The sequence below is a fragment of the Sturnira hondurensis genome, unplaced genomic scaffold (genome assembly GCF_014824575.4).
Source record: "Sturnira hondurensis isolate 20B ecotype Veracruz unplaced genomic scaffold, ASM1482457v3 Scaffold0017436, whole genome shotgun sequence".
In the NCBI taxonomy this organism is placed as follows: Eukaryota; Metazoa; Chordata; class Mammalia; order Chiroptera; family Phyllostomidae; genus Sturnira; species Sturnira hondurensis.
Genome location: NW_028090067.1, coordinates 14,894,191 through 14,964,158, shown reverse-complemented (window position 1 = coordinate 14,964,158; position 69,968 = coordinate 14,894,191). Strand labels below are relative to the sequence as shown.

The 69,968-nt window shown below is 56.4% G+C and overlaps 1 protein-coding gene and 1 long non-coding RNA gene across 2 annotated transcripts; both read right to left on the bottom strand.

The window, feature by feature from the left end:
* Positions 1 to 13,015: 13,015 nt before the first annotated feature.
* RASD2 (RASD family member 2) lies at positions 13,016 to 25,026 on the bottom strand. Its single transcript, XM_037068235.1, has 3 exons — positions 24,636 to 25,026; positions 18,340 to 18,619; positions 13,016 to 15,362 (listed from the first exon to the last, which is right to left on the bottom strand). Exons 2-3 carry the CDS (start codon positions 18,608 to 18,610, stop codon positions 14,833 to 14,835), a joined length of 801 nt encoding a protein of 266 aa, XP_036924130.1. The 5' UTR covers positions 18,611 to 18,619; positions 24,636 to 25,026; the 3' UTR covers positions 13,016 to 14,832.
* Positions 25,027 to 47,865: 22,839 nt separating this feature from the next.
* On the bottom strand, positions 47,866 to 53,496 carry LOC119002494 (uncharacterized). Its single transcript, XR_005069746.1, has 3 exons — positions 53,366 to 53,496; positions 49,239 to 49,301; positions 47,866 to 48,343 (listed from the first exon to the last, which is right to left on the bottom strand). It is a non-coding gene; the product is annotated as an uncharacterized LOC119002494 (long non-coding RNA).
* Positions 53,497 to 69,968: the final 16,472 nt, after the last annotated feature.

Genomic DNA, 69,968 nt, shown 5'->3' with positions numbered 1-69,968 from the left:
TTAGAGCCTAGCCATGGCCTTGCACTGCCTGATCAAGGCAGACAGCCCCAGCTGGACCACACCACCCCTGCCTGGCCCGGCCCGGCCCAGCTCACCGAGCCCCCTCAGCTTGTTCCCCTCCTCTCCCAGCTTTAACTGCCCCACCTGCTCTTTGGTTTCTGGAACGTACTTTCAGTCTGGCCGTGGGATCTGCCACTTCGTGTAGCTTTTTTTACCTGGACTATGCCCCCCTTCCACCTGCTGACGTCTCCTTACCTTTCCGACCTCAACTTGAACAGTAAGCCTTGCCTGGCCCCTTCAGCCACTCCCTGTGGCCGTCCGTCACTGTTGCTTGTACTTACAGGGTGTTTGTGTGATGTAGGAACGGGTGCCTGCCTCCCACCAGTCAGGAAGTGGCACCAGGCAGGGCCCCCACCTCACTCCTGGGCCTGTGCTGTCCCACAGGAGTTCTGTGCAGCCCCCTAAGTCCACTCGGACCTCAGGCGCTCCCTGGGGACTCGGGCTGAGTAAGTACTTCCAGGTTTCCGTGGGTTCTTAACCTTGGCTGAGCACTGGCACCACCTGTGGAGTTTCTACGACCTGGTGCCTGGGTCCCCTGCTCAGAGGTTCTAGTGTGCCCCGGTCATCAGGATAATTAGGAGTCCCCAGGTCCAGCCTCGGATCCAGAGCCCTGGCCAGCAGCGAGCCTGGGGCCCTACCAGAGCCCTTTCCAGCCTGGACACTGGAGACCGTCTCCCAGCGCAGGACGGCAGGGCAATGGGAGAAACCCAGAGGCCGCACTGTGCCCGGCGCTGTGGCAAGGATTTCCCTGAATTAACTCACGTGATCCTCAGAAGAGTCTGACGAAGAGGATGGTTATCACTACCCACACTTCACAGGTGGGGAGACCGAATCACGGAGCTACCACAGGCACACAGTTCCCGAGCACCTGGGGTCGGGGGGCAGAGCCAGGACTATAGCCGCAGGGGGCCCGGCTCCAGCGTCCAGTGCTGGGTCACCTGGCTGTACTGGCCTTGATCGTGGACCAGTACCCATGGACTGTTCTGGTCCTAATCACCACCTTCCCAATCTCCGAGGGGCTGACTGGGCTGCTGCCCATCTGGCATCTCCATCCCTTGCCCCAAGGACCTGCCCTCAGCCACCAGCAGGCGTCACTGAGCAGAGATCACGTGAGTCTGGTGACCCATTCTGCGACGGGCCTCTTAGACACTAAAAGCACCCCCACCCAGTGACCGAGCCCACTGCCAGCCCTAGGAAGAGACAGATCGCTATGGAAACCATGGGACTCTACATCCATGCCACTGCTGGCTTCAAGAAGATCTTTTCAGGGCTCCATTTGGGGCCCAGTGGGGAGACAGCCAAGGGGGCTCTAGCTAATTGGACCCCCTCTTTGGCCTGGTGTTAGATCACCCAGTGCACAGCAGCCACCTGCGTCAGCTCTCTCCTCCCCCTCCCTCCCGCCCCTCCTCCTCCCGCCCCTCCTCCTCCCCTTCCCCTCTCCCCCCACTTTCCACACACAGGTGCTGCTTGCTGCAAGCCCTCCTGTGGGAAGGTGCGTTGGAGGGGGAGGCCTGCGGGTGATTGATGTGTGTGGTTGAATCTTTAATTAAAATGTGCCCAGGTGCCAGTCAGAAAGGAAAGTTCAGCGGGAAGCCAGGGTCATTATCCTGAGCATCGCCGCAAGAGCTCTTTCCCATGGGGTTGGGTGACCTTGTCTAAGGCTGCCCAACATTCTCCTGGGGCTTCACCGTCTGTTCCCGAGTCTCCGAGCGTGTGGGGTCAGTGTGCAGACCGGGCCACTGGACCCCTGCTCACAGCACTGGGCTGGCCCTTCGCAAGCATTAGACCTATGGGTCTCAGGCCTGGTGTCCGTCAGAATCACCTGGGCAGCTTTTTAAAAACACTCATGCATGGGCCTCACCCCACCCAATTAAATAAAATCTTTGAGGGTGGCACACAGGCCAGGGTACGTGGTAAGAACTCTGCCAGAGTGCAGCCAGGGCTGAGAACAGCCCTGCCCATACATGCGGATGGGGAAACTGAGGCTCCGACAGGAGGAGGGGACTTGCCCAAGGTAGTAAGGAGCTCCAAAGCCAGTGAACTGCAGATCTTCTGATACCAAAGGTGGGGGTAGGGGACGAGCTGCCTCTGAAAAGGGAGGTGGGGACACTGTGGGGACCCGGAGCCAAAGGGAGAAGGAGCAGCTCTGAGTGAAGATGACATCATCTCTGTCCAAGACAGGGGTTTGGGGTGCAATGAGGAAGGGACGGACAAACCTCAGTCTCACCCTACCTTTTTTTAAGATATTTTATTTGTTTATTTTTAGAGAGAAGGGAAGAGAGGGTGAGAAACAGCAATGTGCAAGAGAAACACCAGTGAGTCACCTGTCACATGTCCTCAACCGAAGACCTGGCTCACAGCCTGAGCAGGTGCCCTGACCAGCAATCGAACCAGCAGCCTTTCGGTCTGCAGGATGACACCCAGCCCACTGAGCCACACCGTCCCGGGCTCACGCTAACTTTTTAAAGAAGTGTGAAAGAGTGTAAAACCTTTCTGGTATAGGCATAGGTGCTGGCCAGCAGCAGCTGGCCTGGGAGCTTGTTAGAAAGAATCTCAGGGCCACTGCAGACCTGCTGACTCAGACTCTGTATTTCAACAGGAGCCCCAGGCGATTCGGATGCTTGTTTGCATTCGAGAAGCCTCCTGTGTGGTAGTAGACCCTGGATGGAAACCACAACACTTGCATCCCGTTGTGTGGCCCTAGGAGACTCCACAATTTCCCCGTCTGTCGTAAGGGGGTGCCCGGACCTTCAAATGTCAAAGCTGGAAGGACCAGACACGGGCAGTGAACTGACCAAGGCCCACGACAGAGAGTGGGAGAGCTGTCAGAACACAGAGCGAGGCTTCTGGCACAGTGGGTGTCCCTCCGCTGCGCTGCCTCCTTGCAGGGGCCCGGGGCCTGGGCCCTGCGGGTGTAGCAAAACGTTCCAACGGGCCTCAGGTTCTTCTGTTGTTATGTCATTTTGTCCAAGAAGATTCATTGCTAGAAATCTCATCTCCCATCTGTAAAACTGGGATTTGGTTCCAGTTCCATGTCTTCGTGATCTAAAAAAATAGCAAAGACATCAAAACAAAAGTTGGTGCCAAGGAGGAGAAGTTATTTGACTTAGAGGGAGAAGAATGATGTGTCTACCTTCCTCCTCCTCATTTGTTCTTGGCAGAGTGTTGTGCACGCCTGTGCCTGCCGTGCTGTGCACGCATGTGCATGCCTGGATACCTGTCTGTGTGCATGTGCAATGTGTGTGCATGGGCATGCAAGGGTGCCCTGCAGGCAGGCATGTTGTATGTGCACATGGGTGTATCTGCACATGCACGCTGTTTGCGCAAGCATTTTATGTCTGTGCGCACACATGGTTGTAATTGCATGTGTGTTCCTGTGTGTACATGTCATGCATTTGTGTGGGTACATGCATGTATGGTGGTAGATGTGTGTGTGCCTATGTTCCCCATGCATGAATATGTTCATGTATGAGCACAAGTGTCTCTGTGTGCAAGCATACACACAAACCTATGTGTTGTGATATGCCTGTGTGCACATGTGTGTTCATATGTGCATGAGTAAACACGTGCTATGTGTGCACACAAGTGTGTGTTTTGTGTGCATCGTGTATCCATTCGTGTGCCTGTGCACGTATGTGTATAAATGAGTGTTTAGCAGTGTGGAACATCAAGGGGCTTAAAGGTTACCATCATGGGGATGGTTGGGGTGGGGGGAGTAGTGGGGGGAAAAACAATGAAAAATAAAAAAATTTAAAGTGGAAAAAAAGAATACAAAAAGAAAAAGAATTTTTAAAAAGGCTACCTTCAGGAGGCGAAAAGGTTGGAAAGCCAACCTTTCCAACCCTTGAATGTCAAGGTTCTTGACGTTGAAGGGCTTAGGATGCAGTCTGGTCTTATTGCAAAGGCCCAAAGGCCCAAAAGCCCAGGTTTTGTAACGCTTCGTGGTTTTGATGAAGCAAAACATATCAGCATGGAGCTGAGCTAGTGGGGGAGCCTACCCCCCTTCCCCTCACCCCCGAGACAAGAACGGAGTCTCTCAGGAGAATGGCCTCGGAAGAATTCCAACTGCTGGTGCTAATCATGGCGAGAAAGATGACGACAGCTGAAACATTATTGGCTTTTAGTCTGCAGAACAGAAGCAGAGAGGGTAAAAGAGGAGAGAGGCCAGTCTGGCGTAGATCTGCAGCTCCCAATGAGCCGTATGCTGCTGCTCACAGTGGAAACGAGGGAAAGGATTCTCCGTCCCCCGACTCGGGGGAGCCCCGAGCAGCACAGAACAGCTCGGGGGAGAGGATGCTTCTGGGGGGCGCAGCCGATGAGTCACGGAGCTCTCAATCATAACCCAGAAGCCCTCGCTTTGCTGCCACTAAATGCCCAAGACAGTGGCTCTGCGTGTCACTTACACTTCGCTCCTTTATGTTTATGCTGGAGACAGTACTTCCCAGGGTGGCATCTTCGAGATGAAGTGTCTGATTTCTTGTCAATGCCAAGGGCTCACAGTAATTATAAGAAAAAATTGGGGGGGGGTGGTGGTGGGTGAAGTCAAACCTATAAACACATAAAAAGTATTAGTAATGATGTTTGAATGGCTCGCCTACATTGCCAGCTGATGGTATGGCAAGCGCTGAGCTACAGGCTTTTATGGGAAGGAGAATTACATTAATATTAAGTAGAATAATATAAGTCCTCGCTTCCAGGAAGTTCTTCCTGGTAAAACGCTACAGACCCTTCAGAGGCAGCTGAAATTGCCACCTCCTGAGAGAAAGCCTTCTCACCTGTTCCCTGTTGCTTCTCTATCCCTCCAGCCCCACCCTCCACCCTTGATTCCCTGAGAACCTTATTCACCTGTTCCCCACTCCCAGCTCCGCCGGGCTCTGTTTGGGGAGTGAATGCTACAGTAAACGTCATGGGGCTTCTTCCTTCCAGGTGTCTCCGGCCAATTCCGCTCCCCACCCTCCTGGACTGCAGCCGCTGTCTCCACTCCTTTCCCATTTCGGATAAAATTAATTCTGGCTCTTTCACTTTGGGTTTAATTTCTTGTGAAAATATTGGAGAGTGAACATGCTCTCTGGGGACCAGGATGCCCCGTTGCTCTGGAAGGCAGGCCCAAGGCCCCCTGCAGCTCCACCTCCCTGCCTTCTGTCCCCTGGAGATCTGCCTCCCTCCCCACCGAAGCCAGAGCCTCCCCTGCCTGCACCCCGGAGCCCCGCCTACCAGCCCCACATCTCCAACAACCACCTCTTCTGTGTCACCTTTCTTTTCTAGATTTTTCTCGACAGCATTGCAGCAAGTTCCAGCCAACTCAGAAAGTGGTGATACTAACGACGACCCTCCCTGAACCCCCCCCCCCGCCCCCCGCTCTGGTTTTGCACCAGGTTTCTCTTCCCTGCCGATTTAAAAATCTAGAAGAGAAAGAGGTGGGCTTGCTGTTCTCAGGCCACGCCTCCCCCTCACGGAGTGCCCTGTCCCTCAGCCAGGCTGCTCCAGACCCGAGCCCCTTCTTGGCAGCGTCTGACACTGAGGCCCAGCTGTTCCCCCTCCGTCTGTCCTGGTCTGCAGCTTCCGTGGCCCACACCCTGATTTTCCACCCATCTCTCCTCTTCCTTCTTTGTCCTCCCCGTCTATGCCTAAACTATGGGTTTCCTCTTGTCGGTTGCCTTCTCCTGCCCACTCTGTCTAACTGACACCCCCCAACCGGGCCTGGCACCACCCTCGGATCCCTCCTGTCCAGGCTCCTGCTAGTCAATTGCACCTGAGGGTCCCGAGGGCACCTCAAACTCCACACAGTTCAAACTCAGCGTGTCTTCCCCTCCTGTTCCCACCATACACGGCCTTCCAACCTGCACCCTCTCCTCCTGAAGCCCTCACTTGAGTGACTGGCACCACCGACCACCCAGCTGCCCACGGACTCTCTGCCCAATGCAACACCCCACCTGGGCTGTGATTCCAGGTGTTCCATTCTGTCCCCTGGAATTGTCCTCTTCTCACCGTCGATGTCTCAGAAAAGGCCCTTTCATGCCTTCAGCTCCCACCTCGTAACAGTACCCCTCTCACCGGCTCTCCTCACCCCGTTCCACGCCCTTCCACCCCATTTCCTGCAGCCAGAGTGGGGTTCCGAGAGGGGGAGCCGACCGTGCCTCTCTCTGCATTCCTCCACCCACACCTGCGTGTGCCAGGCACTGTGCTGAGCTGGGAGGACCTGTGCCTCGGTCTCCTGCAGTTCCCATTCTGGTGGAAGAGACACGCAGTCAACCAGTGCATCCAAGAGAGTCAAGTCATGAAAGACAAAACGGGGAAAGAGGGTGGAGAGGGGCGGTCTGCAGGGCTCAGGAGCAGCTTCTCTGAGTGGGGGCACTGGAGCAGCGGTGTGGACAGAGTGAGCAAGCGAGCCTGCTGGGTCTCTAGAGGAAGCCCATTCCAGGCAGACATAACTGCAAGTGCAAAGGCCCCGTGGCAGCGGGTGTTTGGGGTGTTTCCGGGGAAGGCAGGCTTTTGCCCTCTGTGCTCCAACTCCACTGAGCTCCAGTCCCTTGCACGTTCCACTTAGAAACCTGCTCCCTCATTCTCCTGGTTAGCTTTTGGGAAGCCCTTAGATTCACTCCAACGTCATCTCCTGCAGAGAGGCCAGGCCAGAGCCTCATCCTGGGCGAGGGACCCCCGTCCCCGAGCTTCCGCAGCCCCGTTGCAGCAGGTCACGGACTGCATTGCGATTGCCCGAGGAGAGCTGCTTGTTGGCTCTTTGTGGGGCAGAGCCTGCCTCCGATTCACCTCTGTGCCCTAAGACCTGAACAATGAAGGGGCCTGGCGAATGTTTTCAATGTGCCTTCCAGCCTCCAAATGCAGTGGCATAAAACAGCAGCGACTGTATTCTGCTATCAGATCCTGGCGTCCGAGATTTGGACAAAGCCCAGTGGGAATGGCTTATCTCTGCTCCATTCCGTCCAAAACCCCGAATGACCAGAGCTAGAGCCACCTGGAGGCTCCTGCGGGCACTTGTCTGGCACTTGGGCGGGCTCAGGGGGACTGTGCCCCGAGCGCCCCCACGGCCTCTCGGTGCTAGTGGGGCTTCTCACAGCATGGCAGCTGGGTTGAGACAGAGAGAGAGAAGGCATCCCAGCCTTAGAAGTCGCCAGCCCACTCTACTGGTCCAAGCAGTCAGAAGCTCACCCAGATCAAGGGGAGGGGTCAGAGACCCCACCTCTTAGATGGAAATGAGACCACGAATTTGGGGACCACGCCTTACAGCCCTCAGGGAATGTGTCAAATGGTCAATGTTCACACCCCATATCACACACTGCCACGGGCTGTCATGGATGTGCACCTTCTGGTTGGTCCTTGCTGAGCCTCGGGACCGACACAGAGGTGAGGAGGGGCAACATGTCCACAGCTGGCTCCTAAGGGGTGCACAGCCAGAGCTGGTGCTGTGCAGGGGATGCCCCATCAGGTGTGTGCCCACCCCAGATGGGCCTGCAGGGACCCTCCCTGCTCCAGAAACAATTATGGCTGGTACTTAGGACATGCCCGGCATGGTTCTGGGTGCTTTACTTGTCTGCTTCTCACCACAGCCCAGTGAGATGTCAGTGTTAGTGTCTCTCCCTTACAAAAGAGGAAACTGAGTCACAGAGAAGTGAGGTGTGGTACGCTGTCACGCCCAGAATCCTTCCTGCCTTCCCTGAATTAAAACGTACCCCGAAGCCCTTTGCCATGTGATCTCCTGGAGGGGTCACACGTTTCCCTGCGCCGTGGGCCGGGGGCTGGCTGTGCCTTTGCTTTGACTGTGGACTTGCTTTGGCCGATGAAATGTGGCAGAAGTGACGGTGTCAGTTCTTAGCTGAGGTCTCAGGAGGCAACTCGGATTCTACCCACCCTTTCGTGTCCCGATGATTCATTGTGAGAAGCGCACACCCAGGGTGGCTGCTGGCTCTCAGTCCGGGGGTCCATGTGGAACCCGTGGAACAGACCAGAACCCACCCATGGCCTGGAGCCAGGGGCAAGACTAGGGGGAGGTGACTGCGGCAATTGCCTCAGGTGCAAAATTTAAGAAGATGCCAAAAAATGCAGGGGTAAAGCAAAATAATATTTCGTGTAATCATTAAAAAATAAAAGGAATGCAAAAAATCCAAATGTTTGTGTTTCCCTCAAATGCATATGTTGAAACCTAACCCCCTATGTGATGAAATTAGGAGGTGGGGCTTTTGGGAGGTCACGAGGGTGGAGCCCTCATCGATGGGATGAGTGACCTTTTAAAGAGACCCCAGGGAGCTTTCTTGCCTCTCCCCCCCGTGAGGACACAGGGAGGAGACGGCCAACTATGGACCATGAAGCAGTTCTGCATCAGACACCAAGTTGGCCAGCACCTGAGTCCTGTACTTCCCAACATCAGAACTGTGACAGTAAATTGTGCTTGTGGTTTATAAGCCAGTTCACGTGGTTAATATATGAGTTCTTTATAATTTGGTGTATGGTGTGGTATGGATACCTTGTTAATACCCAGTCTATGGTGTTTTTGTTATTGCAGTCTAAATGGAATAAGACTTCTACAATGAAAAAAGGTTAAAACTTTACATAAAGACAGGATCAGTGTTGAGGTGAAGCCGGCAATGTCCAGCCCAGACCATTGCATCTGCAGTTGCCCTGGGGACCAGTATGCAGAAGGAGAAACGTTTGCAGTCAGCCCCTGAATTCAGGGTCGGTTTGTTATGCAGCATTATTGCAGCAATAGCTGACCTATACAAAAAGTAACTTGCCTAAGGACAAGCCACTTGCAGACAGCAGAGCTGAGATTTAGAGCCAGGCAGGCCCAGACCAGATTCTATGTTATTCATTGAAACACTATGCCTCTCTTGTTGGGCTGCACATTAAGGTGCATGTCCAGGATTCCTGGGCTCGTTCAGTTCCTACCCTGGGCTCTGACCCCCTTTCCTGTCCAGTGGTGAGCCATGTCCGAGATGAGACTAGAGTTCTCCCCTCCCCGAGAGCCTTTCCTTAGTCTGACCCGGCTGATGACCCTGGCCCTCTCCCCTTCATTTCTGCTGAGACCCTGACAAGATCGGTCTCAGGTTCCAAAGCAGGGTTTTAGAGGCAAAGGCAAAATTTTCAACACACGTGGCCAAGAACTAGCTGCTTGATTCCCAGACCCCTCTCCTATGTCAAAGGTACAGAAGAGTCAGGAGGAGGAGGCTGCCTTGGGAAAGAGTGTTTTCGGAGCACGCCCCTCATCTCAAGCCTAGTGTGTGGGCGTGCGTCGCTGGAGTGAAGGGCTCCCTGTACCTGTCTGTCCTCTGTCTAGTACATCTAAGAGGTGATAGAGCAACCTGGTCAGATGCAAAAGGTCCTTACGGAGCTCAGATCAGCTTACGCTCTTGGAGTTGATTAAGGTAAAGGGTGTGCGTTTCACGTGGACCGGATGCGGGATAACCATAAGGGGAAGCTGGTGTGGGGATGCCTCAGCCCTGTCCCAGGAGGGCACATGGTGGGGCAAGAGGCCGCAGCCCAGAAAGGCCTACAGGTGTCAGAACAGGCCGGGTGGCTCCGGAAGGACTCAGCAAACGACCCAAACGGAGACACAGAGACACGTCAAGACGCCCACGGGTGGGAGCTTCCCAGTGATGGCAAGATGGTCTCAGAAAAATCTGCAAAATTATTCCTGAGATTTCAGCACCATCGCTTCACATCTACCTGCTCTGAGCGTGGCACCGTCTGTCACAAAACCACAGCCCCAGGCAAGAGAAACGTCCCAGGTCCCCTGAGCTCTCCCGCCGCCCCCTCCCCGCCCCAGACCTGCCTCCCAAGAATGAAGGAGAGAGGAACTGACATGAGTGAGAGGACAGCGGGAGGGTGAAAAAGAGGGCCTGCCCAGCCCCCTCTGCCCCAGACTCCAGCGTGTCCGGCACAGGAGGCCTCAGCCAGGAGAGAAGGGAGAGTCTTTCTGTTGAATGAAGACTGAAATGTCCCTCGTCATGTGGGCCAAGGGTTTTCGGTTGAGGCTGTATTTGCCACCCAAAGGGCCTTGGGTAGAGATGACGGAAGTCACGGGACACTCCAACGCTCCTGTAACAATGGGAATATAGAGACAGTTCGAAGAAGCGGTGGGAGGTCAGAGTGCTTTCCGATGAGCACAGAGAGTTAGAAGTCAGGTTGCAGGTGGGGCCCTGCAGCCGGCCCCCTGGCATGTGGTGACCCAGTGACCAGGTGGAGACTGTCAGCTGGCCAGCCAGGTCGCTTGTCCTGTTTTTCCACAGTAATGAGTCACCCGGCCAGGAGCTGCATTCCCCAGCCTTTGTCACAGCTAGGTGAGGTCACATGACCGAGTCTTCTCAGGGAAACGTGAGTGGTGGAAGAGATGTGTCCAGCCGTGCACCCTCTGCGTGATTTTCCCTTGCCCTCCGCAGGACCCAAGTGTGGCAGTGGCTTTGGCCTTGCAGATGGTGACAAGGCCCTTAGAGATGGAGGACCCTGAATGACCAGGTGGAACAGAGCCACCCTCTGGCCTAGCACACTTACCTCAGACTCTCCCGTGGGAAAAACATCAAGTTCTCCTGTTACAGAGGCTGGGCCTTCTGCTGTGGGTGGTAGGGCGTCTCGTGCCCTGTGACTTACGCTGGCCCCAGTTCTTCCACCACGTCCAGATGTCGCACCCCAACCCACTGGCCCCTCCCTCCAGAGAGCAGCCCCCCCCCGGCTGGCCCGGTCAGGAAAGCTCTAGGGGAAAACGTGCTTTGCAATCAGATGTGGGTTAAGCTCAGAACTGTCACTCAGCTGTGCAACTCTGGGCAAGTGGCCTCACCTCTCTGACCCTCAGTTTTCCTCACATGTGAAAAAGGGGATTCATAACCCTTCTACATAGCGCTGCCATGGGATCCAGTGACAGAATGCAGGTGGCAGACCCAGCGCAGTGCTTGGAGCACGGTCAGCCTTCAGGCCGATCCGCTGCCTTTCCCCTCCCCCTTCCCTTCCCCGGTTCCCAGCAGCCTTTGTCACTGAGCCCCGGCTGGCCACCCATCAGCCCCCACCAAGCTATGACGCAGACTGAAGTTTTTCTTTTGACTAAGTGACAGGTTCAGGGAGGCGGAACAGAACAAGTACTTAGAATTCACAGCGCAGAATTCTCTGAAATCAAATTCTCAACATTCCCTTCCTAAGGTCAGGAATGAAAACTGGCTATGATGTGCTTGTCTCTGAAGGGTCTCCCGTGAGGGGCATTTCCCTACCATCTTATTCCACCCTCCGTCCCTGGGCTAAGAAGAGGTTTGTCGAGGAAGTCTTCCTCCTCTTCCAAAGCCCTGTGCTGGTTAGCCCACTCCAGGCGAGTCTGTGGGCTGCAGGGGGTGGGGCCGGAGCCAGCGTGTTCTGTTTAGAAATGATCAGAATGTTGTGGGTTATGTAATAGGAATATTAATTCTCCTGCAGACAACACAGGGCTGCAAGGGGCTGGCCCCCACCTCCCGTTTAGAGCCGGACCACCTGGAGCCTGGGAGAGGACTCGCCTTCCTCACCGCACACATGGAGGAGCTGGGCTGGGCCCGAGGCGTGTGGGAGGCTCCCTCTGGTGCGCCCGCTGCCTCCCCGTGTAGCCCGTCCTGTGCTGCAGCGCTGACCTGCGTGGTGCAGCGGGAGTGTCTGCTACCAGGTTACACGTTCACAAAACCCAGGTCTGGGAAAGCGTCACAGAGACTTGCCTCCCACACTGACCTGCTCTGGCTTGTGTGGGCAAAAGGCGGGGGGCGGGCCTCCCAGTGAGCAGAGAAAGGAGCTGGGCTCCCCTCCCCCACCAGGTAGGCAGAGGTTGGGAGCTCTTCCTGGCTCCCTCCTATCCCAGGTTCACCTGGTTTTGCCTCCACCGGTAAGGGTAAGGGGCCTCACCTTGCTTGGTGAATATGCAGGCAGGGGTTTCTCCGGCTGAATCGTGAGCCCCTGGCACGCAGGCACCTGTCCTGCTTCTCTCTGAGCCTGTCGGTGCAAGGCCCGATCTGACCTCCACCTCTGGCTTTGCACCTAAGCATTTGTGGCCTTTGCTGATTGGTCAGTGGACCCATCTCCATCTCCCGGATGTAAATCCCTTCCTCACCACAGGGAGCTCAACGGCCTCTGGTTTGGAGTCGCCCATCTGCCACTTCCTCCGCTGTGCCGTCCCCAGCACGATGTTGCAGACAGACAAACACGAGGGGCGTGTTTCTACTGGAGCAGATCTGCAGAGGGCGGGAGAGGGGGCGAGGAACACCGGCAGCAGGTGCCCTTCCCTCCCCTCTGCGCAGGGACAGCCTCTGCCCAAGGCGGCACATTTGGGGCCGTAGAGAGACGAGACCACTCTCTCCCACCACCAGCCACGGCACCCATGCCCCTCCTCATTTCCCAGGAGGGCCACCATGCTGCGCGCCCAGTGCTAGGAAGGAGCATCCAGAAAGTTCTACGTGGTTGTCAACCACACGCAGACCAGGGTGGTGCCATGCCCAGGGGCTGACTGTCCAAGTGAGGAGGTCGCCCACTGCCACCCTTCAGAGCAGGGTGGCTCTTTACAGTAGGGCTGCCCTGGCCACTGGAGGGTGGTCAGCGTCCCTAATGCCCTCCCACCCACCCAGTTTTGACAATCAAGAGTATTTCTAGACATTGGCAAATGTCCCTGGGGGTGAAATCGATGCTCTACAGGAGCCACACAGAACTCAGACATAGGGTGACTCCACAGGGCTGCTGGTCCCCAGGGCGCCTCCCCTGTCCAACCTGGCCACCCCAGAGGGTCACAGACACACAGCACCCACACCCACAGGGCCCAGAGGGTGGGGGCTTTCTTCCACCGCCTCCCCCACATACTTCACTTCTAAGAGTGACTCCAACTGGCATTCAAAGCAAGAGCCCCAGGCAGGGCCACTTGGGGGCGGGGAGAAGGCCAGCTTTGGTTGGGGAAGAGGCACCCTCTCCCCTTGGAAACACAGAAAAGACACAGGGTCAAGGACACAGCTTAGAAACAAACCCATTTTAATTGAGAATGCTCACAGAGATCTGGGTGAGACCAGGCCACACACCCATCCTGGCCAAGGTACCTGATCTGCTTAGAGGGTCCAGGTGGGGCTGGGTGGGGGCACAGAAGCAGGGTCAGGACTGCTGCCCTGAGCAGCAGGGGCTGGGGAAGTAAGTGTAGGGTGAGCAGAGCTGGGGCCAGGCCCTGTGTGTCTGTGTGTTCACATGTGTGCACATTCCATACATGGGCACAACGTACACAGAATCTACAGCAGCCCTCAGGGGCAGCATGAAGAAAGGATGCACGCCACGGTGTGTGCCAAGCGCCCAGTCCTAGCCCTGCTTCTGCCACTCGTACACTTGCTGTGTGACCTGGGGCAACTGACTTACCCTCTCTGGGCCTTGGAAAGAGTCACTAGGTGACCACTAAGGTTCCTTATGGCCCTAAACATCAATGTGTTTCCGGAGATTAAAATACAAAATGTGTTTGCTAAGAGCTGATGACAAGAGCCTTTGGTCTAGAGGTTCAAATCCTGCCAGGCCCGGTACCCCGTACAGCCCAATCCCAGGCAGGCACGAGAAAACACCACCCGGAGCAGCCCTCCCGACCTCGCTCAGGCTCAGCTCCCGCCCCAGGCTGTTCCTCCAAGCCTCCCAACAGCTGTGTGTGCAGCAGACAGAGAGACAGTGGGGTGGGCGGAGGCCAACTGGGTGAAGGGGAGGAAGCCAGGCCTGGGGAAGGCCCTGGCCTTGGGGTTGTAAAGTGTACCGCTCACCCTCGTGCTTTCCCTGCACACAGGGGACTCGGCACCCAGCAGGTGCTCAATAAATGCTTGAGGAACAAGCACAGTCGAGAAGAGCCTGGCTCCAGGCGGAGCTCTGTCCTGACTGAGCCGCAGTGGGGGCAGGCGGGGCTGGGGCAGCGGTGACCCTGGCAGCCTGCCCTACCTGTGGGAGTGTAAGCTGTGAAGTTCAGCATGGAGGGCAGTGTCCAGCTGCAGACAGGCCGGGCAGGAGCCCCACTGGGGAGCAGGGGAGGGGGGGGCTCTGACCTGGGAGGGGCCTGGCCAAGGAGGGGTTGCTAGGCTTTACAGTACGAGGATTCCCAGTCTACACTACAGCTACACACGGCATGAGAATGGCTGTAACAGCACAGCACAACCAGCAGACGGGAGGGACCTGGGAGAGGAGGCGGACCAGGAAGGTGGTCCTGGAGCTGGATGTGGCCCAGGAGATGTAGCTGCTCCCCCTTTAAACGCACAGATGCTCCTGGCTTGATGTAAGGGACACTCAGGGGCCGACATGGGGTGGGGCGGTCAGGGGTCGAAATAGCTGAGCCAGAGGGCAAGTCTCCACACTGGCAGTATCTGGGGTGGGGGGCAGTCTCCTAGCTGCCACCTAAACCAAGCTGGGTCTCACACCAGGACAGCAGAGCACCCTCCCACCCAGCCACGGGTGCTGCTTTCATCCTGTCACCATAGGCGTCCTGTCCCCTGTGGCATCAGTGCTTCTTACAACCCAAGGACAGGAGGCTCTGCCCTGGGTCCTCTAAGGAGTCCAGGTGTCTCCCAACCTCATCTCCTGCTCTGCGGAGAGCCATCCCCACACGGAAGAGCTGGAACCACAGGGAGCCATGGAATCGGAGGGAAGTGGCAGGAAGGCCAGAGAAGGTAGAGAGAGGTTCACGGCCCGGGCGCTCCATGCTGGTGCCAGACCTCTTCCAACACGACTGCCACTGAGTTCTCAGGGGGGGATGCGGGCACCTGGGGCCACCTCCTGTAAGGCACTGCCCCAGCCCCACCCCAGCGTCCCTCCCGCTCACTGGATGGTGCATTTGTCCCGCTCCCGGGCCTGGCCCTCCCGAAGGACCTTGGCCTTGATGTACTTGAGGTCACTGTTGACGCTGGGGCGGCGGGCGAAGGGCGAGACCATGCCATAGGCATCTGTCTCCTTTACACGGCGCATGCAGAAGGGTCTGGGGTGGAAGGTGTCGCCGTACTGCACAGAGATCTTGCGGTGCAGGGCGGGGCTCATCTCGTGCGGCAGCTTGGCCATGCTGAAGAGCACGTAGAACATCTCGTCCACGTTGGTGTTCTTCTTGGCCGACACCTCGAAGTAGGCGCAGTTCTCGTCGCCCGACACCAGCAGCTCGGCCTCGGTGGTGGGCACCTGGCGGCAGAGCTCGCTGTGGTCGTTCTTGTTGCCGCAGATGACCATGGGCAGATCCGCCGCCTCCTTCGTCTTGTTCTTCAGACAGGACTTGACCTCCAGGATCTGCTTCTGCAGGCGCTTGACCTCGTCGAAGGACTCGCGGTTGTCCAGGCTGAACACCAGGATGAAGACGTCGCCTGTGTGGTGGAGAGAAACCGCCGGCGGTGAGTTCGAGGGCGGCTCCTGCCAGCCCCCCTCCCCACGAGGCCACACAGCTTATCTGTGGCAGAACCTGGTTGGGACACAGCTACCTCAGCCTACACTTCCCTGCAGGGCTGGTGTGACTTTGAACTTGTGGAGGCAGCGTTGGAAGAATAATAAATGCCATCTCCATGACAGGAGGGGTCCTGTCCAGCCTGTTTGGGGCACATCCCCAGGGCCTGGAATCTCACACCGGATGCTGGGCAGGACCCCACCCAGGCTGTTGGCAACGGGTGGCTTAGGTGTACATCTTGCCTCCTCCACTTACCATGTGGCCTTTAGCGGGCCACACAGCAGCCTCTCTCAGTCTCTCGACCTCATGTCCCCATCAGTCCCATGTGGATGAAACACTGCCTTGTGGGGTGACCTTGAGTGCCACAGGAGATAGTGACGGCAGTGTCGCTGGTCAGTGGCCTTAGGTATCAGCAATGATACTGAGAACAAGCCCCTGCTGGAGCCTGCGGGGGTCACACACTTCCTGCCCATTTTTTCCCTGACTCTACAAAACCTGTGTGAGGTTTCTTTATCTTCATGGCCAAGGAGAGGAAACTGCAACTTGGAAACGGGGAGCAACTGTCCCAGGTCACACAGCTCCAATGTGGCCCGGATGCAAGATGTGGGCCCACGTCTGCCCTCACTTAGCCAGTGCCCAGCACACAGTAGGTGCCTTCTGCTTCTTAAATAAATCTCCAAAGGATAAGCGAACGCTGGCCTGCAAGGCCCACACTCTCCCTAGTTTGCTCGCTGCATCTCCCAAGGCCTTTGAATCCGAAGCAGGGACGATGTAGAGGACGCAGGGGTGGCGGAGAGGGCCGGTGCCTTCCCCCCAGTTTGCTACAACCTTACTACAGTGATCACAGTCTCGTGCTCAGAAGACCTTCCTCGCTTTGGCGAGATGTCAAGATCCCTGTTTTACAGACAAGGAAACTGAGGCTCAGAGGCGTCAGCAACTGGCCCACGTGACCCCAGAGCACAGCTGTCCCCATAACCGCACATGCCACATGCGGAACTGTGTTCCGGCCAGAGGTGTGCTCTGAACAGTGAGCTCTGGAGCAGAGGGGACTTTGTCGTCCTCTCCTCCTCGCCTCTCGGTGCCCAGCACACGGTGGGTGTCCGTGAAAGTGGCTGAGTGGGCGGGACGGGATGGGACAGGATGAAAGACGGTGTGGGCAGCACCAGCCTGGCATCCAGATCCACTTGGGCTGCCAGACCCGTTCCATTAGGCTGATCCTGGGCCCGGAGGGTTCAGCAGCCTTGACATATTCAAATGCACTACTGCGGTGCCAAGCTGCAGAGTCAGCCAGCAGGGCTGGCAGCTGGAGGGAATGGGTGGTGGCGGAATTGACGGTCTCAGAGTACCCCGTGCACCAGCACCACGTTGGAAAATGAGGTATGGGTTGGTGAGTGGAAAAGCAAGCAGCAGACAGATGTGCTCGGAATGGTATATGCACAAGAGAGAGACAGAAAAAAAGACTCTTCTGTGAGGACGCCAATATGAATGTCGGTGTGCTCAGTGGGGAGGGCCAGAAGGGTGCGCACCAGGCTGATGGGGTGGCCACTTCCAGGAGGGGGCAGAGCCTGGGGGGCACATGTGTCAGGGGGCTTTTCAGCCTTGTCTATGTGTTTAAAGGAGGGTGTGTTGTGTATTATTTGTGTATTAAACTATATCTTGAAAATGTGCATGGGGTCCCTCCCCTTCCCTCTGGCATTAGCCTCATTGGCATGGAGGGGCCCCCAGGCCCCTCCCAGAGAGCTGGCATTCCTGCCATATTCACTGTGTGCTGGACGTGCCCCCCATGCCCGTGCCTCCCTCCAGCGCTCTCAGCCGCCCCTAGAGGAAGCTCTGTTATGCCCACTGGGCCGCTGGCAAGACTGGGATTCAGACCTCTGGTCCCAGGTCTAGGCCACGCGATGGGGGCCGGGAGCCGTGCCCAAGCCCACCCAGGGCACCTCTATCCACACACTGCTTCTCCCAAACGTGGGCTGAGGGGGTCTGAGTTCGATCTGTGCCCAGCGGTCAGTAAGGAGTCTCAGGAGGAGGCTGTTTGCCAAGGCTGCCCAAGAGGGGGCTTGACTGGGATACTGGGGGGGGGACAGCATGGCAGGTTTTCTTGGTGCAGAAGTGTCTGATTTGGGGGTTTTCACAGTGACTGGAGGACGGATTATGTGCTCAGTCCCCGGCTTCATCGCTGCCCAGTAAGGGGGGGCATGGCTCGGGATGCGAGCCTGCGGAGCTCGAGGCAGGCACACTATAAATGCGGCCTTAATTTAGGACTAGTCTTTACTGAGCACTCACGACCCGCTCACCCAGCACTGCTCATACACTAACTCATTTAGTTCTCACGGTGACCTCTGGGATGGCTGCTGTGTGACCAACAAGCAGGCGAGAAAGCCAGGGCACAGAGAGGTAAGCCTGTGTCCGGGACCAAACCAGGAAGCAGGGGAACCAGGATTTGGACCCTGGCAGCCCGGTTTCTAGACATGCCCTCCGAGCTACCACCCGAAACTGCCCGAGACACACAGAGGACGGCCCGGCCCCACATCTGCACTTGCCCTCATCGTCCCCGACCCACCGGCCGTCTCCCTCTGCCTCCCACCACTCCCAGCAGGGCCAGAGGCCGCAGGACAGCCTAGTGGCAAAGCAGGAGACAGACTTCCATTTACCAACTGTGTTGCCACCAGAGTGACTTCAGCTCTCTGGGCCTCAGCTTCCCCACCTGTAAAAGGGGGGCAAACGCCCGTCTCCCTGGTTAGTTGTGAGGAGTAAAGAAACCAGTGCCAAGCTCTACGGCTGCGTCCAGACACACAGCTCTTGGTAAGGGTCAGTTAACGCCATCACCATTACTGCAATTATTACCGAGCCCCCAGCGTGGGCAGGGGCCCCGCTGCCCGGTCTCCACCCCAGGCACCCACCTGTGAGGATGGACAGCCTGCGCATGGCGGGGAAGGGGTGGTTGCCGGACGTGTCCAGGATGTCCAGCTGGTACATGTCGCCTCGGATGTTGTAGACCTTCCGGTGGAAGTCCTCGATCGTGGGCGTGTACTGGTCCTCGAAGCGGCCGTTGAGGAAGCGAGAGACGATGGAGCTCTTGCCCACCCGAGAGGCGCCCAGCACCACCATGCGGTACGAGTTCTTGGCGGGCACGCTGAACGTGCAGTTCCCGCTGGACAAGGTCTTCATCATGGCTCGGGGCTGAGACAGAGAGTGGGGAGCAGGCGTCAGGAGGCCCGAGGCAGCCCTGTGGCCCCCTGCTGGAGGTGCTGGCCCCCTCTGCCTGGCTCCTGGCGGGGTCTCACATTTCTCTCTGTAAAATGGGGACGGTGGACCAGGGGCTTTGGAGTTCTGCCCATTCATCCCTTCGTGCCCTTGTGTCTTTCCTCCTTCATGCTTCCACTCACTCACTCACTCACTCATTCACCCCCTTAAGTATTCCAGCACGGGACTGCCAGGGCTTGAAGCCTCGCTTTATCACTAGCTCACTGTTGCTTTGGGGCAAGTAGCCTAACTTCCCCAGGGGCCACTTTTCTCATCTATAAAATGGCTCATCTCGAAGGGCCGCTCTAAAGGGCTCCCTGCCTGGCCAGATCTCCGAAGTGTCAATCTTTTTTCTTGGCGGGGGGGGGGGCAGGGGGGGAGCGAGGGAGGAAAGGTGGCTGATCTCTCAGAAAAGAAGGGCCAAAAGCTTTTTTTTCAGTGGGCTTTTACTGGGTTCGTTTTGCACAGGAATGCAGGTAAAGCTCATTAATCATAGTCAGGCAACAAGGATCAAACAGTAGATCACAAAGAACTCCGAGGACCTATTTTGAGTCAGGGTCAGATAGTTAGAGCTACAAAACTTTGAGGAACAGACTCACTTCTTGCTTGGACCCTTAGAAGTGTCAACTCTTAAATGGTGCCACCGGGGCTCCACCAGTCTGACAAGTACCACCAGCAGCCCACGCCCCCCCCTCGGAGCGCACAGTCGGCCTGCTCCCTCCCGCCAGTCACACCTTCGGCACCAGAGAGCCCCTCCATGAAAAGAGCAGCTCCGCTGCAGCCAGACTTCAACGCAGGGGGGAGGCATTTGGTAAAATCGGAATGAGGGGGACTGCAGAAGGGGCCCCGGTTGTGCCTGAATACCACGTGCCACTGCCGCAGTGGGAACAACTGTCTCCACACTCCCTGCTGGTGACCTCAACCCCAGAGAAGATGACGCGGAAGGACGGAATTGCTTAATGACAGAGACCCTAGGTCGTCAAGGGAGAGCCCTGCAAGACCGGATGACGACACCAGTCCCTGGTGGGGACCACATTTTGAACCTCCCGCACATACGACAGAACGGAAGGAGCAGCAGTTGCTGTTGTTTATGGTTCAACTCCCAGAGAAAGCCTCGTTCGCTGCCCCTAAAGTGACGAGCTGCTGACCGCGCCATTGCGCGAACTGTCTGACATGAAGCAGGATACGGGCCCCTCATTCCTGGTCTCCCAGCTTTGGAGCAGGTTCAGCCTGATACGCAGTTGAACACCAGCACGGGTGGGGGGGGTGGGGAGTGGGGGAAGAAGCCGTCTCTGTGGGCACAGCTCTGCCCACTACAGAATAAACGAGGTATAGAAGGGCTTTTGTGTTTTCTCTCTCCCAAACCCTCAGTTGCCACCTGCTTTCTATTGTTTGAACAGTCAAGTTGACATGAAGAACTAGACAGTGGTGTGACATATGCGATAATGTTTAATTTGCTTTTGTTTCTAGGCATACGTTTTTACGCATTAAAGAAAGTGGGCTTCTTCCTATTTGTATTTTTTTAAATTTCGCGTTACACTTCAAAACTTCTTAAAAAAAACAAAAAGAACTCTTCTTAGAGGCCACTCTCTCCCTGACCCCTCCAGAGGCTGGCTTCCCAGAGCCGTGACGCCTGCACACAACACGGGGCGGGCGCGAGAGCAGCTGTGGGCACGGCGGCGGGGCGGGGGTGCTGCGGCCCGGCAGCCCGCCCAGAGGAAGGGGAAGGCCCGTCCAGACAGCCTCCTCCAGGCCCGAGCCTGGGGCTGCCCGGTAGAGTTTGCCCCCCAGGCCCTGGAAGTTTGCCACCTCGGGAGGCCCAGAGACCCAGACGAGGGGGGCACGGTGTCGGAGAAATGGCCCGCGAACAACTCCCTCGTGACGCCAAGGCTTCACAGGTCGGACGTACCCAGAACTTTCTGAGGGAGCCTCCTGGCCCTGTAGAAAGAGGCTGGAATGGACCCAAGCCCCAACCCCCAGTGGACATAAGTGACCCTACAGGGGCTGTGGCCATCAGCCCCACCTGAAAGGCCCCTCACAGCCCGGACACCCTGCCCTCCCTTGTCCACACCCAGCAGAATCGCCCCGGCACTCAGGCCCCCCGTCCCTCCATTGGTCTGAGCTCTGTCTCCGATCCTTAGTTCAGGCTAGTCCCTCCCCTGAAGACCCTCTTCCCTTTATGTTTCAGGGTCTGGCTCAACACCCCCTCCTCTCTGAAGGCCCCTCGGACCCCCACCCACAGCAGCAGAAATCCCTCCCCTCTCTAGAGAAGAGGAGCTAGAAATGGATACAGTTGGGCCTGCTGGAATACCGACCCCTGGGGGCTACCACAAATCGTGGTGTAGGGGTGGGAAAATGGGGGCTGTCTTTGTGCAGGTCCTCTGCTCGGAAAAGGCACAGAGGGCCGAATGTGCTAGCTCCGACACCCCCCGACCCCGGACAGCCCATTCACCCCAAGGCTCTCTCCACAGTCATGCTGACGGATCTGCCTCGGTGCCGAGAGACTGGAGGTGGAGACAGCGCCCGTGTGGGTCTCCCAACACGTGTCCTGCCCACCTGCCCAACCAGGGGCTGCTGGGCAAGAAACCGGCTCTCGAAGGTACCTTTCTAAAAAGCTCTTATTGGTAGCACTTGTCAATTCCTGAGACGTGCATACTGCCGCCGGCCAATTCCAAGATGATGTCAGTGAGTGAGTTACAAAGAGACTCACACAATGAGCTTGCTTGGCACACTGTGACCCCGGCCCTGCCGCCAGGATAATGATCACCATGAGCCAAGCCCCTGCCGTGTGCCCAGCACTGTGCTAAGTATAGAATAGTAACCGCTGACATTTATTTTGCAGTTAACATATGTCAGAACGTTCTAAGTGCTGAACACATAATAACCCCCTTCACCCCTCAGGCATCCCAGAAGGCAGGTGGAGTTTTCCCAATTCACGGATGGAGAAATCAAAGCACAGAGAAGTTTAGTGACTTGCTCGCGATCACACAGCCCATACCCAGGAGAGGAGGGGCCGGTGGGCAGTCCGCCCTGTGCCATAGAGTCTCCTCACCGCCTCCCTGTACATTATCTTCCTCGTTTCACAAATAAGGCCCCTGGTGCTTAAAAGCTACGTGACTGGTGCATGAGTTTAATATGGGAGCCCGGACAGTGAGAGCCCAAGCCTCTCACGTCACTCACCCAGGTCATGTCTGAAGCCACCTTTCAATGTACCCTGTGGGATTTGGGCACCATGCACACAGCAGGCGCTCGGTAAGTGACCCATGAATGGATGAAGCAAATGCCTCTGCCTCTAGAGCTCACCTGAAGCCTCCTCCTGGGGACTTCTCCCTCCAGCCCCACCCTGCCTGACAGGCTCAGGGGCTGTGATGTGGAGGGTCTCAGTGCCCCAGGCACACTCACAGGTGGGCAGTGGGGGTGCAAGACCAACAGTGGCGAACCCTTCTCACCCTCTCAGTCTCCTCTGGGCCTGGGAGAGCCGGCCTGGGCCTTCAGCAGAGATGGGGGAGGGACAGGCCCCACACCAGGACGTCCCCCTCCCCAAGTCCTTCTGCAGGGAGCTTGCCTCTGCTGGTGGTCACCTCTGTCTAAACCAAGAAGGAAGGAGGCCAGCAGCCCTTAGGGACAGTGTTTATCTCCATCCCTGCCTGCCCCAACCTCTCCCCCAGGGCTCCTGGTATAAACATGCTAGTATCAGTGACTGAACAAATGGACTAAGGCACAGAAAGGAGGCAGGGAGTCAGAGAGAGGAAAAGGAGGGAAAAAGATCTGCAGCTTTCCTCTTTGAGAGAAGAATGTGAGTCTTCATATGGCCTCTGCCACGTGGGACTCGGTGAAGCACCAGACACCTGGACGCCAGGTGACAGCACCTCTGTGGGCCCCGCCTGCCACACCCACACCTCTCTTCCCTTCTCTGCCCCCAGAGGAGGCGCTTTGGGCACAGCTTCTCTCCTCCTCCATTCCCTGCTCTTCCCTATCTTTAGCCCAGCTGACTCTACACAGTGAGAAGCAGACAAGGGCTGGGATTCAAAGGGTTCTTTTCGAGTTTGGAGTGCCACCCTGGTAGTTAATGGGAGCTGGCAGCAGCACCAGTTCCCAATGAAGGTTCTGCCCACCTGGGGCCATTCTAAGGGCCCCTGGGAGGCAGAAGGGCCTGGAGCTGAGATGGGATGGGGTCATTCTGGGGGAACAGTCACCCCAGCCAGGCAGGCTTCCATCACGCTGGGTACTCTGTGCCTAATTCCAATGACTTCACAACAGCCCTGTGAAGAGGGGGACACCATGGACCCACTGGACCGATAGGGACACTGGTGTCACTTGCCTGGGTTCACACAGATAGCTGGCCGGGCCAGGATTAAACTCAGGCTGTTGGCTCGGAAGCCTGGGCTCTTACCTCTGTGAAGACCCACCTCCAGGCCACAACCAGAGTCTTTCAAAATAGTGTCTGACTCCCTGAAGCCTCAGCTGGAGTCAGGCAGGGAAATGACCCTATTTTATTCTCACTCCCGCTCTCTCCTTACAGGCAGCTGGGTGCGGGCAGCCTGCCCAGGGCTCTCCCCCAAACTCTGCTCAGCAGCTCCCAGCGAATGCATCTCTGCAGTCCCCCTCTTCTTCCCTGAGCCCCTCCCCAGGGCCTGTCTGGAAGGTGGAGAGGTCAGCTGAGCAAGGACAGCAGGAGAACAAGAGTCTGGATGCGACCTCCACCCCAGAGCAGTGACACTGCACTGTCCCCCACACCTCCTCCCACCCCAGCCCCCGGGCTCTTCCACTTCGGCACTCCCCAGCCTCTCTGGACACACACAAATAGACTGACCTCCATGCCCACACTGAGATGAGTCCTGAAGGCTTTGCAAAGCCAACCTCCCCCCTTGTCGGCTCAGGATGGTGGAGAGCAGGTTGGCAGCAGCTGTCAGCAGACCTGCTCTGCCTCCCACCAGCTCAGCGACCCTGGGTGAATGGCCTGGCCCGGTGGGGCTGGTCCTTCCTCGGAGGGATATGGCAGAAACAAACCCGGACTGGGGCCCTGAGAGGCCAGTGAGGCCAGTGAGAAGCCAAAAGGCCGATACAGCTCCTGTCACCCAGCAAGTGGGCCCCTTGCTTTGTGGCGCTTCTTGGCAGTCGGGGGGCTTCTTGGAGCATCCAGGTAGGGCAGGACTGGAGTACAGGCAGAGGTTTTGGGGGACCCATCTTGTCTCTCTGGTGCCAGGGGAAGCCTGAATCATGGGCTCCTGAGCTGGCTGCCCTTCCCAACCCGGTCTCCTATGCCCCATAAGGTCCTGGACAGCATCCTCCATCCTCTTCTCAGGGCTGGGGGCGATGGGAGGAGAGGTCAGAGGGAGCCCCTCAGAGGCACTCGGGGGTCCCCCTGGCTAGCTGAGGACAGGACACGCATCCTGGGCAGGAGTCACTCAGGAAACACCCAGAAAAAGCTGGAGGAACTCCGGACAAGGAAGGTGTTCCTGAATCCTCCCTCCTCAGAGGAGGTCCTCATTGGGGCTGGGGGGCACTGGGCACCAGCTGGCCACATCCCAGCTCTTACCCCCTTCCCAGTGTGTAGGCAGCAGCTGGCTCAGGAAGGGCGGTGGGAGTGTTTGGGGAAGGTAAGTACTTCTTCCTCCCTGAGACTCAGTTTCCTCATACTTCAATGGGCTCTCAAATGGAAGCTCCTCGCACCCAACCAGTAAGAGTAGAAGTTCAATAAGTCTTTCTTACCTGGTACGAGTAAAGGGCCTCACACCCACCCTGACACATAATAGGTGCTCAACTAAATTCTCTCTAAATATGCAGAGTTGCCCAATGGACTTGACACATGCTAGGAGCTGGATCAGCTTTACTATGGTAGTCATGTAAAGCTTCACCTAGTCTTCTTCCGACCATTCTCAACCCTCTTCCCCTGGCTCCTCACCCCGCCCAGCTCCCCATTTCTGCATTTCTGTAAGGTGTCTCCTCCTACCTGGGAATGGCGCACTGGGCCTCTGGTTCGGCTCGGAGGGCTGCCTGGAAGCGCCTGAAGGTGCGGGGAACAGCTTGCCTCCCCGGCCCCGGATCCTTCCAGGGATTGCGGCGGCCCCGGGGTCACTGCGCGGGGCTCCTCCTCTGTGCTGCTCTGAGCGCCAGGCTGGGCGCAGCCAGGCGAGGGGGTGCGGGGTGCTGGTGTCCCATGGGTGGGTTCCGAGGGCTCGGCGGGGCCCGGGCGCTGGGCGGGCTCCGGCTCGTCGCCGCCGGCCCTGCCCTGCCCCGACCCGGGGGACTCCTGCTGAGCCAGGTGCCCGGAGGCTTGGGAACGTTGGATCCCGGGGTCCCCGCCTGGGGATCCGGGCTGGGGGGAGAGCGGTAGAGGAGACTCTGGGATTTAAAAGGAGTCCTTAGAGATGCCCAGAGGACCTTTTGGAGGTAGCTCCGGGTGCACGCGTGGGTGGGCACACTCGTCCTGGCCCACTCCAAAGGGGGTCACTCAGGGTGGAGAGCTGCCCAGCTCGGCCTTGGCCTCCTCGGCTGTCCGCCGCTCTGCAGCTTTCCCGGCGCGGGAGGCAGGACTCCTTTCTGAACCCCTGAGAGGCGATGCCGGCGGCTGAAGGAGGAGGAAGGCGCTGAGTTCCGCACGCGTGTGGGAGGGGGCCTTGAACGCCGCCCCAAGGTTTCGCAGCTCTGAGTTCGCCTAAACCGGCTCCTCCTCCCGCTTCACCTCCTGTGGCCCCCAGAGCGGGCGAACTTTCTGTCTGCAGGGCTCCCGGCTCCTCCCTCCTTCCTGTCCCTAAGGCTAATGCCCCACGGAGCAAGGTCAACAGTCCCTCAGAAAAGTGGTCAGAACCCAGGGTCCTGAGGGCGGTCCCAGCGGCAGCAGTCTAGGCGCCCTCTGCAATCCCTGCGAGAGTCCCTAGATGACCCGTCGCGCGGCGCCCACCCACCCACTCTGCAGCTCTGAGCCGAGGGTCCAACAGCCCCGCGCAAGCCTCCGCCTCTGGGAGCCTGCTCACCCGCCTTCTCCCGGCGCCCCGCCCCCGGCACTGCGCTCAGCCAATGGGTGGTGGGTCCCGCTGCCTAGTCCCGCCCCTACCACCCCGCCCGCTACCACCCGGGCTCCGCAGTCTGGTGCTCCGCGTGCCAGGGCGCGTGGGACTGTGACCGCTGGGGTGGTGGCCGAGGACGAGCTCCGTAACCGGAAGGTGGCACGGGCCCCGGAGCCTGACGTCTGCGCTCGCACTCACACGCACACCACCCCGGCTGCAGGTGACTTGCGAGGGTCCCGCCGCCACCCGCCGCCAATCGGCCGGAGGGCCCCAGCTGCTCGCGCTGGGATGATCCACAGTCCACGGGCCATGGCTCCTACGCCCTCCTCCATTGTGGAAATCCCCGGGTGCCCAGCTATACACCCTGATCCGCAGCCTCCCGAGGTCTCGTGGCCCGCAGGACCCCAGGAGATGGCACATGGGCCGCGCACGTGCCGCCAGGAGGGGCCAGCCGGGAAATCAACTTGGCCTACAACGCCTGAATGGAGGTCTGCGCTGCGTGCACGTCTGGGAGAGCACTGGAGAGAGAGCCCTGCCTGGGACATACCCGGTGCCCTGGAGCAGCGCCTCGCTCAGCACCTCGCTTACCTCCATTCTCTACACCTAGAACAAGGGCAAACGTCACTCATTCTTACTGTGCTGTGTCTAGACACTGTATTTTCTTTAAATCTAAGACCCAGGTGCCCCTCCCTTAAACATACTTTTCAGAGAATCGTTATATCACTACCTTAAATGGGAAACCAGTATCACTTGCCATAAATAGAAGGTAAGAGTAAAAATAAGCACAATGAAAACAAAGTTATTAAATTCTAGTTGGAAACTGGCCTGCCACAGCTTGAGATGTGCCCTCTGGAAAGGGGGAGGGGGGGCAGGTGATGGAGAGGCGTTGGAGACCTATTAGCATCCAGTGGAGACCTTCTCCTTCACGTCATCTGGAGGCTGAAAAGAGAACATTCTCACTGTGATGCAGCGAAGGGACCAATAACTGTGTCTGTCAAGCCATGTTTTGTATCTGCCAGACAACTAGCCCTCACTTCCAGCACGCTGGAATGGGGGGTGGCTGCCAGTCCTCCCCCACCAACAGACTTACCCTCCCACTTCTTAATAAGCAGTGGGGATGGGGGAGCACCAAACTGAGGATCCAGCTCCATCGGAATAGAGATTGCTGTTCAAGCCTCGGTCACCTCTGCAATATGTGGCCCGGGGCCAGTCATGGGACTTCTCTGGGCTGTGGTTGTGTCCTCCATAAAATGGGCATGATATGCTAGGTCCACAGAGGGACTAAAGTGCCACCATGGTCTTGGACTTCGATGATAGAAAGTGGCTTGCTCCGCTTGTTCCTGTGCAGTCTTGAGATTTTCCAGGGAAGCTGACCAGAGAAGATGGGGCAGGGGCAGGGAGGGGCGGGGGGTGGGGGGGACTAGTCAGAGGGCACAGCACTTTCCCTACCTGTGTTTAGCCGCCTAACTGGAGGAAGTGAAATCTAGGCCTCAGAGGGGCTAAGGGATGTATGTGGCCAAGGTCACCCAGCCAGTGAGTGGCAGGGTCCCAGCCCAGTGCTCTTTCCACATCCAGACATTGCTTCTAGGAACTGGCTGCAGCCCAGGACGGTTTGTGCTCAGCTTGACGCAAAGAGGTTATGAGCCTTGAGCTGGTCGTAAACTTGGCAGTGGGAGGCAAACAGGGTGGCACGCTTCATCTGGAAGGCTGGAGTCAGGAGGATGCAGGCCATTGGGCCAGTTCCCCCACCCCAACCCTGGAAATGTGGCAGGTGGCCAGATCCGAGCCCGCCTGGGAACCCATAACCTGCTGCTTCAGCCGAGTTCTTCGCCCCGAGAGGGTCACGCTCCACTGACCATATCCCCATACTGAAGAGTACAGCGTGTAGAGCTGCTGGGGCCTGGGAGACCCACTTGTCCATGCTCCCGCCCTTGCCCCCACCCCCAGCACAGACTGGCTCGGTAAACAAGCAGGTGCACACGAGGGGTCAATGCCCCAGGAAGCTTCCCATGGCAACAGTGCCCCTCCCCTGTGTGCCCACTTTCCCACCTGCCCCCGTTTGCCTCACCACCTTACATAGGCCATTTGTCACAGCCACCTCCTTCCTTACTGGGCTCCCTGTCACCTACCTCTCCCATAGCCCAGGACCACTGTAATCACTTTCTAAAAATGCCACCTCCTGCTCAGTAATTTTCAAAGGCTCCAACACTCCTTGCAGTATAAAATCTAAACTCCTTAGCTCAGTATAGAAGGTCCCCCACCAGGGTCTGATTCTCACCATGTCCCACCATCAGCCTGCCTTTCAGCCAATCAGACCCCTTGCAGGTCCCCAAAGAAGCTGGATTTCCTTTCTCCAGTTAGGAGATGCCTTTCTCCATTGTGTATGCCGATTCCTCTATCTAGGATTGGTTTTCTCCTCTATATTTACCCATTGAACTTCTACACATCCTTGAAAGTCTGATGTCCACAGTCTACCCACAACGGCATGACTCTCATCCTCCTCTGGGCTCTCTTGGCAACAGAGCCTGGGGAACTGACCACCCCTTTAGGCCTCAATTTCTTCACCTCTGAAGTGGGTGTTGTAACAGTAGCTCTCTCGCAGGTTGTTAGAAGGATGAAAATATGCTGTCAGGTACCTCGAATCAGGGCCTTCGCACACAGTGGCCTTTGTCATGATCACTGCCTGTGTGGCCTGTGTCACATCCAGCCTCAGGTCTGGGACACAGGCCTGCCTGCCACCCCCCGTTAGCATGTGAGCTCCTTGGAGTGGGGCGAGCTCGGCTGATCTTTGTATTCCCACATCACTCAGGGCCACATCTTGCACGCTGTGAGTTTTTAATAAATGCTTATTAAATTCTGCTCAGCTGAATGGCCTCAGAGCAGGAGAAACACAAGCTCTCTTCGGAGACAGGAAGAAGAAAGGGGTGGGCAGACACAGAGAGGCAGAATTTTATTTAGTCTTCCTAACAACCCCACCAATGGAAGGGGAAACTGAGGCCTGGGGAGGCTGTTCCAAGCCTGGTAGCTAATGAGAGCTGAGCTGGGATCTGAGAGACCTTCCCCCAAAAGGGCCCAGTCGATGCCCTGCCACTTCCCCAGCCACTTTTCTCATCCGGTGGCTCCTATCCCCGGCAGAACACAAGACTCACCGAGGGAGATATTAACAATTACAAAGCTCAGGCTCCCGCTCAGAGACGCTCATTTAATTGCTCTGGGACTAAATCTGCCCGGTATCAACAGTGTTTAAAGCTTTCCCAGGTAATTCTAACGTGCAGCCAGCGCTGCTAGAACAGCGGTTCTCAAAGTGTGGTCCCTAAACCCAGAGCGTCGGCATCACCTAAGACTCAGCAGAAGTGCAGGTCTCACCCCAGACCCACTGAACTGGAAGCTCTGGGGTGGGGCTCAGCCATCTGGGTTTGAGCCAGCCCTCCCAGCAATTCCATTACGTGCCAAGGTTTGAGAACCCCTGACCAGAAAGTTAGAGTTGGCAAAATCTCAGAGGTCACGTGGCCCGACCTTCCCATTTGGTAGACAAAGAGATGGTTTGTGGCTTGACCAAGTTCAACACTCGTTAATGGCAGGCGAGACCCAGAGCCCAGGTCCCAACTCCTAGCACAGTGCTGTTTCCCGCTGAATGTGCCATCCTGGGCTGCGCAACCTCTAACCGGGTGTCTAGCCTCGGCGGCCCAGTCATCAGAATCAGCCTTCGGCCTATGTCAGGAGGTCAGTAGGTCACCAGCTGCACAAGCCCAGCTGGAATGAGGGGCATGGAGTCAGGTACCAGTCAGTGCAGAGAACAGCTGGCTGGAGTAGACTGGCACCATGCCTGGCATGATAGGACTTTGCCAAACATGCCTGGAGGAGGAGCGAAAAGGACAGAGACATGCCCCCAGGCCAAAGTTCAGCAGGAGTACAGGTGAACCAGCCACAGCCTGTGCCCTTCCTTTCAGCTGACCCTGTCTGCCTCCTGCTGCACACAGAGATGGTACTAGTCACATAGCATCATTGTATCACTAGTTCACTATGTAAAGTTTCACCGAATGAATGAATAATGGTCAGTTCCCTCTTCTTTGCAACGGGAAAGTTGGGTCAGATCCTCTCTGGGGCCCCACCTGATTCCGCACCTCTAAGCTGTGTGAACCCCAGCACAGGTGACTCAGGTGCCTTCCAGCCTATATGCAGTCCTTATGCAAATTAGAGAAAGGCGCCTCCTCCAGGCAGAGGCTGCTCCTCTCTAAGGCTCACAGCTCTGGGCGGGTGGGGGCGGGGGAGCACGAGCTGCATTTTCTTCGCTGAGTGCCCTGGAGTGGTAAGCAGCTGGCACAGCCACACCGGCTGGCCCTCTGGGACTCCCCCAGTCCTTGAAGATGGCCCCACAGCACGGTTTTGCCGGGAGCACTGCTGACCGGAAAGGCGTGGTCATTATCTCAGGTTGGGCCAAGCTGAGGGTGCGGCCAGAAAAGAAACCACCAGAGTGGACCAGAGGCTCTAAGTCCAAATGAGGACTGTCCCTGAAGTCCCCACTCCCTGCAGCCACTAGGTTGGTCCCTGTGACTTCAAGAACCTATTCTGGCTAGGCCACCACACCATGTGTGGGTGGCACCATTGGACTCATTTGTAAATGAGGAGACTGCGGCTGGGAGGGACCCAACGGGCCTCAGGACTCCTGGCCAGGAAGTAACAGATCTTGCATTGCCGTTGCATCGTCTTGGCAGCAATGGTCGCCCATGGGAGGAATTTGCCCTCGGATGCAGCCGCGGTATGCATCACGGCCGTAACCTCCCTGGGAAGTAAGCAGGGCAGGGTTTTGGTTCCCATTCCACAGGCAACAGAACTAAAGCTCAGAGCTGCTCAGTGAGTTACCCGAAGTCACGTGACCAGCAGGAGGCGGAGTATGGACTGGAAAACTTCTGGCTCCGTGGACAACTAGTCCTCTGATCTCTTGATGACTTCCTGTTGTCTTCTGAAGTGTTGGCCTGAACATGCCCCAACAGGCCCTCTCACCTGTTCACCCATGCATCCAACACTGTCATCATCATCATCGTCATGGTCACCACCATCACCACCACCATCGTCATTTCTGCCTCTGTATCTATCACTGGAATCATCATCACATCTCCCGAGCTCATGGCTTCTGCTTCTCTCTAGATGTTTATCAGACACCTTGGCCTTGGCCTGTATGGTCCAGATGGAGACACAAGGGCAATGCAACTGCCTCTAGCCTTGCCCTTTGGAGAAGACTTTACAGGTGTCTTTTCCATTGTCAGTCACATCTGGTCCTCGCACAGCCCCAGGTGACACGCAGAACAAAAACATTACACAGGAGAGAAGCTGAGGTAGGAGAGGTTCGATGGCAATGGAAGAACAATAGGCCTTCTGGCTTGCTATTCACCAGCTGCTCCCTATGCCAGGCAGGCCCTGTTCTGACATGCTGCACAAGTCAACATTTAACTTCCTCTGCAACCCTACAAGGAGTGTCTTATTATCTCCATTTTCCAGACAAGGAGACTGAGGCTCAGAGAGGTGAAGCAACTGGGCCATACTGGTGGAGTTGGGATCCTGAGTCGGCTGGGGCCCCTGAGGCCCGTGTTCTCTCTGCTGTGGGGTGTCGGCTACACCGTGGCATCCGTCTGCTCCTTGGGGGTAAGCACCTCTGATTCCAACCTGGAATCTGCCCTTCTTTAACCAGAGGTTGCCAAGGACCCGGGAGTCTGCCCATCTCTCTGGGCTCTGACTGCCAGCTGAGCCACTGGCCTGGCACCCCTCTGTACAGAGAAGTGCCTGTGAATCCTCAATTCAAGAGAGACTGAAGGAGGCCCTGGCTGGTGTAGCTCAGTGGATTGAGCACCGGCCTGCGAACCAAAGAATCACCAGTTCAATTCCCAGTCAGGGCACATGCCTGGGTTGCAGGCCAGGTCCCAGCAAGGGACGCACAAGAGGCAACCGTACATTGATATTTCTCTCCCTCTCTCCTTCCCTTCCCCTCTAAAGATAAATAAATAAAATATTTAAAAAGAGAGAGAGAGAAACTGAGGGAGGCCAGGCTCTCAGGCTCAGCCAGGTACTGTGTGGCCCGGCGGCCTGGCCCAGGCCCCACCTCCGTCTCTGGTGCTGCTCCCCACAAGCAATGGACAGAGAGGTGCCTGGACTCTCATTCATGCCACCAGCACTGTCCCCCACTTCCCATCACTGTCGTCCATCCCCATTTACCCTCATGAGCCAGGTGTGGCAGAAAGGGCACCAGTTTGACCACCAAACAATCTTGGGTTTAAATCCTGGTTCTCACCTTCTTTTGGCGTTGGACAAGGTACTTCTCCCTGAGCCTCAGTTGTTTCATCTGTCAAATGGGCTGTTGTGAGAACTCATTCATTCTATCCCTCAGTCATTCAACAAACATTTAGAGAGCACTGGGCTAGGAGCCTACTGTGAAGCAGAGAAGGTGAAGAGCCTGAGATTTAAGGAATGTATTGGAGTTCCAAGCAAAGGGAATAGGATACTTAAAGACCTGGATGAGAACGAGTAGTCCATCTGAAAAACTGGAATACACCTGTCTTGACTGGAAAGCTGGGGGAGGTGACTGAGTGCAAGACAGTTCAAGAGAAAAGCAAGGGCCAGACATGCCCAGCAGCACCTGGCTCACAGAACCACCCAATCAATGCAAGTCGCCCTCTGCCGAGCCCAGAGCCGAACCCCCAGCCCCAAGCACAGGCTGGTCCTCTCTGAATTGGAAGGGTCTGTCTCCTCCCCTGGTCGTCACCTGGCACTTCTGCTAGTGCCACACAATACAGTGGGCTCATCACTTCAAAGTCCTGAGCTGGGAAAGTTGGTGGGGGCGGGTTGGGTAGAGGTTTGCCAACTACCTGAGATCTGCCATGAATAGAGTCCACTGCCCCAGGATGCTAATGACCGTGGCCTTGGTGCATTTCTCTTTCCTTTTAGTGGTCTCCAGCCCATGGGGACGTTTGAAGAACAGGAAAACGGGATAGTGGAAGAGAGGCAGAGCCCGCTGTGCAGAACCCCAGCACCAGCCCTATGCAGGTGAGCAGTGAGCTTCACTTTATGCAGCAAACATAATTTCATAATGTTGTGCATATATCAGATCTGTGTGAATCCCACCTTATCTCCCTCCTGGGCTCCAAGATCCCTATCAGCTTCCAAGAGGACTTTGTCTGCCCATATGGCCACCCATGGTCCCTCTCATCAAGGGAGTGTATTTGCTCCCCGCGGGAGGCTGGGATGTTCTGTGACTGCATTTGACCAACAGAATGTGGCAGAAGGGACACTGTGCCAGTTCCCAACCTGGGCCTCTGGAGGCATGGAAGCTTCTGCCTTCACTCTGCAGATGTGTCCAGCCGTGACTGTGCCAGCTAGGAGCCCTGTCTGACCTACCATCAAAGCATGAGAAATTGTAAAACCATTGTTGTTTTAAGCCACCGAGTTTTGAGATGGTTTGTTTAACAAAAGACAACAGAAATAGATTTGTTTGCTTTGTTTCTGTCTTGTAATCCTCAATTTTGACCACAGTGTCTCCAAGGACGGACAGGCCCATCAAACACTAAGAACACTGGCTTGTTCCAAGCCGTCGGCAAACACCCAGTGATTCCTTCTTTTTCTCGCCAAGCTGCTTTTTGTTTCCTGTCCAGGATGCCTCAGAGAGCGTTTGGTGTCCCTTCTGCCTGTGATCTTTTAAACACCATCCTCCCCTGGGATCCTGGCTCAGTTTCACAGCAAATGTACAAGGCCTATGAGTTTCTGACTCACTCCTAGAACATTCTTAGCATCATGCCCTAAGGAGAAGCTTTATAAGTTTTTCAGAGGCCACAAGACACACAAACCCTTCTCTTGCTAACCAGCCACCTTTCATGACATAATGAATGTGCTTCAAAAGTCTTTCTTGCTCTTGTGCAGGGTTGGGGGTGGCAGAAGCCCCCCCCCCCCCGGCCACAGGAAGGGTGAGGGGACAACCCAGGAACCTGGAGGGCTCTGTGCCCTTCCCCCAGGAACTGCATGCTCCTGCAACCCAGAATGTGACCACTTCTCAGAGACACCTGTGGTCGGGACTGAGGCCTGGCGAACAAGCCAGTCCTGCTCTGCTCTTGTCTCCAGGGGAGCTTCCGTTGCAAACTGTTTCCCTGCCTAGCTTGAACACGACTCCCAGCTCTGTGAGTACCTGCTTCACAGAAAGTTTTAATGCAGGCGTAGATGAGTGAATGAACTCACGAATGAATGATGGGGTGATTGAATAAATGAATGACAAGGTACGTGAATGAGTAGAGGTTGAATAAATGCTACCACGGCTAATTCACCCACAGGGCTAATGGGTCCTGTCCCATTCCACAGCCTAGATCCAGACATGGGACACCCATAGCTTTTGATCCTTGGTGGGTGACGGGGTCACCTCACACTGTGTGGGGAAGCAGGTCTGCGATACCTTCTGCCCATTCCATGCAAGGCTGCATCTGCTAGGATTGGGATCATTCAATGGTCAGCCACAGAAAGCCCAAAATAAAAGTGGATTAAGCAAGAGGCTTTATTTTTTTGGCTCAGCTAATTAATTCTGGGGCTCAGGGTCAGGCACCCAGGCTTTCTGCTCCATAATCCCTGGGGTACGGCCTTGTCCTCGTGGACCAGGATGGCTGCTCAAGGCTGGCCATCACATCACAATCTAATAAGCAGAGGAAGGGGCAAAGAAGGGCATACCCCCTTTCTCTAAGGATGCGTCCTGGAAATTGGCCACAACTGTGTCACATAGCCACACCAGGCTGCCAGGGAAGCTGGGAAAGGTGGCCTTTATTCCGAATGACTGACCTCATGCCCAGCTAAATTTGGGGTTCTGTGGTAAAGAAAAAAGAGGAGAACCGATATGGAAGCATCATTCAGTAGGCTCTTCCCCAGGGCCAAGAGAATCATTTTGTTTGGGAACCCATCCTGGCCCTTGTGGCTACTCACTTCGTCTCTCTAGTATGAGCTCCCGTAGAGCAGGAGACAGTCTTCACCATGCGTGTGTCCTCCACATCCAGGGTAGGGTCTGGCACATAGTAGGTGCTCATCTCCTTAGCAAGCAGAACTCTATTTAAGCATGTTCTACGTGTGGCACCAATCTAGCTGCTGCAGGGAGAATGGTGAACCACATGGGAAAGACTCCTGCTCTCAAAGAGCTAAGGTTGTAGAGGAGAGAGGGGAATATTTCACAACTGTAATACAATAAATATATAACATAATAGAAGGTCAGGTGGTGAGTGGTACTGTGAAGAAAAATGGCACGGGCCAGGTGAGCGAGACAGTGATGGGGAGCTACTGTAGGCAGGTGGTTGGGGTGATGTATTTCAGCAGAACGAGGCAAGGGGGCGAGCCAGGTGGACGTCTGTGGGAAAAGCACTCCATGCAGAGGGAACAGCAAGTGCAGATGCTCTGAGGCAGGCATGTGCTTGGTGCGTTCTCGGAAAAGCAAGAAAGCCGATGAGCATGCAAAGGAGTAAATGAAAAGAGTGAAGGAGAGGATGCATGAGTGCATGGCGAAGAGATTATGTCACGGCAGGTGCCATCCTGGGCTGCAAACTAGAGGTGTGCGTCCCAGCAATTCTAGTGGGGAAACCTTCCAACCACCTGACATTGGCCAAGCCTCCCTTTCCCTGTCTGTAAAACAGGGGTGTCGAGAGAACTAGAGAGAGTACGTCAAGGCTTGGCATGCGGCAGGCCCTCCTCAGTCATCAGCAGTTTGCTTGCCCTGTTTGTCACCAGAAGGACACTCCCCCTCTGCCCCGCTCCCGGAATCCTGGATCTCACTGCCCAAGCCCGGGGAAGCCACCTGCTCCCTCTAATCTTGAAACCAGTCCCAGACCTGGTTCCTCTCTTCATCTTGCCTGACAAGGCCCCAGAATCACTCCTGGGGTTTTTTTTTCTTCCTGTTTTTCCCCTGGAGGCCTTTTAATTTCTTCCTCTGTATCGTAAACACAAAACAAGTGTTTCAATGGCTGCATCGAAGGCAATCTGGGAATCGGAGCAACTTTTACGTAAAGACCAGATGAAGCCCACGCTCAGCGGCAGGGCCATCTGGACGCTCACTTGGCCACCCTCCCCTCCCCCCCCCACTGGGGAACCGCTGTTGGTTCCCGACTGAGGGTGGCAGTGAGGTGCTGAGAGCAGCCGGGATGGGGAGCCTAATGCAGGTGCATCACCCAGTTGCCCTAGCCTTGGGGGTCGCTGCTGCAAGACAGGGCTCCCCCTCTGTCCCCATCTACCGCCCAAGTCCATGGTCCTCCGTGGGCTCCTGGCAGTGGAGGAGGAGCCCTGCTGTGGCAGAGAGACGGGACCAGAGGGTGGCAGTGCAGCCTAGTGGTGACTCTCCTGGGCTCTGGGGACAAACCACCCAGATGGGGATGTCAGTGCCCCCACCTCAGCCTGTATAACTGCAACTACGTCACTGAGCCTCTCTGAACCTCAGTCTCCTCACCTGCAAAATGGAATAATACCAGTACTCACTTCATAGGTTTGTGGTCATGATTTGTTGAGATCATGTCTGCAATGGGCTTAGTGTAGAGCTTGCTTGAAAACAAAAATACAAGGGTATTGTCATTAGAGAAACTGCGTGGCCCAGCTGGGACAGGGAGAGGCCTGGCCATGGCCAGTCTCAGCCTTCATGGCCACACATCCAAAGTGGGTGGAACATAGTAGGGCAACAGCATCTGTTTTATCACGCACAGTGAAAATTAAAGCATTGGCCAGTACCAACATCAGGTAGCTAAGCTGAACGCTAACTGGCTGCTGCGCCCAAATCACTATTACACCATTAGCTAAATAAAAACAATTTTTAAAAGCAAAACGATCAAATTTGCAGTTTTAAAAACTGTCAGGATGACCCAAAGAAGCATGTGCCGTAGCTCTGGGGGCAGAGAATGAGACCGTCGTCCCTGCGATCAAACCGTGAACTCAGGGTCAAGGAGACTCAGCTGCTTCCTGGTCAGTCGGGCCACCAGCTCCTGGCCCTCTCCGCTGCTCAGGGTCACGGTAAGACCAGCGGGGATGCAGACGTGAGCAGGTTCTGGCAAAGTACTATACACGGGGCACGCAAATGCTAGCTGGTTTTTGTCTTGCTTTGTTTTTACCAGTGATGATTGACTCTTAGTCTGTGCTAACATAAAGCTAGCTTGGGTTCATGAAAAAACGGCACACCTCCCAGTTGCGAGCACACAGCATGCACATGGATGCTCACACATGTGGACACGAGCACACACACAGGGCATGAGAGGGGTCGGCAGGATGTTGGGGTCGGTGCGACTGTCGCCCCATCCCCCACACCCTGGTCATCCAAAGAGCTAGGCGTGCGCACCCGGACTGAGTCCTGGAGAGCGGCCAAGGCCGGCGGCGGCCCCAGACCGCAGGTGTCTGATGCTGCTGAATAAATCATGGTCAGGCCCCATCAACCATCTCCCCCCGGGGAGTGCTCTCTGCCACCCAGATGCTATCTCCCCCCAGGAAGCCAGGTGGCACTTACGTGACCCTTCTTCAACAGATGGCTAGCAGGGACAAGCCTTCTACCTGGTCCGGCTTATGTTTCCCAAGCTGGAGCCGACCTTTGCAGTGATCTGCTCGAAGCCCAGCAGCCTGCCGCTCTGCCCCGACCACTTCCAGCTCAGAGAGCTCCAGGACCCCCATCGTGCGGAAGGTGGCCTCCACCCCCTCACCAGCCCCTTCTGCTGACTCCCCTAAACGAAGCTCTGCTAGAGTCACCCAACATTCCCACAGTCCCTCAGCACGCTCCATGCATGTCCAGCTCCGTGGCTTTGCTTACACCATCCACCCCCCAATGGGCCCCCTTCACATCACTAAAGCCCCCTGGTCCCAGGCCATTCTGCGGGTTACACCCACAGGGCTGGGTTTGGTCAGCTGAACCCCGTGTGCTATCGGTCACTTTAGCTCCAAGCCTGTCTAGGGCTGTGCCCGTGTCCCCAGTGCCTCCCCGAGTGCCAGCAAATGGGCCCCTCCACCGGCCCCCGTGGTCTCCGTTTGCCTCTTCAAAGCATTTCACACACTCCACCTCAATTGCCTGCTCACCTGCCTTGTCCTCCCCTGGGCCCCAAGTCCCAGAAGGACAGGGACGTGCCTCCACTGCCTATCGTTGTCTCTCCACACCCTCTTTGCATTCCCATGGCCTCAGACAGAATAAACCCTCCATCCCAAACGAAAGAAAGAAAGAATGATGTCCACTGGTCTGCATGAAAGCTGGGTATCTCCCGACTCCTCCGTTCACCCAAACTCGGTGTCAGAAACCCCGAGGCCTGCACACCTTCCCGCGACATCAGGACCCGTCTCTGAAATGCCTGCCAAGCGGTTCTAACTCAGTTCTAGGGAGAGAGGGGTCGGGTGTGCCTGACACTGACGTGCAAATGACTCCTACATGATCCGTCTGCCCTGGTGTCCCGCGCTGACGTGGCCGTGGAGCCGGCTCGGGGCAGCGTCACACTGATCCGGTGACTCCTCTCATCAAGTGACCTCTCAGGGTCACATATTGTCATGCAGAGAAATTCAGTTAAATTCTGTAGCTTCCTCTGGATAGCACACGTCTCTGAGTCTTCTTCCGGCCAAAGGAACAGACTCTGAGAACCAGATCAGGAAGATGGGGGATTAATTACTCCTCTCGGTTGAGGGCTGCTGGGCTGGGTGGGGCACCACTCATCTTCCCAAAGAGGAGGGAAGGAGGATGGGAGACAGAAGGACAGAGGGAGGGGACAGCAACACAGACAGAGAGAGATAGAGGGAGATGGGGTGGGACTTCTGCTTCCCCCAACAAGCCCCTGGGCTTGCTCTCCTCTCTCACACGTGACAGGTTCACCTCCTCAAGAGTCTCCACATTCATCATCTCATCTGATCACCCAACCTCAGGCTACAAGGGAGCAGAAAGGTCATCTTGTGCCATCTTGAAGGGCCTACTCCACCTGTACTGGCTGGTGGCCAGCGACAGGCAGCTCCTCGCTCTATCCAGGGCCACCTGTTCCTGCCGAGATGGCGCCCATAGACTGAGGTGTGGGGTAGTGGGAAGCAAGCCAGTGGGCTCGGGAGTTAAGCCTGCGTTCTGCCCGTAGGCGGAAGTAGCTCTGTGGCTTCCGGTCCTGCACTTGCTCTCTGGGCCTCTGCCTCCTGGCCTGGGAAATGGGGGCCTGATCTTCCCACGTGGATGGGAACATGGGAACATCACAGTGAGCAGGACTGTAGGCTTCCAAGAAGGCAGAGCTGGGCTCAAGTTCTGCTGCTGCCACCTTCGAGACAGGTAACCTTGGGCACGCCGCTGAATCTGCATGACCTCAGTTTCCCCATCCGGGTAATGGGAATAACAGCAGCACCCTCATAGGATCATTGTGAAGATTACATGAAACCAAGTAGCTCGGGACTTATGGAAAGTCATGGCCAACCCTCACACAGCACTTGCTAAACACCTGCTGCTAGCCAGGCCCTGTTCTGGGGCAGGTGGGTGTACAGGGACAGGTACAGGTGCTGTCATCCACACGGCTACTGCTGAGTTGGGTAACTCGACTGTCCCCCATGTACAAATGAGGAAACCGAGACTCTGAGACGGAAAGCAGGCCTCTAAGGACCACACAACTGGTTAGTGGCAGAACTGGGACTGGAACCCAGGTGGTTCGGCTCCAGACACTGGGTCCTCACCTTAACCTCTCCAGCCTCTCAGCAAGGACCTAATACAACTTAGCTGTTTGTCTCCAGGACCCAGACGCACCCCAGTGCTTAATGCGAGTTCATTTCCCCACGCCTACCCCCAGGGTCCTGGTGCAGACTGAAATCCGTCCTCTCGCGGCATCTGCCCATTTGTCTCCAGGACCTGTCCGCTGCATGGAGATCAGCTGGCTCATTTCCCATAAGCCTCTTCTCCAGGATAACTTTGTCTCCATTCCTGGGGGTTTCTCATTGACTTACTGTTCATAAACATGTATTAACGACCCTCCGTGTGCCAGGCACTGGGCTGGGCAGAAAACGAAGCCTGATGTCTTGATCTTCCACGCGCCCCCCCCCCCCCCCCCCCCCCCGCCATCAGACAGTCTAGGGCTCCCTGCCTCATTCTGATCCCTCCACTGCGGACCCTCTCCAGTTGGGCTACGGCCTGTTCCATGCTGGGGCCTAAAAATCATCCCAGCAATGCTTTGAGCCTCCACAGCCACCCTGGATCGTGGGCCAGACAGCAGTGACTGTCCCCATGACAGAGGAGACCACTGGGGCCCAGCAGGGGGAATTGACTTGCCCAAAGCCACACAGCAAATGCAGGTTTTATAAACTTATGCCCCTAGCCTCAGGCCCCTGACTCTCAGGATGACACGTCCTTTGCTCCGGAAGAGGCAGAGCAGAAGGTTTTCTGGAGATCGTGTACCGTGAGCACCAGCAGACCCTGACCATCTTGGCATCCCTCCCGCTGGGGTTTGCAGCACCTGGCTGGTGGAATTCTCCTGCTTCGATTCTCCCCTCAACCCCACATCAGGGTACCTGATGTCCTACCCCTGGTCTGATAGACACGAAAGCTAAAAAAACAATCCCTGAGAAGTTAAAATTAGGTTTCCACCTTCTTTTGCCCCAGAAAGAGCTAACAAATCACCCGTAAAGAACTCTTTCCATTCTGGGAGCCGAGAGGGTGCCGGCAGGAGGCGGCACTCTTAGGGCTTGCTTTCCCCCACCCCTACCTTTCCCCACAGAGAAAGCACAGCACACTGTTCTATTTTGATAGGAAAAGCCAGAAGAGAGTCGCACTACTGCAGGCTGATCGCCCTGACGCACTGGGGCCAGCACGGGGCTGGGGCGAGGGGCCCTGTGAGGCGCAGGCTGGGGGGCAAAGCTGGCTCCTGGCAGCAGCCAAAAGCAAGTGGGGCTGGAGGGAAGGGGGAGGAACCCAAGGCTCCTGGTTTGGTCCCCCGCCCCGCCCTGCCTCCCAGTGGACTGTGCTCCCCTTCCTTCCCCTGCTGGGGCCTCAGTCTCCTCATCTGTAAGAGGGGCTCATGCTGTCTGCCTAAGTAGCATCAGACAAGGGCAGGGAGGGAGGAGGAGAGGCCCTCCTTAACTGGATGCCCCCTCCTATGCAGACACCAGGCAGGGGACAGATGCCTAGAGTCTCGATCCCAGGCGACCACTCTGTGAGGTTGCTGTCACCCGGTACATCTTCTAGACATGGAGAAACTGAGGCTCGGGGAAGCCGGCTGTTCTGGTACTTGAGCCGGAGTCTTGGTAACTGTAGGGCCTGCGCCCTTTCCAAACAGCCCATCTCACTGTGTTTTGCAAAGTGTTCTTTGCCTTTCGAGTGTGACTGACCATTGCCAGGATAGCTCCCCAGAAGCCACCTGAGCTCACAGCTGCCCTTCGCTCTGCCCTCAAGTCGCAGGCCCTGGGGCCCCTCCTGGGAGTGGGGTGGCCCAAGCCCCTCTCCCAGGTCCCATCCTCTCCTGCACCCCCACCCCCACCCGGTCCTGCTGCATTCCCACGTCCTGTGCAGGGGGTACCCCTACACACCCACCCCTACCCCTGACACAGGAGCTTCCCACAGAGAATAACAGAGGGAGCAGGGGATGGCAGTTTCCATAGCAACGCTGGGTTTTTCATTCCCAGCACATAAAATGCCAAACCAGGGTTGAAGAGGTGCAGTCCCCTCTCATTGGAGAAGATCCTCTCCTCCCCCTTCCACCCCTGCCAGACAAGGAAAGCAGGGGATGGGGTCTGGGACTCTGAGGCCCCCAGTGGCCATTAAACTCAACTCCATGGATGACAGACCACCAAGGCCTAAGGACAGTCTGAGGCAGCGCTCAGCTAGTTTGCAACCTTCTGGGGAGAGAAAGGGGAGGGGACACACACACCCCATCCTGGGAGGGGACCTCCGTCAACACACACAAGCTGCCGGGTACATGGGGACAGCGCCCCTCTCATTGCCGCCCAGAGTCTGGCCCCCTGTGGGATCGGGGGACTCAAGTATCAGCTGGGCCCTGGAACTGGTTTGATGTGTGGCCTGTGCTCTCTGAGCTTGAGTTTATTCACCTGTGAAATGGGAGGAATAAGAGAATCCAGCCCCCATGAGGTTGTGCTGGCCTCTCAGAGCGCCGCCTGCGATGCCCACTCTCACTGCTTTGCTATTATTATTAATACTGACACCAACATCCTAACACCTCAGCCCTCTGTTCTGCCCTGACCACTCAGCCGCCCCTGGAAGCCAGTCCTCCAGCTCAACCAGGCCAGCCGCTCAGCTCCCTGCCTGTGGATTTAAGGGAAGCAGAAGGGCGTGACAGTTTGGGGGGGCCAGCACCACACCCACCGTACAATCCCACTTCATGAGTACCTGCTCTATGCCAGGAGCTCCCCTGGGTGCCTCACGCCAGTGAACCCAGTCCTCCCAGCCACCCTGTGCGGAAGGTGTGAGTATCGGTTCCATTTTGCAGGTGGAGGAACGAAGGGGCAGGAAGGTGTGGAGCCCCCCAAGGCCCCACAGCTAATCAGCAGAGGCAAGATTCAAACCCAGACACGCCGGCTCCCGTGGCCAGGCTTGCGACTCCTTGGCTCACCGGCAGGAAGAAATGTTTTGCGTAAGACGTAGACCAGAATTTGTCCACGTGGTCCCGCTCCTGGGAGGAGCAGAGGTCAGACGCTGGAGACCAGTGCAGACAGGTGATATGAAGAAGCCACCAAAATGGCTCGAGGTGGACTCATGTGGGGTAGCCCCCCAGTGGCCGGTGAAGTGGTCTTTTTTTTCTATCCTCAGCTGAGGACATGCTTATTTTTAGAGAGAGGTGAAGGGAGGGAGGGAAAGTGAGAGAAGCATCGATTGGTTGCCTCCTGTGCACACCCCAAAAGGGGACCGAACCCACAACCTAGACACACACCCTGACGGGAGTGGGAGGCAGGGCGGTTGCACGCGCCACTCTCTGGTTTACTGGACGATGCTCCAGCCCACGGAGCCACACTGGCCAGGGCCTGGAAAGCCTTTAGAGGGGGCCGATGCCTGATGTGCACTTTACAGTGACTTGCATTTTTTCTGTTACAGAAACCCTGGCTGTCTCCCGCTCCCCTTCTCCCACCAGAGCTTCAGTGAAGTGTGAGCGTGGGAGAAGAGGAGACGTTGAGTGGACAGCTGAAATTGTCTTCGTTACTCTAGTAAACAGAATCGGGGCTGCAGGTGGCGACAGTAATCATGGGTAAAGCATGCCTCTAACACACACACACAGACACACACACCCTTGAGCACAAGGTTCGTCTTCAGCGTTCTATTTTGCAGCCCTTTTGTGATACTTAATTTGAAGAATGGGCCGAAATAAAGGATCAGAGACCACAGGGGCCACGGGGAAGGGGGTGACTGGGAGGAAGTCAGGACGGCCCCGGAGGTGAAAAGGCCAGAAGGACATGGGAGAGGCAGCGAGAGCGGGCCAGGCGAGGCAGAATCTTGAGAAACTGTGAACTATGATTCAGAGCCTCTTCAGTTTGATTCAAAAGATGGAAACAAGAGACTGGAATCAGTTTTTCATTGCCTTTGTTTGCTGGACTGGTCACCCCGAACTCAGCTCCCTCCCCAAACTGAGCCGCATGTTTGCCATCAGGTTTCAGTAGAAAATAAGGAAGGACGGGAGCTTCATGTCTCATAAGCTTGGCGGGGCACAAAGACGGGGAAGCGACAGCCCTGAGACAGAGGCAGCCCGGACAACAGGAACCTTGCCCCGCAAATTCCCAGAAATGTTTATTTAGGCTTCCATAGCACATGGCATTGGTAAATTCACACTAACATTCACAGTGACATTTTTTAAAAGATTTTATTTATTTATTTTTAGAGGGGAAGGGAAGGAGAGAGGGAGAGAAATATCAATGTATGGTTGCCTCTCGTGCGCCCCCTGCTGGGAACTGGCCTGCAACCCAGGCATGTGCGCTAACTGGGAATCGAACCACGATTTTCTGGTTCGCAGGCCCGCGCTCAATCCACTGAGCTACACCAGCCAGGGCTTCACACCGACATTTTCGAAGCTTGCAAGGGGTAGGGAAGGCTCCATCTGACACTGCATCAAACAGGAATCACCGGAGTGCTGTTTTGATTCCCCCAGCTAATCCCTCTGGCCCTTTCCAATCTAGCAAGTGTTTAAAGCAGACATCTCTAACCTACGGGCACCCCACCTGGTGAGTTCTCTAAGCCAAGGCAGCCTGTCCCAGGACGCCTGGTACACAAGTGGAGCCCAGAAAGAGGCCTCTGATCAGATAAACTGGCAAGAGCTGGTCTGAAGGGGACCTCCCTGCTTCCTCGGGTCACCTTACCCTGTCCCTGAATGAAGGCTCATTGAGCGTTTCACGAGCTGAGCTATTGAGCGTGGACAACATGTCTTCACCATCTCTTTCCCTGGTGGCCCTTCCAGGAGTCAGACCCAGCCCCTAAGAACAGCTGAACAACCGACCACCCGCCTGCCCAGGCTCCAGGCCGACGAGGGGCCCTCGGCTCTACTCTGCCTCTCACTCACTCCACACATCCAAGTTATCAGCAAACCCTACTGGCTCTGTCCACCTAAATCCCCCCCAGACTGGCCTACTTGTCACCACCCCCACTGCCCAGACACCACCATTTCTTGCCTGGGTGACCATAGCAGCCCCTACTCACTGGACCCTCTGTCCCCACCCTTGGGCACTCTGCCCGCTCCTGTCCACAGCAGAACCCTCCTTTAACAGGAATCAGTTCAGGGCCCATGGCCCCTACTTTGTCCACCGAAACCCCAAGATCTCACAGTGCCCTTGCAGCCCCACTATGTGCTTCTCCCCGGCTCCACCCTCTTCTCCAGTCTCTTGCCCCTTGGCTCCCTTCCTCCCTGCCCTGCAGATGTCCTTGCTGGTTCCTGAACATCCAGAACGTGTCCCTCCCCGGTGCCTGCTGCTCCCTCCACCCGGAATGTTCTTCCCCCTACTGTCTGCACTTCTCACAGCCTTTTCCTGGGAGTCTTTGCAAGTGTCACCTCTTTAAAAAGCCCTTCGCGGTCCATCCTCTCTAAAACAGCATCTCACCCTGGCTGGTGTGGCTCAGTGGATTGAGTGTCGGCCTGCAGACCAAAGGTCACTTGTTCAATTCCTGCTCAGGGCACACGCCTGGGTTGCGGGCGAGGTCCCCAGTTTGGGGCATGTGAGAGGCAACCAATCAATGTATCTCTCACACATCACTGCTTCTATCCCTCTCTTTCTCCCTCCTTTCCCCTCTCTCTAAAAATAAATAAATAAAATCTTTTAAAAATAGGGACTTCCAACCAAGATGGAGGCATAGGTAGATACACTTTGCCTCCTCACACAGCCAAAAGAAGGATGGCAACAAATTTAAAAACAAAAAATAACCAGAACTGCCAGAAGTCTGCCAACCAAGGAGTTAAAGAAGAAACATTCATCCGGACTGTTAGGAAGGGCAGAGACAGGCAGCTGGGGTGGAAGGGACTCAGGCAGCTGGGGTGGAAGGGACTCACAGCAAGATGGCTGGTGTACTGGGTGAGGCAGGGGCTGGTGGGCTGGGTGGTCCAACATTTGCATGCAGATAAACTGGGAAGCGAGACAGACAGCATAACCCAGGGGTCCAGAGCAGGGAAATAAAGCCTCAAACCCTCTGACTGAAAACACCTGTGGGGGTTGTGGAGGCAGCAGGAGAAACCCCCAGCCTCACAGGAGAGTTCATTGGAAAGACCCACAGGGTCCCAGAATATACGCAAACCCACCCACCTGGGAATCAGCACTAGAAGGGTTCAATGTGCCCATGGGTAGCGGAAGAAGTGACTGAAAGCACACACCGAAGCACATCATAATTGCGTTACCCAAGATCAAAGATAAGGAGAGAATCTCAAAAGCAGCAAGAGAAAAGGAAAGAGTTATCTACTAAGGAGTTTACATAAGACTATCAGCTGATTTCTCAAAAGAGACCTTACAGGCAAGAAGGGGCTGGAAAGAATTATTCCAAGTCATGAAAGACAAGGACCTACAGCCATGATGACTCTAACCAGCAAAACTATCATTTAGAATGGGAGGGCAGATAAAGTGCTTCCCAGAGAAGGTCAAGTTAAAGGAGTCCGTCATCACCAAGCCCTTATTATATGATATGTTAAATGGACCTATCTAAGAAGAAGAAGAAAATCAAAAATATAAACAGTAAAATGACAACAAACTCACACTTATCAACAACTGAACCTAAAAAAAAACAAAACCAAGAATGAACTAAGTAAACAACTAGAACAGAAACAGATTCACAGAAACGGAGATCACGTGGAGGGTTATCAGCAGGGAGGGGAGGGGAGAGAACTGGGGGAAAGGTACAGGGAAGAAGAAGCATAACTGGTAGGTGGAAAATAGACAGAGGAGGTTAAGAATAGTGTGGGAAATGGAGAAACCAAACAACTTACATGTACGACCCATGGACATGAACTGAGGAGGGGAATGCTGGTGGGAGGAGTGTGCAGGGTGGAGGGGGAGAAAGGGGGGAAAACGGGACCACTATAATAGCATAATCAATAAAATGTATTTTTAATCTTAAAAATATATAAAATAGCATCTCCCCTCACTCCCCTACCCTGCTTTATTTTCCTCTGTAGCAGGCATCACTGCCCATCACTTGATTTTTACTTTCAATCGGTTATCTGTCATGGCCACTCTCTTGCACGACGAGGCTGTCCCCTCTCAGCTTATGCCAAGGGCTTTGTTTTCCCCACTCTGAGTCCCCAGAGCCTAGACCTTCACACACCGCAGCCATCCCATCATTACTTCTCAAACAAATGAATGAGCCGTGTGTTGAAATGAATACACGTATTAAGCACCTCGTTTTTAAATTATCAGCAGAAAGAGATTCTATAATTAGAATCGGGCAGTTACTACGAGGATGATGTGGTCCCCAGACCGGCAGCGGCATCAGCCTTACTTAGAAGCCTGCTACCAATGCAAATTCACAGCCCCACCCGAGACCTACCGAGTCAGAGAGTGTGGTGGCCCGGCCACCTGCCTATCCACAGCCCTCTGGAGGACCTGCTTCCATTTAGGTTTGAGAACTGCTGTCCTAGGGGAGCCCTGGCCCAAGCCCCCACTTACAGCACGCCCGTCAGCTTGCGTCCTTCGAGGTGACCACTGAACTTAGTTCGTGTGGGGTCACTGATTTCCATCCCAAACGCTGGTGTAGAAATGATTTCCAGCGCAGTGAACAGCACGTGGGACCAAGAGCAAAACAGAAAGTATGTGTATTTGTGCGAAGTAAACCAGAGTCTTCTTCAATCTTCTAGACAGTTGTTTGGAGTGAAGAAGGATTTAAAAATCCAAATATTATAAAAACTGCACAGACAATAAGTACAAATTTGCCCTTGGGAAAGGTGAAATAAACGTTCCCTTTTAGAGTGTGTGTGGGTGACAGCAGGCACCCCCAGGTTGGATGGCATTATGGAACCCCAGCCCGTGGGGAGAGAGACAGAGAGAGTGCAGGTCCTGCTCCCCCGCGCCCACCCCACCCCATGCCCCTGCCATGCCTCCCCCCACACCCCCAGAGTGAGTGCACCTCTGGGCCCCTCTCTCCGTCCACCTCCGGTCCTGCGCACCCCTCCTGGAGCCAGAATCCAGATCTACCTGTTTCATTCTACCTGGACCCTGACACCTGGCCAGAGGTGAGGAGATGGGTCTCAGAACCAACGCTGTGGGAAAGCAGGTCGTGCTGGTCCAATCAGAGATGGTCTACAGGGCTGCCATGGGATGCTGCCTAAGAAAATCCCAAGGGTTATCTAACTCTCCCCAAGTCTGGCCTCCCGCTGAATCCATCACTGAGCAAGTTGCAGCATCAGTGTGGAGGAGGGGCATCCATTTCAGTGGGGTCTCCCCACTCGGAAGGAAAGGGGGCTGGCTGCGCTGTTCCCTAGCTACAGGGTGACTCCCCAGAATCCAGGGATTCTCGATCCCAGGTCAAAAGCACTCACCTCCCCCCTGGTTTGCAGCCATGGGAGACTGTGGGGTGTCATGGTGAAGTTCAGAGACTCCCCTGGTTAGCCCCCCTGTCTGAAATGCTGGGTCAGGGACCTCACCACCCCCGTGTGCTCCGCTCTCGGGCCTGGCTCCGTCAGCAGGTGATGCTGAAGCCCTGAAGGAACTGTGTCATCCTGAGCCGTGCGAGTTTATTTCCATTAAAAATACACCCTGAAACTAGGGCACGGTGAAGGATTGCTGACACATGGGGAAGAGGGACAAATAAAGACGCTGAGGCCATCCGAAACCTCGCTGAGTCACCGCCCAACACTCACCATGAGCTGAACGTGGACGCTCTCTACTCATCACTGTCACCAACCCCAGTCCCAGAGGTCCTGTGTGGCTCGAGGGCAGCAGTTTGCCACCCGTGTGCTGCAAGGATTTCTCAGGCAGCACCTGACTACCTGGCCAGGGGCATGGGCTTCCTTTCCCTTAGACAGTCAGGTGAGAAACCGACAGCGGCCAACACGACCACTGCCGTCCAGTGTGAATGCATCAAAATCACACCTTTGTTCTGGGGGTAAATGGGCAAAAAACGTCTTTGTTGGTCTGCAGTAGAACTGTAGTCCATAGTTCACATGTGCCGGGAGATGAAGAAGCCCGGAAAATTGCTGCTCTGGGGGCTTGTGAGTCACTCCTGGGAGGTGTCTCTGGTGGCGCCCAAGCCTTCATTGTGCTAAGGAGAAAATGGAAGCGTAGTCACCATTCTGGGCCACATGTTTGGCTTAGTCCCAGACCAGCCCTTCCCCGCCCCCAACCCGTACCTTGGGTCTGCACTTCCCAAGGAGGCAGAGGCATCTCGGAGGAGTCAGTGAAGGCATCCTCACTGTTATCAGTAAAGAATGCTTTCAGCTTCAAGTTACTGAAAACCAGATCAACGGCTGCTCAACTGTAAGGGCTAGTGTTTACTTAATGAGACTGAAGGGAGATCCTCCCAGGGGTGGGCTGCTGGCTCAGCAATGGCAAGAGCAATTCAGGCTCTCTCTACTCTGCCTTTCTGAGCATTATGGCTTTTTAGCCTCAAGCTTATTACCTCATGTCACAAAATGGTTGCCACAGCTCTGGGTATAAGTTCTTATGTATAGTATCCAAAGCTAGAAGCAGCAATCAAAATAAAAGGTGGGGGGGTGTTGGGGGGGAGGGCTATTGCCTTCTCCCTGGCAGCCTTCTCTACCCAGAGTTTCAGTAAGGAAAAACTCTTCTTACATCTCATTGGCCAGAACCGCATCACACGCCCACCCCTACACCAATCCCTGGGAAAGGAGAATGAGAACATCAGGTTCGGTTTCAACCAATCAGGATTCACCCCTGAGGCTGGGCATGCGGCAGGGCCACCAGCCAGGGCTCCCTTGCAGTGCCTCATCTGTAAAACGAGGATAATCCGTTCCTACCACCTCTGATTGTGCCGAGGACCACCGAACAAAAACGCGCTGCACCAACATGACGCAGGAATGTTACACTGGCAGTTCGGAGGAGGAGGAAAGCTATAAAAATAGACCTTTGATCATCAGAGAAATGCCTTCTAAGAAGAAGTGAGCTACAAGAGGTTGCTAAGAGACATTTGTACTTACCACAGACCAAGCTTCTTCGGTAGAATCAATCCAAGGCAGAAACCCCCAGAATCACGCAGAGACCTGGGTGTGGACGAGAGGAAAGGAATAACGTGGGGAACTGAAAGGGTGGGGAGAATGGAGATGTGGCTGGATTCCTGGGCTGCGCCTGCAGCCCTGGCTGTGTGGGCTGGTACTGAGGGTGTCGGAGCAGGAGCGGAGGAGCAGGGGGGTTAGGAGCTGCCTGCTGGTTTTCTGGAAGGAGGTGCCCAGAGGAAGGAGGTGCCCAGCGAGGTCCAGCCTGAGCAGGCTGAGTCCGGGCCTCCTGGTGGGGCAGCAGGGAGAATCCAGCCCCCCAGGCAGGCACCTGCACCACCAACACCCCCATTTCTACCTCTGCATCACTGAAGGACCCAGTCAGTCACTCTGCAGGGGTGTCAGCTTTCCTATCTGTAAAATGGGAGTCCTCCTTCTCTCATTCATTAATCATTCATCCAACAAACACTTACTGAACTCCTGCCTAGGCAGAGGCCTGTAGTGTCCGAGATGGTGTGATCTCGGGCGACTGGCTCCACCAATCTGTGCCTCAGTCTCCTCATCTGTAGAAGGGAGTCGATCGCCGAGCCTCTACCTCACAGGTTCTCGTGCCGGTTAAAAGGATTACTGTGTGTGAAGGGCTCACAGCAGTGCCTGGTGCAGAGTACATGCTCAGTCCGTGTTAGCTGCTGTCCTGATGTCCCACTGGACGGTACAGGCCACCAGGGACAAAGTGGTGAGAGAGAAGGAGAATTATCATTTGGCACTTCGGCTCTAGTGGGGGGTGCAGACATTGACCACCGGAACCAAAGTAGGAATAAATGGTGGTAAGAGATCTGAGGCAGAATCAGAGGGTCCTATGGCCACAGAACCTGGCCCTTTGTACAGACCATGGGAGGCTTCTCTGAAAGATGAAGGGGGTCAACTGGATGAAGCGGGGGCAGAGTCTAGGCAGAGGGAGCCGCATGTGTAAACCCCGAGGTGGGTGGAGCACGGCGTGCTGGCAACCCTGCAGAAAGGCCTGCGAGTCTGACCTCTGAGTAGCAAGGAGAGGTCCCCCAGAGGGCATGGGGGGCAGACCAGACCCGACCCTGGAGCCGCCTTGTGGACTTGGTGTTCTCAGAGAAGTGGGAGGCCATTGCGTGGCCATCATCACAGTTGTGTTTGAAACAAAAAACCCTCCCAAGATTGGAGGCAACGACCTAAACATCCATCAGTAAGGGACGAGGGCACAAATTATGGTACACCCATACAGCGGTGACCCTACAGCTATTTTTCAAAAGAGCAACGGGGCGTGACTCTTCATGTAGAGAGAGGGTACGGTCTCCAAGATATGCTGACCGAGCAAGGCCAGAGCAACCATCTGCGTGAGACACAGCAGGGAGGGGAAAATGTGCGACCCTAGAACACCCCTGGCTCGAACTGCCTGGGGCCACTCACACGTGGATTGTCTTCAGTGAATATGGTAAATGTATTTTCTCTTCCTTACGATTTTCTCACTAACAGTTTCTTTTCTCTAGCTAGCTTTACAGTAAAGGTACAGTATGTAACACATAGAACATTAAAAATACGTGTCCATCAACTGTTTACGCCACCCCTCGGGCATTGGTCCCCAGTAGGCTATTCTTAGTGTATTTGCTGGGGAGTGAAAACTCGTGCATGAATTTTTGACTGCATGGGAGTCAGCACCCCAACCCCTGGGTGGTTCAAGGGTCAACTACGTATTTACATATTCAAATCTGCACAGAACAGCTGTGGGAAAATTCTGGAGAAACCAGTGTGTTTGTTTTCTCCAGGAAGTGAAGCCAAGTAGCTGGGAAGGGAGGTGAGAAGGAGACCTCTCTCTGCAGTCTCTTTCATGCCTGTTTAATTTTGAACTGTGTGTTTCTTCACTTAGAGAAATAGACAGACAGGGCAAAACATCACGAATAAAATGGCTCCTTGGCTGCTACGTAGAGGACGGGCTGATGAGCTGAGAGGAGACGTCCAGTGGTCAGTGAGCATCCACCACGAGCTGGTGGCTTGGCCTGGAGAGGGGTCAGGACGGACAGAAGTGGAGGGACACGGAGGCACCGAGGAATGCACACTGTACTCTCTACACAGGCCCTCCTGCTCCAATCTGCCACTGAATGGAAAACAAGAATCCGAATCGGGAGAGACTGCTCTCCTCCATCACTCCCTTGGCTAAAAGGCGTGTGCTTTGCAGCTGGGGGCACAAGTGGAGTCCGAGAGGGACAACCCTGGGACGTGAGCATAAAAAGCAAGGGGCAGAGTTAGGAGGGGAGGGCCACTTAGGCAGCCCCTTTCCGTCTTCACTCTTTCCTCTCCGTAGGAAAAGAGTCAACACCTCTCCAGAATTCCTCTCCAGTCAACACCCCTTGCGGAATTCTGGGAGTCAGAGCTCCTAGGGGCTCTGTCTCCCTGGAGTTCTCGGCAAACACACGGCCCCTCGGGGTCCCGCATGGCATTCCCACCTCACCGTGGCCAGGGCTGCCCCTTCCACCTGCTAGCTCGTGGGAACCATTCCCTCAAGGAGCAAGAAGCTAACCCTTCCATTTAAGGTTTTCAGGGAGTGTGTCCTGAATGGAACAGTTGACTTCTGGTTAGAATGCAAATGGCTCGAGGAGACAACATGCAAAGCTGTAATTCACTCCCGAAAAGTACAACACAGCCTTTATAAAGTGCTGAGTCACATGGTCACGAACAAAGGAACCCAGCTCGCTAACCAAAAAATAATTCCAGTTCAGAAGTTTGTCATCAAGTTAAATATACGCTTACTGTCTGACCCCACTATTACATTCATGTGTATTTACGCAAGAGAAATGACACTATGTCCACTCACAGACTTCTATGTGAATGTTCGTAACAGCTTCGCTCATAACACCTCAAAACTGGAAAACATCCCAGGTGCCCATGAGCTGGTAAGTGGATACACTGTGGCACGTCCGCACAATGGAGCATCACTCAGCAACCAATAGGAGCAGATGTGGGTACACGTGGCCACGTGGGTGACAGTCCGACACTGTGTGTTAAGTGAAAGGAAGCAGACACAAAAGGCCGACGGCTGTGTGAGTCCTGTGGCCAGAGTGTGAGTGTTGGTGGGGGCCAGGAAAGGTCCCAAAGAGAACTCCAGGGCCCTGGGGAGGGAGGAGCGGCGGCGGGAGCTGGCAGGTGGGCCTGGGGGCGAAACTCGAGAGGGTCAGGTGCTCAGTATGAGCAGAGGAAAAAGGGGGAGGGAAAGAGCCAGGTCTCTGCAGCCAAGGCAGTTCGCAGGATGCGGCCAAAAGAGGGAAGATGGGAAGACAGGACTTGACTTCTCACATTTGCCAGGAGCCGTGGCCCCCAGCCATAAGGGAGGGTGAATGAATGAATCCACCGATGAATTAAACCAATATTTATTCACCACCACTCAATCCTAGGGTATGTGCCAGACACTTTCATTAATACTAACCTATTTCCTTTTTGTAATAAGCTTGTAAAATAAGTGTTATAATGCCTAAAGTCCCCCTTGGCAAACACATGCTGAGTGCATCTTTATATGCCAGGCAGTCTGCTAAGCCCCAGAGATACAAGAAGAGAGACCTAAACAATTGAAAGCCCAGGGTATGAATCACAATCCCGCATTTTACTAGCTTGATATCGTTGGTAAGTTACCTCTCTCTGCCTCAGATTCCTCTTCATGGGCATATCAGCACCTATCCAGGACTATTGGAAAGCATGGCTGCCTGTGTACCACGTGAGTCCTTGGCCGTGGCGGATTGGAGGAGGGCTGCATGACCACACATAAGCAGCCAGCCCATTGGCTGGAGGCTTACGATACCACCTATGACAAAAAGATGAGCTGAGCCCTTCAGCTTCTCCGTGTGAACTGGGAAGTGCAGAGAACAAAGCCCTAGCAGATCAGGAATGGTCACGAATGTACATCCAGACACAAAGGCTGGAAAGACGCCTGGATTTCCTGGCTTTTGAAAGTTCTGTTAGTTTGACGAATGACAAATGAAGCCCCGCCTCCTGCTTCTCCAAAAAAACGTTCAGTTGTCATTACCCTTTCCAGTCCCACATCGCCCCACACCTGGGAGGTGAAGGGAAAATGGGTAGTCGCCCCATCTTACCGATGAGCAAGCTGCGGTTCCCAGAGCAAAGGGACCCAGGGCATCCCAGAGCCGGCCCGTGGGGAAGCCGCCTCAGGTCCAGACCGGCTCCGGCTCGCGCTGTCTCCGGGACATCAGGCTTCTGGTTTCAACTGGCTCACTGGGCGTCCGAGAAGGAATCTTGTTCACAGTGCAGTGGAGTAAAAATAAAAAGCATATATACTGCCGTCAACTCTGAGACACGTTCACCGTTGGAAATGTGGTACATTTTGTTCCAGCCTTCATTTAGTACGTGGTTCAGATCCAGGCCCTGTGTACAGAGTAGCTGGGGCTGCGGGCTGGTGCCCAGGCCAACAGGGAGCGCGCGCCAGATGAGTAATCTCGGAGAGTGGGCAGCAGCTCCTGAGCCAGCTTTCCTGTGGGGCGCCTGATGGTCTTTTTCAGCCCATTTAGTATTTTAGAATTCCTAAAAACTCCGTTTTCTGTGGATATTCCTCAAAGTCTGTGTTGGGAAGTTGGAGCTGCAACCTGAATGGCTCAGCTTGGCCTTCAAACTCTACGAATTGGCAGCTGCTTCCTGGCTAACCTAGTACCCAGTGATCCGGCTCACTGCCCAAACCTTAGCCGATGTCGTTTATTCATTCATCATTGGCTCAACATTTACTGAGCACTTAGCATGAGGTAAAGACAGCGCTAGATGCTGGGGACATAATATGACACCCGAGAGACAATGTCCCTGTATTCATGGAGCATATAGTTCAGAGTGAGGTATGCACATTAATCAAGTAATCACGCATGTAAATATGAAACCGCAAACTGTGGGCATGTCCAGAGTGGGATGATTGGTTATAGGAGACAGTCTGGCTTCATGTGGGGGTGAGGGGGTCAGGGAACGGTGCTCTGAAGAAGGGCCTGGCCCGACTGAGGTCTGACACTCAGAGGCGCACATTCCCCCACCCCTGAGCCTTCCCTGGGGTCAGGGTGTTTCTCACACCCCCACCTGACCTTCACTCTGCTTGTAAGCTGGCTAAGTCAACACTTTTCACATGAGCTTCAAAGTCGGGGCCTTCCAGGCATGACAAGTGGCCTATGCAAAAGCCTGGGGATGTAACAGCAAGAAGGTGGCTCCTGGGGCCACTCCAGCAGAGACTAGAGCCATGTCTAGAGAGGTGACATCGCCGCCCCCACACTCTCTCCATCACTTAAGTCTCAAGGCTGCCTCCTGAACCTGCCTCTAATCCCCCCACTTGTCTTCTCCTTGTCAGCATCTTGGCCCAGGGCTCATCCTCCTGGGGGCTGGGCCACTACAGCAGACTGCTCCCCTCTCTCTCTGCCTCTGGCCCTCCCCTTCTTTCCCTGCAGTGGCCAGAGAGCCCGGAGAGCCACCAATGCCCTGTGGCCACATCACTGCCCCACTTACACCCTGCATAGTCCCCATCACCAGGCCTGATTTCACAGCCCCGCACCACCCGGCCTCAGCCTCATCCCCAGCCCCTCTCTGGCCTCTGGAACCCTAACTGCAGCCGTAAGGGAGTACTCACAGCTTCCCTTATGTACCACCGCCTCCTGGCAGGCCAAGCCATGGCAGCTGCTGTCCCTCTTTTTAGGGTGCTCTTCCTCTCTTGGCACCCCTGCCCTCGGGACTCAGACCAAGAGTGGCCTCCTCTCCACATGCAGCCTGGGTCGGGGGCCCTCTCTCTGCTCCCTCAGAGCCCGGGCCTCCACACACTCCTCGTAATGGGTTGGCATGGGCGGCATTAACTGTCAACGTTCCAGCCAGACTGTGATAGTCATGTGGCCATGACTGCGGTCACCATGGCCACTGCAGGAGCTGGGACCTTGCAGTGATCAGCAGGTGAAACACAAGTGGAGGGGCAAGGGCTGACAACTGAGTGGCCAGAGGGGCAGATGGACCCATGGCTAATGGGGGCGGGGCCACAAGTAGGCGATAAGAGAGACGAACGAATGAGAGGCAGACAGTTGGGCAGTGCTAGGAGTGGCATCCGGCTCTGCCTCTCATGGTGTGACCTTGAGCCAGCTGTTTAGCTTCTCCAGGCCTCAGCTTTTCATCTGCATATGGAGAGGATGATGATAATAGCTCGGTCCCCAGATGGGTGCACCGAGTGGAGTGCCACGCTGGGGACTGTGCATGGAGAATCTGACCCCAGAGAGCTTGGGGACAGGTCAGCAAAGGCAGACGGAGTGGGGGGGTGGCACAGGCAGGGCCTGGGGCAGCCAGGGAAGACTGGGCCAGACAACCGGCCTCCTGGGAGGAGGATAGGGCACCGAACGCAGGGCAGGAGAAGCCAAAGTGAGAAGGGCGCAGTGCCGCACACTGTCATCCACCAAAGTGCGGATGTGGAGAGATTCGGGTCCCCATTCGAGGGGAAGCACAGGGCCTGGCCTGGAGTTATGCTGCTGCTGATGCCGCTGGGCTGGGGTTTGAACCCAGCCCTGTCTGTCCACAGTGTGCCTTCCCCTCCGCCACATTGCCGCTCCCGTGGGAGAGCCGTCTTACCACAAGGCACTGTCATCCAGACCCGACTGGTCCAGTCGTTTCCCCAGAATGTGCCCCTCCCTCCTCCCCAGGATGCCTGGAGGGAGAGGGGAGGCCTCTCTGGGAAGGACAGAGGAAGGAAGCCGCTTGTCCAGGGGCTGCAAGGTGGTGCCCTGATTTTTAGGGAGCACAGCTTCTGAGCTGGAAGNCATTCGAGGGGAAGCACAGGGCCTGGCCTGGAGTTATGCTGCTACTGATGCTGCTGGGCTGGGGTTTGAACCCAGCCCTGTCTGTCCACAGTGTGCCTTCCCCTCCGCCACATTGCCGCTCCCGTGGGAGAGCTGTCTTACCACAAGGCACTGTCATCCAGACCCGACTGGTCCAGTCGTTTCCCCAGAATGTGCCCCTCTCTCCTCCGCAGGATGCCTGGAGGGAGAGGGGAGGCCTCTCTGGGAAGGACAGAGGAAGGAAGCCGCTTGTCCAGGGGCTGCAAGGTGGTGCCCTGATTTTTAGGGAGCACAGCTTCTGAGCTGGAAGCGACTTGAGAGGTGGTTCTGGTGCCGCGAAATGGAGAAGGTGTGGAAACCGGATCTGGCCCTTGGCAGAAAGGCCTGCGGCTGCAGATCGGACCCTGTTGGGAAGGCCCAGTGGCTCCTCTCCACAGATAAGGGGTGTGGGGTGGCATCAGGTGCTGGCGGACGGGGCTGGGCCGGCTGAGAGGGGAAACTGGCCGGCGTCTCCTCTTCGAAGGGGGTGGGAGGTAAACCAAGGGGGGGACGAGTGACCTGGTTCTCCACCCCCCTCCCTCCACTGCACCCAGGCCTGGCACTAACACGCAGGACTGTGGGCAAGAGAAAAGGACACATGTTCACCAGGACCAACCACATGCGAGGTCACGCATGCACACTTTTATAAACGCAGTCGCCTCACAACCGCTTCCATCGTCAGCCCCGTTCACAGGTGGGAGACTAAGGCTCGGGGACACAAACGGCCTGCCCAAGGTCCCACTGCCAGAGGCTGAACTGGACCCAAACCAGATCTCTCTGTCCCCCAGTGAGGTGCTACCACCTGAGCTCAGCATGTCGCTCCCCCTCTCCGAGTCCAGGTTTCCCCATCTGTGTGGTGACAATGTTTGACGATGGTCTCTAAGGGCTTGTCCTGGGCTAGAACACACTCCCAGAGCCTCGGGCATCTGCTCTTTAGCTCTAGAAGCACCTGTTCCACGCCAGGCACCATGCTGGGTGTCAGGGAGAGGAAGCTGAAGAAGACCTGGTCCCCATCCTTGCGGAGGATGCAGGCTGTGGGGCCAGAAAGGTATGGTGGTCCCCAAACACAAAGCGAGTGCCCCTCTACAAGCCGAGTCTTCCCAGGCGCCCCGCCCAGGGCCAGGGCCCAAGGAGGAGATAATAGAGAACGTGGGTCCCAGCCAAGGGGCTCGTCTTCCTGCTGGAGCCCCACTGGGGCCCCTGCAGCTCCTGACCCCCAAGGATGAGGGGCCCTCCACACCAGTCCCAACAGTTAGCTGAGGACAGGGTCCTTCACTGGTCTCAGCTTCAAGGTCAAAACCGAGGCTCAGACGACTTGAGTATATGATCCAAGGTCACAGGACTTGGGAGGCATGGGAGATAAAAGCACACCTATTGCTTTGCCTCTTTCCACACCCTTCCAACCCCTTAAAACAGAATCTGGCACCAGGCAAGGGCTCCTAGTGATAACAAATCACCGTCACCATCACCATCACCAATATCATCCCTACTATCGCCATTGTCCCCATCACCGTCATCACCGCAGTCATCGCTATTTCTACTGTGCCTCATCTGCCCAGCCCACGCCGCAGAGCCCTGGCCTATGTCTGGGGACAGCTGACTGAACCTGCGCAGGGGGGCTGGCTGGGGTAAAGGGGCTGCCCTGGTTGGTGGGCAGCCCTTCGACGCCATCGCCCGCCCCCCAGCTCCCCTGCTCCTCTCTCTCCGGGCTGATGAAATATGGAGAAGCTGGCAGTGCTGTTGCAGCTGAGAAGGCTGCCGCCACCCTGGGGAGGGTGATGGATAGCCCTGATTACCCTGGCCTGGCATGGGGAGGGGAGGCGGGAGCGGGGTGGGCAGCAGCTGCCTAGCCATCTCTGAGCCCTCCGCTCCTGGCTCCGGCGCACCTTCTCCGGCACCTCCCGCCCTCCCAGGTACGGGAACCAACCCTCCCAGGCGCTGCCAGGTCTTCTACCCTGAAGACTTACTGCCTCTCTCCTCTCCTTGGCCTCTTGCGCCAGCCTGTGGTGGAGAAAGGGCAGGGCCTATTTGCTTACGTGGGCATGAGACTCCGAGAGACCTGCAGAGTCAGTGCCCGCACAGGGATTAGAACCTTCTGATTCCAATTCTAACTCAATTCTAACATTCTTCAATCGCCTTCTCAACACCTGTCCAGCTCCTCGGGGGTGTTTGCAATGACGTGGGGGCAAGGTAGCTCAAAGGCCTGAGTTCTGCCTCTGGGGGAGTTTGAACTCCAGCTACACAGCTCATGATGTGGGAGCCAGAGGGTGAGGAACAGGAGCCCTGCGTAGGGCCTGGCTGCCACGGTCGGCGGGGAATCAGGGTGCTGCTGCTCAGGAAACAGGAGTGTCGATTAAAATAATCCATAGATGCAAAGGGCCTCCTCTTGTGCTGGCACATAGAAGGTTCCTGATCAGTCTGTTCTCCATCTACGGCTGGGGAGGCAGGTGAAGGAGGCTCCTCACCAGGAGCCTGCTGTTGGTTCATTTCTCTGAGCCCCCCTGGGTCTGTGACTCCCACCACGTCCCATTCCTCCCTGCCAATTCTGGCCTCTGTCGCCCTGCTCCCCCTGCCCCCAACCCCACATCCGTCATTGCCCGGCCCGGCAGTTGCAAGCAAGGCCGCCAACCCCACCTGGGACAGCGCTGGCTAAAGTCTGGTTGGATGCTTCATGATGCTGGCGTCTCCCCTGCGTCACAGTTACGAAACTGGACGGAGAACTGGCAGCCAGTTCCAGGATGGAGAGTCCCCGGGCAGGGGAACGAGGCCAAAGGCTGCTGGGGTTCAGGGTTTTTTTCCCTATGCAAAGTAACTAAGAAATCAAAATGAGCCAGGGATTTTTAATTAAGCCAAGCTTGAAGACAGATCCTGAGAAGGATGATGTGGGCTCTCCACAAAGCAGGCAGCGTCTTGGGCCCTCAGAACCCGACACTCAAGCGACCTTTGGATCCCAGAGTCGGCTCCAAGTCACAGAACCTGAGACTAACACACTCTTATGGCGCTAGAGTCAAAATTCTTAGAACCATAGAGCCTTAGTTGTCCCGCCTCAGTGAGAGGAAGCTGGGGAGAGAAGTTCTGAAGAGAAGAGGTTAGGGCGCTTACATGCCCGTGTTCGAATCCTGCCTCCGCCACGGCACTAGCTCTGTGACTTCAGGCAAGTTACTTACCTTCTCTGGTGCTCAGTCTCCCCTACTTTGTGATCAGAACAGGGCTGTCGTCAGAATTCTGCAGAAGTGGCCGCAACAGGCCCCTCCGCTAACACGTCTCGGAAGCATGGGGTCTGTGGTGGTCTCGGGTTCTCCCTCGCTCCTCACTGCCTGCCTCTCTTCGGAAGGGGCTCATTTCTCCAAAAGCAGGCGACCGCCTCACAAAGCAGGCACTTCCACTCATAACTCGTGCTGACTGAGAGTGGAGGCGCCCTTCTTACAACTTCTACCCTGCGCAGGGACTGGCTGTGACTTTCCACTGTTGCTTGCTGCCTTCCACGCGGCAGATTTACCCCGGTAACATTCACCATCAGCGCTATCAACCCGCACCCGCTAAGGGCCCAAGCACTCCACACTAAGGGCTCACTGCCAGGAAGCCCTCTGTCATACACACTTAGGACTCGTTCACTCATTCATTCTCTCCACATGCTCTGCCCTAGGTGCCGGGGACACGGTGGTGGGCAGGTCCGAGGCCCCTGCACTTAGGGAGCTCGCCGTCCAGTGGGGAGGATGCCAATGAAACCAGCAACAGTGCCACACACAGACACACGGGTGCCGGAGCACACCCCAGGTTCTGGGACGAGAGGGAGGAAAGGGAGCGAAGTTCTATTCCATTAGTTTTCGGTGTTTCCTGTTGAGCCCATGTCTTAGCCTTTCTGAGCCTTGCTTTCCCAAATAGCAGGGTGAAGGGGGAAGCTCTAGGAGCTGCGAAAGGAGGCCGGGAGGCTCTTGAGAGGCCGTGAAGCAGCATCGCCTTGTCTGCCCTCTTCCCCACTAGCAGAGCCTTCTCGGGTTGAACTGCACACCACCCGGGGGTGACTGAAAGATGAATCTCCAGTGGTCTGAAGTGATAATGACAGCCTGCATCCTTCGCCACTAGTTGGTCTTGAGTGGATGTGTGGTCCAGTTCAGAGTGATGATCAAAAGAGGACCCTCCAGAGAGTATGATGAGTGGAAGTATGCTTCATGGTAAAGACATTCCTCCCTCATAGAAGAAAAAGCTCCTTTGCCCCCTTCCTATTTTGGACTTGATTGTGAAGGATGTGATGCCTGGAGCTGTGGCAGCCATCCTGTGACCACGAGATGTCAGCCTCATGCCCCCCCCCCCATGAGGGCGAGCACCAACACACTGAGGATGCTAGAGTGGAAGGCGGTGTAGCGGACTGAATGTCTGTGGCCCCCAAATTTCGTAGGCAGAAATCCTAGCCCCCACATAATGGCATTAGGGGGTGGGGAGGTAATTAGCTCATGAGTGTGGAGCCCTCATGAATGGGACAATCCTTATAAAAGGGACCCCAGAGAGCTCCCACCTCCTTTCTGCCGTGCGAGGCTGCGGTAAGTCGACAGCCTGGCACCCGGGAGAGGGGCCTCGCCAGCACCCAAACTGGCTGGCACCCCGAACTCTGACTTGTAGCCTCCAGAAGGATGGGCAATCCATTTCTGTTGTTTGTAAGCCGCCCCGCGTGGCACTTCATCGTGGAAGGCCGAACCAACCGGGACAGACAAACAGAACCAGGGTGGCTCATGACGCTGTCAGGACCACCCACAGCTGGACAGCTGGCTAAGTGAGCAAGGGACGTCCTTGCAGGCTGACCTGCTGATCGCGGGTTTTGCTGTTACAGCCATCCAGGCCTTCTCTCCGCCTTCCCGGTTCCCGTTCAACCTTCGGGGGGGCCGGTGAACCCTTATCTCCTCCAAACAGTCTTTCAGCAAATGTTTGCAGACTATTAACAAATGTTTACCGAGCGCCCATGGGGTCGAGCTCTGTTTTAGGTGCCGGTATAGGGGGAGAGAGACAAAAGCAATTAAATAGACATGTAACCGACCTGTCTCTCAGTGACGGTGGGTGCTATACGTTGCACAGTGCAGTGCTGGAACAGGCTGTCAGGGTGACCTCTCTGGGTGGAGTAATCTGGGAAGGCCTTTGGGAGGCCGTGCCGTGTGAACAGCGCCATCCTGGGGTGGGAGATAGCTCAGCACGTTTGAGGAGGTGGAGAGGACGGAACGGTTGCGGGCCGGTAAGGAGTCTGGTTCCATTTAAAGGGACGCCACTGAGAAAGTTTAAGCAGGAAGCAGCACCATCACATTTTCGCTCTGAGAAGCTCCTTCCTTGCGGCTGCCATGGGGGAATGGGCTTCTCAAATGCCCCTCCAGCCCCACCTGGGCGTCACCTCTGCCCTGGCTCCTGTTTTAATCCCCCACCTCTTTGCTCCTGCTGCCTCCAGACCCCCATCTCCTCCTCCAAGTAGGGGGAGTAGCGGCCCTATCCGCCTCTTCTCTCCCCTCGGCTCCCCCGCACAGTGGCCCACAGCCCCTCTGCTCCAGGGCAGACAATACCCTGCAGACCTTTCCAGGGGCTGGGCTGGCTCTGGAGGGCCTGTAGCCCGAAAGCAGCCAAGCCCTGCCGTGGGTCTGCATCCCTCGCAGCCGGTAGGGGTGGAGGTGCACACCAGGGACCTGCCTGAGGTCTGGGTTTGCTCAGTTTTACGACCGCGCCTGTGTCCGGAAATGGAAAAGCCAGACGGTTCTGTCTCCCTGCTAAAGTCACCACACTGGACTTCCCCTTTCCACCCGGGCTAACCCCTGACTCCTCCGCCTCCCCCTCCTTGGGCTGAGTCAGGCTGGCCAGGGACAGAGAAGATGAGGACAGAAAGAGAACATGGTCCTACTTTCGAAAAACAACACTGACGCCCTCCCATCATCACCGACACTTGAGATTTGGGGGAGACTCCAGCACAAAGCAGAGCCATGTCCCCACTAGCAGCTGGCAGCCTCTGCCAGCAGAGGACAGCACGCCTGATGGCTCAGCTCTTGGAGACAAGGGGGAGAGGGGGAGAGAGGGAGAGATATGCCCAGGGTTGCCCTGGGTTGCCCAGGAGAGCCAGACACCCAGCTGGGGCTCTCTCTGCGCCTCGCTCCGAAGGTCGTGGGATCCAGCCCCAGCCCGAGGCTGACGGCAGGCAGCACTGCCGCCCACTGCTCATCAGGCCGCCTCCCGGCAGCCCTCCAGGCCTCCACGCCCCTGTGGTTCCCAGGGCAGAGGCCCTGCTCCCTGGTGATGCCGGCCTCCAGAGTCGGAAAGCGTCCCAGAGCCTGTCTGCAGATTCTGGGTGATTTATCCCCTCTCCCCCTTCCTGTTTATTCAGCCCTTTGGCAAAAAGCCCAAGGCAAGGGGAGGGGTTATAAGAGACGAAGGGAATGGGAAGAGAAGCAGGGGAGGAGTTTAGGTTGTTAGAAAGAAGACAGGAGAGAGGGGGGGGAAAGAGATTAGAAGGAAAAAGTACCCAGAATGTGTGGTGAGAGAGAGAGAGGAAGCAGCGCCAGCTCCTGGGCAGGGGCCGGTCCAACGGGGCTCTGCTGACCCAGGAAGAGCCCCCTGCAGGCCCTCGGCTGGCCTGTGGCTGCTCGCATGGGATGCTCCGGGGCTGGGGAGCAGGCCTTGGAGTCCCCAGGCCACTCCCAGGTGGACAGACCATTGGAGACACTGCACGCAGGAACCCCCCACTCCTCAGGGTGCAGGGTACGCCGCACAGCTACAGGAGACACAGGGCGCCTGGTGGCTGTGCGTGAGCAGGGCTCCAGGGGCGCTGTGTGGACACCGGGCAGAAAGAGCAGGTGCCTGGGTCCTCACCAGCCCCTGGAGGATGCTACACATGGCCCTGAGCAAGATGGTTCCCCTCCTGGGCCTTGGTGTTCTCCTCTGTCCAGTGAGGGGGCCCACAGGGGTGGCAAAGGGGCCTTCAGCTCTCACAGTCTAGGGGTTTGTGATTCAGAGGTCACCAGCTAAATGTCATCTGCATCCACCCCGGCTGGTGTAGCTCAGTGGGTTGAATGCAGGCCAGTGAACCCAAGGTCTCTCGTTTGATTCCCAGTCAGGGCACATGCCTAGGTTGTAGGTCAGGTTCCCAGGTCATCTGCATCCAATGGCCTTGACCTCCTCCTGACCTCCCCCCTACCTGTCCCCAGTCCTGCACCCAGAGGAAGCAGCAGGGACCAGTATTTGAGCAAGTCCCCAAGGGGCTCTCGTTGCCACCCTGCTTCTGGGTGCCTGGTGTGCAGGACAGCCTCAACCAACACCTGACACTCAGTGGCTTCCTCCAGGTGCGCCCCATCCACCCACACGGAAGTCTCCAGAAAGACACAGATGGGTCACTAGGCATCTGCGTGCTCAGAGGCCTTCCTGCGTGCGGGAGAAATTCCACGCTGCCCAGGAAACACGGGAGCCAGGAGACGAAAACAGACCAGGGAGTTGGGTGATGGGCTCCCATCATACTCTTGGCTCTACTTGTGAGGATGCTGGGTAAGTTCCATAATAAAACACTAATAACCAAAGTTAAAAATGCTTATTTCCAAGACACCTGTGGAAGGCACAGTAGGTAGCCGAAGGAACAATTCCTCCCGAAGAACAAAACGGTGCGATCCCTACCGCGAGTATGAACTCTGAGGAGCCCTCCAGAGAGGGCAGCGCCCGGGGTTCCACAGAGCTTGCAGCCAGGTGGGTGCCAGCCCCCACCTTGTTCAAAACATCACACTCCACGGCCAAGTCCCTTGGATGTGTTCAAGGGTTCAAAGTCATTCTATGTGACGTGGAGTTAGCCCCTGTGCACTGATGAATGCATCTTGACTACTTTCTGTATCTTTGTGCTACCGGATGGTTTTTCTCTGATTTTCAATTAAGTGTATCCACCTAATTACTAATGTCTTATTTTCGAAAGGGAAGGAAAAGAGTGATTTGGGTCAAATAAGTGGATTCACGAAGACAAAAACAACCCCCCCACCCCCCGCACTCTCCCAGTCCCTGCCCCCCGCCCCCGCCCTGTCCCCGCCTGCCCTCCCTGCCACCTGCCGCAGAGGCAGAGCAGCCATGCCCCTTCCCTCGAGCTCCCCGCCCTGCCACACCGCCGGCTCCCACGCTGCACTCAGCGAGGCCTCAGACTGTTTCCTCGCCAGAAGAACCACGGGGCTGCAGGACCAGGAAGGCCCAAGAGTGGCTGAGATTGAAGGAGGCAGGTCAAGGTCACTACGTGCATTTACTCTGGATGCACATGACGCAAAGACACTGCTCAGTGGCGGTGCTCAGGCCCCGTGACAGGGCAGCAGGCTGGCCTGGGGGGGCACTGCAAAGTGATGGGAGCCACCGCCTCACCTCCTGTCTCCTTCGTAAGCAAGCAGCCCTCAGTGGGCACCCCATGGGGCCCCATGAAGGGCAGAACCGTGGGCTCCTAGCTTGCACAGTTGCCTAGCACCCCAGCATCCAAGGCCCTGCCTGCATCGGCAGGGTATCCCTAGATGCCTGAAGGCAGCAAAAATGCAACAGTTGTACTTTGTGTGCTCAACACTGTGAGCGTTTCAGGTCCCGTAACGAATCTCCTGCCCTGTAGCATTTGCTTTGGGAGCAATACCCTCCCCAAGACATCACTCCATGAGGTGACCAGTGGTCTGCTGAGCCCACGCCCCAGCTCTGCACCCTAACCTCACACGCGGACTCGATGGGACCAGTGTCCTGACTGGCACTGCTGTCACTGTGTGAGGCAGGGAAGGCACGGGCCAGAGCAGCCTGGTCTTACTGCAGCCGGAATCCCAGAGAACCCACACCGGTCCTACAGGCCCGATGACAGACCCGTGCCCACGGGGAGTGGGCGCTGCCTGTCTCAACGTGTCCCCACCCAGGGGCAGGGCCACGGAGCTCGAGGTGTAGTGACCACCTAGCATCCTTTCTGGAGCCCCTCTGTCTGCGCCTCCATTTCTCCTGCTGTCATTGAGGGGGGTGCACTAAGGGGGCTGAAAGGTTTCAGAGCCACCGGTGGAGCAGGGCAGGGTCAAGGCCAGCACCAAGGGCAGCTCCAGGACTGTTTCCTCAGGCAGCCAGACTTGCTCCCACATTCCCCTACTGTGTTAACACAGGGTGGGCCTTCTTCCGAACTGCGAGCATCGCCACAGAGGGCTGCCTCCCCAGAGCAGAGCCCTGTCCCACAGCGTCTCAATTCAGCTACTGAATGGCCGCCTTCCAGCAGAGCGAGGGAGGGAGGGACTGTGTCTCTCTTCTTCATGGCCGTGTCTCCAGGGCCCAGCACACAGGGCAGGGGAAGATGCGGGAGTGGCCAGATGGGGCATGGGTGAGGGGTGGGGGTGAGTGGATGGGTAAATGGATGGATGGTGGGTGGGCGGATGATAAATGGGTGGATAAAGGAGTAGATAGAGGGATGGACGGATAGATAAATGGACGGATGGATGAGTGTGAGTGTGGGTGTGGGTGGGTGGGCAGGGGGAAGATGGATGAACGGGTGTGGATGGGTGGGTCAGCAGATGGGTGGATGGCTGTGGGTGCGGGATGGGTACATGGGTGTGGGTAGGCGGGCGGACAGGTGGGATAAATGAGGCCCAGCAAAGGCTGGGTTACAGGGAAACCACTTGCCTCCTCTTCACCTGCTACTGCTCAAGGCTGGGAACTTGTGGTACCTTTGCTCCTGGTCCTTTCTGGGACCTTAGTCCCTGACACCAGTGCCCCTGCCTCCTGAGACCGCAGACAGGGACAGAGCAGCAGGTAAAGAACCGGACTGGAGGGAGGGTAAAGGCAAGAGGAGCGGGAAGAGCTGGGGTTGACGGTGGCGGGGGCAGCGTGGCAGGGGTAGAAGTCTGGGAGAGCGGTCGCCAGGAGACAAGGGGCTTGGCAGGTGACAGGGAAGGGCGGAGGGTGAGGAGAGCGGGCAGAACGAAAGCTGGAGGCGAGGAAAGAACCTGGTGGAAGGAAAGGCGCATTGGGCGATGGTGCCCCGGCATCCCTCTCAGCACTGTGCCGGGCCTGCGTGGGGGTGAGAGGGGCCTGGCTGACGCCCAGAGCGCCTCCCTCACCGTGAGTGCAGCTCAGTCTCACAACTTCCCTTCCGTCACTTATCATCACCTTTCCATCATCAGCGTGGCCCCAAGAAGGAAGGCATCAGTGCTGCCTGCCCGCCACGCCCCCGCCTGCCTCCTGCTCTCCCTCCCCTGCCTGGGGACCTTGGCAGATTGGGTGGCCCCCTCTGTCGTCTTCCTCAAATGTCACCTTCCTCAAATGGTGGTGATGATGCTGCCGCCTGACAGGGATGTCAGAAAAGGACACTTGAGTGTGTATGAGAGGCTCTGATACCCAGGAAGGGCTACCCCACTCCTTTCCTTCCTCTTCCTTNTATCAGTTAAAGAACCGGACTGGAGGGAGAGTAAAGGCAAGAGGAGTGGGAAGAGCTGGGGGCGAGGGTGGCGGGGGCATCACGGCCAGGATGGAAGTCTGGGAGAGCGGTCACCAGGAGACAAGGGGCTTGGCAGGTGGCAGGGAAGGGCGGAGGGTGAGGAGAGTGGGCAGAACGAAAGCTAGAGGTGAGGAAAGAACCTGGTGGAAGGAAAGGCGCATTGGGCGATGGTGCCCCGGCGTCCCTCTCAGCACTGTGCCGGGCCTGCGTGGGGGTGAGAGGGGCCTGGCTGACGCCCAGAGCGCCTCCCTCACCGTGAGTGCAGCTCAGTCTCACAACTTCCCTTCCGTCACTTATCATCACCTTTCCATCATCAGCGTGGCCCCAAGAAGGAAGGCATCAGTGCTGCCTGCCCGCCACGCCCCCGCCTGCCTCCTGCTCTCCCTCCCCTGCCTGGGGACCTTGGCAGATTGGGTGGCCCCCTCTGTCGTCTTCCTCAAATGTCACCTTCCTCAAATGGTGGTGACGATGCTGCCGCCTGACAGGGATGTCAGAAAAGGACACTTGAGTGTGTATGAGAGGCTCTGATACCCAGGCAGGGCTACCCCACTCCTTTCCTTCCTCTTCCTTCCCCGATTGAGGACAGGTGCCCACGGACTCGGGGGAAGGCAGATCAGGGTCCTCCGCCGTGAGGAGTCCCAGAGACTCTGGCCTCAGGGACACAGAGTGGCACCTGGCCACCAGGACCCTTTGGACTCTGCAGGAGTACACAGTGGGAGTTGAGAGACTCGGATTGAAGGGGGGGTATGTGGAGAAGGCAGAGACCCCGGCATGGAGACCGGAGGGAGGGCACAAGGGTGGTGTGGGAAAGAGAAGGACTCTTCTCTGAAAACCCCAGGGCCTTGGGAGTCCTGTTTCATGTGTCCGTGCAATCTGTGCAGGGAGAGAATGTGAATGCTTGTAATGATAAGTGGATGGAGTTCAATGCCGCTCGATAGGCCCCCAAGGTCACAGGCAGTCCTCAGTGGCCGCATCTGCAGTCTCTTCCCCTTCCTGTGGGTTCCACGGGAACCCCAAAGTGACCTGGTTCCCGGGGCACAGCGGGGGCACTGGCCTCTGCCATGGACCACGCTGCCACACAGCTCCCGTGGGCGGAACTGTGCCCCTCCCACGTTCTCACGCTGATGGCCCGGACTGCATTGGGGGGCGGGGCCTTTAAAGAGGCAATTAAGGCAAAATGAGGTCTTCAGGGCCAGCCCTCCCCCAACATGGGGGAAGCCTTTATGAGAAGCCTTTAGGTCACAGACAGAGGAAAGGCCATGTGAAGACACCAGGAGAAGACGCGTCTACCAGCCCCAAGAGTGGCCTCCGAAGAAACTAATGCTGCCAACGCCCTCAATGCAGACTTCCCGCCCCGGGTCACTGACACAGCGCGAGGCCTCGGTCCCCAGCACAGGACCGCGGTCCCCACTACCAACACCCGCCATCCCCGCCACCAAGTGCAGCCTCAGAAGGACCTGCGGCGGCCCATACAGCCCCAGGTCCTCCCCCTCCCACCCCAACCCCGAGGGAACCACAGCCCCACTCCCACTCAGTTTCCCCATCCGTGGTCTGGGAGCACTTGTCTCTCATCGCAGGCCGTGGGCTGGGGGTGGGGAGAAACACTGTGCAAACCACTATGCAAATCACATTAAAGACGCCCGAGCAGACCATACCACCGCTCCCTCCAGCGGGCTTGCCCCACCGCCCGGCTCTGGGACCAGGGAGGTCCATTCACCCTCCCCAGGCCTGCAAAGCTGAGCCCGCCACCCAGTCTCATGAGACAGGAGCCACCTGGGGAGGAGCCACGTGCTGCGGGCAGGCTGTGGCCAGGACTTTCGTGCCCTTTCCTCTTGGGGAACCTCTCCTCTTCTAGTCCTTTCCTTTCTCTACGGATGTTTGACCCCGGGGTCTCCTGTCTCCCACCCTGACCTGGGGCCCCAGGCAGAGCAATACAGAGAGTATTGCTGTATCACTAGAGAGTTTGGGGGTCATGCGGATGAGAAATGAGGTCTTGCCCTGTACCTTCCTCGCTGTGTGACCCTGAGTGAGTCACTGAACTCACTGGGCTTCCCTTCACTCTCCTGGAGCCCATGTTGACAAGAAGAGGAACTTAGAAAGATGCAGGAGGCGGGGACCCCCTCATACACAGCCTCAGTGCCCCCCAGGAGCTGTGTGTGACTGAATCACGTTTTCTGTACCGGGAACTGGCAGCTGAAGGAGCCCGGTGAGGGCCCCCCCCTCCGAGATCATGAATGAGGAACCTCCGTGCATAGGAACCAGGCACCAGCCCACCCCGGGCAGTTTTTAAAACTCCTCACAGCTCAGGTGGTCAGACCTGCTCATGGGAACCCACCTTCCCTGCGCAGGGGCCTGGAACAGTGCTGGGGAGGCAACCGAGGCAGGTGTGGCCAGGGTCCCGGGACCCTGACCTGTCCTCTGCCTCTTCTGTGACCCATGCCCAGCTGGTACCCTGCCCAGTGACACACAGGTGTAGGAATGGAGCCATCAGGCATCTGAAGATCCAAGGGCCAGGTGTGCACAGGACTGTCCCTCAGCAGGGAAGGAAGCCGAGGGGCCACAGGACTGTGGCCAGAAGCCCCTGCCTGAGGGTTCTCATGCCCCCTGCGTCAGCTCCCACGAGGAGGCTCAGGCACGGAACGGGAAGCCGAGCATGCCCCACGCATGCAGCTGGGGAGCTAAGCAGCACGGAGCTGCCACGCTGTGTCAGCCAAAAAGCCCTTGCTCAGTCCCACTGCAGCAGGCCACCAGTGTCCTCCTCTCGTCCCCCCACCAAGGGGGCTCTCCTGCCTCCCTCCGCTTTGCCCCGCCTTGATCCGTGTGCAGAGGTGCTTTTCCCACAGGGAGCTTGCAGTGTGTCTCCGTCCTAGCCTGGCTTAAACACCTGCTGTGGCTCCCCATTACTCCGAAGAACTAGGTGGGAAGCCCCAGCCAGACACACAAATGACTGCAGCACCTGCTGAGCCCCTCCCCTCTCAGACCCACAGCCCCAGGGGGCACATCTGCCAGCCCCTCCTCTGAGAAGCCTCCCCAGCTGCAACGTGCCCACCTCGCTCCTTCCGCCTGAACCCCATGTGTTGCAGAGGGAGGCAGAAGAAAAGGTCACAGTGATACAAAGTGACAGGGACTCAACTGCCACGCCTGGCTCGGAAGATGGAGGGGCCAGGAGCGAAGGAAGGCAGGCAGCGGGAAAAGGTGAGGGAGCAGAGCTGATCCTCCCCGCGGGAGCCCAGCCCTGCCAACATCTCAATTTCAGCCCAGGAATCTCCACCAGACTCCTGATCCACGAAATTGCACGATAACGTGTATTGTCCAGGCCACCGAGTCTGTGGTCATTAGTGAGAGCAGCACTAGGAGACGAAGATGCCCACCCAGAGAAGAGCCCACGGCAGCCCAAGTCACCAGGGCCCTGGCACCTCCGCCGAG

Bases quoted from the DNA above. Each gene is read 5' to 3' on its own strand.
- RASD2 (XM_037068235.1), bottom strand. From the start codon at position 18,610: ATGATGAAGACCTTGTCCAGCGGGAACTGCACGTTCAGCGTGCCCGCC. The intron at 15,363-18,339 runs GTGGGTGCCTGG...TCCACCACACAG, and splicing joins CAGGCTGTCCATCCTCACAG to GCGACGTCTTCATCCTGGTG.